This window comes from Cygnus atratus, chromosome 1 (assembly GCF_013377495.2).
Source record: "Cygnus atratus isolate AKBS03 ecotype Queensland, Australia chromosome 1, CAtr_DNAZoo_HiC_assembly, whole genome shotgun sequence".
NCBI classification, from domain to species: domain Eukaryota; kingdom Metazoa; phylum Chordata; class Aves; order Anseriformes; family Anatidae; genus Cygnus; species Cygnus atratus.
The window spans coordinates 178614839-178686927 of record NC_066362.1 but is presented as its reverse complement, the minus strand read 5'-3'; the positions used below and the strand labels follow the sequence as shown (position 1 = coordinate 178686927).

The window sequence follows — 72089 nt, the reverse complement described above, 5'->3', positions numbered from 1 at the left end:
TGAAGGAGCAGCTGTGGCATGGATCATTTGGGAAAATGCTGTCTCTGAGTCTCTGTCTCACCCCTTGCTTTATTGGTCACCAAGAACATGGGCAAGGTTTCAAGATGCCTTTGAGTAGGTGCCCACATGGGGAAAGGGCTTCCAAAGCTCAGCTGGGTGGAAGGCTCCTCCTGCTGTAGGACTTATGTCTAGGAGCCTGGGAGCTGCCCCCATATTCAGTGACGTCTCCGCGGCCTTTCCCAAATTCTCCCTAGTCTGCCCATGAATTCCTATAAACCTATAGCGGGGTTTTGGGTATCTGGGGCTGAGGCATTGCCGGGCAGCAGGTAGAGAGGGTCGTCTGAGGGTTGCATTTTATCTTTCCCCCTTGTCAAAATCTAAGCATAATAATAGCCTTGAGGCCTTTAAAAGCCTGACACCAAAAGCAGCTTTTATTATGCATCACCCTGCTCTCAGTCTTTGAAAAGCTGTGATGCCAGTGCACACCTTAAATTACACATCTGTGACAGCTGGATTCATCACATAGATGTGGAAAGCTTTCTCCTTTCCCCAGATAACAGGGAGAGACAGGAAAATCAACATGTCATGTGAGTGTCTGTTGGTAGTCCAACTGATTTATCAAGCTCTACACTTTTCAGTGTGTGTGTTGTATTAGCTTTGCTTTTAAAAGCAGAAGGGCTCTCTGGCTGCAGCCACTCTCAAATCAAGCAACACTCACCACTCCAGTCCCCATACTCTCCCAAAATCTTTTCGGCTGGCATGGGTTGTCTGATGAAGATTCAGTTCTAAAATGCTGCATCCAAGATTTCAATAGAGATTTTTTTTTGTCCATTTCCCTTTTAAAAAGGGTAACCAAGAAAACACAATTTGCACCCAGGAAGGCTGATTTCGCTAAGTAGTTTAAGTCCATCAAGTGCCCGGTGACACTTTCTGTCTGTGAGTTTCAGATAAAGGCGGGGAGCTAAAGTAGCTTAATGGATTAAAGCAATTGCCTTCACCGTCAAGACACCTCAGTGGGAATCCGATTTCGGCACACAAGTGAAATTTCTCATTTGCTTCAGGAGACAGGTTGCCCCGGTTGCCCCAGTGGCCAAGAGCCCCCATGGAGCAGCCGAGGGGTGACCATGACCAGGATGATGGGAGGCAAGCCCCTGGTCCTGTAGTGCCACAGCCTGTCACATCTCAGGGCTGATGGATATGTTGACCTGCTGATGAACATGTCCCTGCAAATCAATCACCTGCCAGATGTCCTCCCCATATGGGATTTCCCCGCTTCTAAAAATGTAGCCTCCTATGGCACGGAGTAACCATCCCTTGGGGCAGATAGCCCTATTGCCCAGCAGGGGGAAATCCAGGGCATGGAAATGGCGCAGAGTGAGGGCAGAAATATGGACACATATTGGCACACAGCAAACACCCAATGGTATCATATGGAAGATGAACAAGAGAAGGTGCCCATTCAGGTCTCCCTAAATAAACCTGCAATGCTTCTCCCAGAAGGAGAGCATACAGATAAGCAAGAAACCTGCTTGATCTTCCCACCCCACCAGAAGGTACTTTGAGCTGGGACTGAACTGGGCTGTCAGGGTGAGAAGCTTGTCCTGCTATTAAATCTACCAGGACAAGTCCTGCCAGATTCTCATTCACTTGGAAAACAGCATTCAGATCGAGGAGGTGCTAAATGGTTAACCTTTCCATCAGACCACGGAGAGGCTCTGGCTGTGAAAACACCAGTAATTTACCTTCCATTAGGATTCTGCAGCTTCTCATCTATTTGAAGGCTGATGGAAATTGTTTTCGAAATAATAAGGCTTTCCCTGTAAAAAATACTATAGGTAATGGAAAGATTAAAACAAAAGTCGAGACAGGACCAATCTATATATTCAATCAGTGCTGAATGCTGAATGCAGTTGTTCTCCACTTCTGGACACATGCTACTAGGACCATACCCGAAAGCTCAGGAGGATTTCCAGGAATTGCTGCTATTTTAGTTTTCTTATTTTTTTTTTTTTTAGGTCAGCTTTGAGGTCAAGAAGAGAATAATTGAAAGCTATCTAAATGATCTGAGAGATGGCTGGAAAATCTTGCAGAGCACACACGACTTTTCATTTACAATCTTAGAGCCACTTCCAGGGAAGTGGCACAGTTTTGGGACAGTTCCTTTCTCTCTCCAGGGTGGCTATAGAAAAAGCAAACTTTCGTAAAGGATCTGCTTGTTTCTGTGTGTGGCTGAAGCCCATCACTCCTCATTTTTCTGGACATCCCATCTCTTCATTACTGTCTTCTCCAAGGTGGAATATTACAACTTTGTCTGGGCCAGTGTTGGTACACTGCAATTTTCATAAAGAGAAATCTCTCCAGAGTAGACAGGTTTGGGTTAGGAAGACGAGAAGAAGCCAAGCTGGGTCTAGCCAGGATATACCCCAGTTCTGCAAACTTTTTTTTTTTCCCACATGGTGTCTAGAAACACAGGCGAGGGAAAAGGAACCTGCTTCTAAACCCTGCAGGTGGAGGCTGATCCCATGCTGCTGGTCGAAAATCCTGTGAAATGTATCAAGGCCAGCACTGCACAGCAGTGATGCATCTGTATGTCGGAGGAGAGAGACAGAGATACCACTTAATGCCAGATTAACCCAACGCGATTTAAGAATAAAGAGCAAAGGAACATAGCTGTCATTTACCATTGGCTTTAAAATGCTTTGTGTTAACTGTATTTACTCCTCCATCCAATGTAAGCTCTCTGTTCAAACCCCCTTGGCATGTTCTCTCTGTTGGCATTTCCTACAGATCCCTACTTTACTCCCCTCTCTCCTGGGCTTTTCCTGCCCCAACTTTGACTGAAGTGTGAGGGGAGCAGAAAAATGGCCCAAAAACTGCTGCATGCAGGTTCATTTCTTTCCCCTCCCATTATTCTGTTAAGAACCTAGAAGACTGACCTTGACATAGGGCACCAAGTCATGTCCTCTGCCCAGTGCCCCACAGTGTAACCATTGCTTTCTCTCATGATGAAGTAGGAGGGAGAATGCTCTGCAGGCTTAACCAAAAGGAAACTTTTCCTTGCCAATAAAGTGAGCAGACAGGATGAGAAATGGTTCCTGGGTCCCATCTGCAGAGTTGTTTCTAGACTGCAGCCAGAGGTGATGGACAGAATTTTTTTCTCCACAGAATTAGGGACTTTCACTGTCTGTGCTGATGTTGTGCAGGTTTCTCCACGAGAAACCCAGAGCCTGAGAAATAGAACATTTTGGAGTTTCTTGGCAGTGAAAGACTTTCAGATCATGAAAAATCATTGAGAATAGCATGTAGTTGAAATTTTTATTGAGTGGAAATGCTGTTTTTCGTTGGAAAATGTCAGGGACAATTTTCTTCTCCACTCTAGCGGATCGAGTCGCACCTGAGCTTGAGCTCCTTTTTCACGTGGCTTTGTTTCCGTTGATTTTTACCTCCTTTTCCCCAAGATGTCCCTGTCCCATGAAGGCTGGCAATGTTGTGATGGAACAGGCAGCAAGGGTGTTCACAGTGCTTTCAGTGCACAGGAAGGAGTGTTCAAACAGCCCAGAGAAAGGTGTCATTTCATGGTTCCCTGGTGTTGGGATGAAACCACCTAAACAATTCCTCATTTACTTCTTCGGTCTGAAATGGGGAGTGACCCAAATGACTGCAGGAAGCAGTGGGCTTTCTTCCAGGCTGTCTTCCAGGCACCACCCAGGTTCTGCAGGCAGCAATAACTCACGTACTCACCACCAAGCTACCCCCATGCCTTCTTTGTCCCATGCACTGTCACTTAAAGAGCACTGGGACCTTCATCTGAAGTGCCATGACAGTATGGCTAGGGTACGGGTGGCTGCCTTGCTCCTATCTCATTAATTAAGATCCACCACCTAACGAAATTGCTATTTGCCACAGAGAGCCACGGATTATTGCTTATTTACCTTACAAAATACAAATAGGCTGGCAGGCAGAGGGTTAAGAGAAAGCAGCGACTAAGTACTTGTAAATTGATGTAGTGGCCTGAGGGTATCTCTGCTGGTAATAAAGTGCATCTCATAAACAGATCTGACTCCGTGCTATAGTCCAGCAAAGCAAAGTGGAGTGGATCTGTCCCAAATTAACTGTGAATGAGACTGACACTCTAACACAAATCGAATGCCCCTAGGGCTCTGCTCACATTAATTACGAAGCCTTAGAAAATGATCTAGAAGGGCTTCCTCTTCTCCAGGAGAAGCTAGTTGAAGGGATCCACAAACAGTGGAAAAGGCAGCGGTGTAAGAAGCAAAAAACATTTAAATCCTCTTTGCTCATGCTTTCTCATGATGCAGACCAGCAATATTAAAAATTACTGCTAAGTGTGAATTCATCTGGGGGCTGTTTTCCTCCTCCACCGCTCTCCCTGTCCTGACCTTCAAGGAGAAGTCCATCCAGAGCCAGAATGTGCTCCTTTTCTTTTCTTTTCTTTTCTTTTCTTTTCTTTTCTTTTCTTTTCTTTTCTTTTCTTTTCTTTTCTTTTCTTTTCTTTTCTTTTCTTTTCTTTTCTTTTCTTAAGGAAATGAGCTTGGCAGCCAGGACAAGGGGAGGGGTTGGGGGTCATGACTCTGACCCACACTGGTGGTGACACAGTGCCAGCATCACAGGGACAGCACAACTGTGCACAGCTGTGTTCAAAACTGACCGCAAGAAGGGTGGCAAAATGGGAAACACAGACTGGAGAAGCCCTTCACTATCATCTCAAAAGGTATAAAGCTGGGATAGATCAAAAAAGCCAAGAAAAGCCTCACAGCAATCCCAGCAGCCTGCCCTCAACAGCTGGGATACAGATGATTTTCTAGTGTAGTTATTTTTCCCACGACATGACATGATGGATGTCCTTTGGGATGGCTCTGAACCCACAAACCCGGCAGTACAGAGGGATGAGCCGGGGGGTTCTTCCAGATGATGAGGGTGAGAGCAGTCTGCCAAGGCACGGCGTCTGGTCCTGCTCCTCCGCCTGCCCACCTGTGTTTTCTCCTGCAAGATGTTACTGAGCATCACAAGTCAGCAGAGGAATAACAGCTCGGTGCTTTGTTTTACACACAGCTGCACGGACTTGCCAGATTCCTCCAAGCTGGTTTGATGACAACATTTAATGTTTCATGTGCTAAGCCACGTGTGAATATTAACCACTTCAGAACATCTCCCCTTCAGCAGGCAGAAATGCCAACGAGGTGGCAACCCATGGACTTCACACCCAGGGAATGAATGAGATTTGGAGCCAAAATTTTCCAAAAAAAAATAAAAATCCTGATCTGAACTTCAGGATGGCAAGTTGTCACTCTTTGTCTTTTCTTGTGATGGGCTCTTGAGGAGCCACAGGATGGCTCCTCATGTGCTTTGACTCACCAAGATACCGCACCAACAGCACAGGGTGGCTCTGTGCCGTTTCCTCCAGCTCTTGCATTTCTAATTTAATTCCAGAAACAAAGGATGGCATCTATTCTTTATGCTTTGTTAAGTAGCCTGTTAGGATTTTTATGATTCAACTAATATTTGTGTAGGTTTTTTTCATTGTAAGCATCAATCCAATGGTGACATTAAATAAAAAGTGCAGTCTCTTTATTGATTTTCTCTTAGTTAAAAACAAACATGTCATATATAATCAAGATGTACGCTGCCTGCAGACCGTAGAGGGCACATTTATAAAACCATTGAAAGAAATAATTAAACAGAATATATCACAGCCACCTTTCCAAATCATTTGAACAGGGATGTTACACACATAAAACGCTGATAGTCCTTCTGGCAAACTTTTAATACAATCATTTGGTTTGCACTTTAAATGTCTGGCATATTTTAACCCTGGAGATAAATTAATCTCAGTGGGATTGCTGAGTAATTAAGAAAAGTATCTCTGATGGGCTTGCTTCATACAGAGAGATGAAATAACATGGGGCTATTCATTTGATGATTTGATATCTTTACATTAAAAGAAAAAAAGGCAAACCCCGAGGCATGCCATTGTCACACAGAAATTGCTTTCAAACAAGTTGGGTTTTCAGTGTTGGGTGTATCACGGTTTTATAAATTGCCATTTAAAATGTAAAATACCCTGCATCCTGGAATGAAGTCTCTGGAGACCCCCCAGAGATGGATGGTCTTTGATGTTTGTGTTGAGCTATCTGTATGCTGTTTTGCTGGACACTGAAGGCTCTGATTTTTGGGGGGTAAAAAATGCCAAATTGAAATTGGAGTGCTGAGTCCTACTCCTGACCCCCACCTACCCCTCCAAAAAAAAAAAGAAATCAAACCTTGAATTACTGCCTGACTCTGTGATGGGCCATGATCACTGCATGTGAGCAACACACGCAGTTTTAGTCCCAGTGCTACTACACGCACATCACTCCGGGAACTCTTCCTAAGCTGTTACTGCTATTGGAGGGATGCTTTCATAGCAAGGCATTTAATTCATTTAAGACATTTTTAGTTGGACTTGATGATCTTCATAGGTCCCTTCCAACTGGAACTATCCTATCCTATCCTATCCTATCCTATCCTATCCTATCCTATCCTATCCAAGTCCAAATAGCTGTTTTGCTGGAAATCCTCTTGAGGAGCAGGCTCTGGGAGTTTCCACTTCAGCACCAAGAACCAGAGCTAAATCCCAGACAGGGAGCAGTAGCGTTGATCTCTGCTGGCTGTGCTGATTTCAGGCTCTGCTTGCTTCTGGAGGGTTGGCTCTATCACAGGATATAAAACACAGCCCTAGTTGAGATTTGAGACAATGATATGGCTCTTGTTTCAACTTGTGTCCTCCAGCACGAAAAGGATGCCAGGAAGCAGGTGGGTGTATCTGTAGAGAGGAAACCCATCTCATTATGAAAATAGTTATTCTCTGGAAAACAGACCTGAAATTAAGACATTAGGCAATTAGGACAGTCCCTTTACATGATTATTTTCAACTAAAACACAGCGTTATTGCTGGCTGAGCAGTGGCTGCATGAACAGCCCCTTTGACAACAGTGTCTGAGAGCAGGGGTCAGAAGCTCCTGTTAATTGGCTATATAAATAAAAATAATTTAGTTAAATTTACAAAGAAAGGAAGAAAAAGCAATAAGGTCTGTTCCTGTGGCTTGCCCCAAAACAGAGGCAACGCCATCCATATTAAAACAGCTCTCCCCAGAGAACCTGACAGTGCGATGTGGCTGCAAGTAATTATTTGTTTGTTGTCATTTCTAGTGCTACATATTTATAATTTATTTCAGGCTCTGTTGAGCCAAACACCTACATCAGTGAGCAATTACCTGCCCAGATGGAGCAGGTGGGGTGATGTGCCCACCACTACAAAGGCGAGTTATGTCCTCTCGCTCCGAGGAAACAGTGAATTAAGGGTCTGCAACTAAGGTTAATAACTCCAAATATATCTACTGCACAAGGAAGATGGATTATTTATAGGCACATATTCTGGATCCCAAACTCTCACCTCCTGCCCCTCCCCGCTGCTCTGCCAGCATCCTCTGTCCTGTCCATGACTCCAACCACATTTGAAGCAGGGCACAGCATCACTTTTCCACCTGCCATGTGAAGAAGCTGTACTTCAACAAACTTACCCAGTGCTTCTCACCTCGGCGTTTGTTGTGTCAGCCAAGGCAAACCCGATATCTAGGGGGGCATCCTAGATAGGCATCCAGGCATCCAGCCTGTTTCTAACTCATAAGTCACTTGTCCTGATGCAAAGAAAGAAAGCAGTGGCTGTAGGACATAGCCCAGAGGGCTGGCCAGCTGGCAAGGGCAGGCATTGGTCTGCTTCATCTCTGCTGACATTAGCATAATTGCAAGGGTATATTAACATGAAGCACAGCCCAAAAATCCACTTCAGGGAGGACTAGCCTCCTCTTTACTCACGAGAAGATCCTGAAGGTGAAATAAATGGACTAAGAGTGAAATTCTGCCATCAGATACCTGTCTACAGCTGCAACTGGTGTCATTAGAGCTCCATGTGTGGGCATGGAAAGAGGATTTGGTGTTTAAGATGAGACCCTTCTTTTTCAGTATCCTTCTTGTTCATGCTTTCTGAGCAAAAATATCTCCTGCACTGTCTCTGACCAAGGTGGGCTCAACCTCAGCTGTCTAAGGTCTGAAAAAATGCCACTCACTGCCAGGGTGCCACATAGAGGTGTGAAGGGAGGTGGTCCGGGCAAGCTGCTAGCTGGTGCAGGCCATGAGGGATGGGTGCCTCGGGTGATACACTGGGGCCTGGTAATCACTGTAATAGAGCTTGGAGCCAGGTACTGCCTCCTGTCCACATCACTCTCTGAACCTCCATGCCATTAGCTAACTGGGCTTCGCAGCAATGCCTCAGCAGGACTGGCATTGTCAGGCACGTTTTCCAAATGAGTGAATACAGATCGAGGAAAGGTGCATGTCCTGCCCGGCCTGTGGTTGTCAGTGGGACCTGCGAGCCCTGAGATGGCAGCAAGCGGTGAGGTCCTCAGGTCATGGTGGTGGCCTCTGGACTCACCGGGACCTCAGGGGAGGTTACTGAAGGGCTTCATCCTGGAGAACTCTGTCCTAGGGAATCTCATCTGGGGGGGACACAAAGGTGTTTACAATGGGATATACCCACTGAACCCAGAGTAATTTGGGGTCACCAGGGCTCTGGGACTTCCTGTAGAAGGATGCAAGGGGGATGCTCTTTCAGGGGTGCCCAGCGCCAGGCCAGGGGCAGTGGGCACCAAGGGGCAGGCAGGAGGCTCCCTCTGAGCACCAGGCAGCACTTGTGTGCTGGGCGGGTGGCTGAGCACTGGCCCAGGCTGCCCAGAGAGGCTGTGGGGTCTCCTCCTGGGAGAGCGGCACAAGGCGCCTGGACGGGGTCCTGGGCACCCTGTGCTGGGGAGACCTGCTGGAGCTGGGCTTGGGGACGGGGGCCTCCAGAGCTCCCTGACAGCCTCATCCATGCTGTGGCTCTGTGATTCTGTGGTGTCACAGCTGGGGACTATGCATGTACCCCTTACCAAAGCAGCCCCTACTGTGGTACTTAGCGCTAGTGCATGTGGCTGGCCAGGTGGGACGTGGGGTGAGCTGTGTGGAGTCACAGGATGCCACATAGCCCTGCTTGGCCTTCACCTCACCTGGTTACAGAGAGGAGCATGGCCTGTAAGAGTCGCAGATGTGCAGTCTGTGGAGGCGATTTGGTGGTGAGTCATCCAACCCACTTTAGATATCTGCTTTAACCTGAGATGCCCCTAACCTGCTTCTTCACAGTATCTCTGGAAGCACAGCCAGGTAACTCAGATGTCAACATCTCCTAGAGGAAGATGCACGTCACCTCTGATGGCCGGAAAATCCTCAGCGAACATTTTTTAAATCTGCCTGGACCAGATTTTAAAGATAGAAAATCTAAGGCCAGGAAAATGTGAACATAGGACCTGAAACTCTGAAGCGAGCCTGAATTATTAATTATTCTCATGACCCAGCAAATAAGAAATGCTCCATCCCTTAAAACCTGCTCAGAGTTAGTGGATGCTGCTGAATGGTCAGGAGGAGGAGTCTCCTCCATCCCTCACCACTGGCTCCTGGTGCTTTTTCACTTCAGTACAGGGTGATGGAGGGGGCTATGGGCCTTATGTCCCCTTCTCTGGCATGGCCCAACACAGTAGGACTCTCCAGTGGGCACTGCATTACGCTGGCAGTGGAAAGCAATACGTCCTTTTGGTAATGTGGGCACCAGGCAGCCACTCTGAATAGGAAATGACGGCAGTTACTTTATCTAATAACAGCATGAGAATGTAATGTGTCTTTATTGAGCTGCTGGCTTGCTGGTGAGAGCTGAAGGAGATGCTCTCTTGGGTATAGCATTTGCAGAGAGAAGTGACATGAGATACTGCCATAAACTCCCCTACTAATAAGCAAACAGAGGAAGGGAGAACATACCAACTGCTGCAGTGTGAAGGGAAAAATTAAGAAGGTGGAGGCAGCAACCTCCTTCCCCAGGCAGCAGATGTCCCCCAGGGAGAAATGAAGAATTCCCCTCTTGACCCAGCGACTAGAAAACTCATGTACAACTAATAATAATGTAAGAAGGATGTCTTTGAAAGGAACAATAAAAAAAAAGCTTCTTGCCATATTAGTGTCCTTCAATGCCAGAGGGAAATGTAGGCTTCTGCAGAAGGAAGATTAGTGTGGAAAGCCCAGCTCAGCAGCTGTACAGTGACCATGCTCTGCAAGTATCCATGGGGTGCAGGAAGGACACATCTGAGAGTGATGACCGCGTGTGGCTGAAGGGGAAAAGAAAGGTCACAAAGAGCCTCAGCACTGTGAAATCAGTTCCAGTTCACCAGGTTCACTTTCCTCCCTAGATCTGTAAAATTATCTGTGGCATTTATCATGGGTATTTTAATTGGCATGTTATTTAACTGCATTAAGGACCACTTCTGATACTTCTTGCCCAGTAAAAAAAAATGGCCTTTTGAGAAAATGAAAATTGTTGAGAAGTTTAAGATCACCTTCTGATTGAAACTTGGCAACTGCTCTAGGCGTCCCTGCTTGAGCAGGGGGGTTGGCCGGATTACCTGCAGTGATCCTTGCCAACCTCAACCGTTCTGTGATTCTGTGAAAGCATCCCTGCAATTCCAGTGCAGTTACTGTTTATATCTTTGTATAAAGTCTAAAGGGATTTTTGAACACATATTTGGTAAAATAATTCACTGCTAACAAAGTATTTTGGTAAAGCCAACAGATTTGGACAGCATTTTGCTTTGGGAAAAACAAACAAAAAAAAAACAGGAAAAACAAACCTTTTTTTTAAAGAAGAAAAAAGATTTGCTGATGTTCTTTTTCACCTCTCATCACTGTAGATACCAGGGAAGGTGAGAGGAGGGAATACCTCCGTGCAGTCCAATTTGGGCATTTTCCAGGGAGGTTTTCAGTTGTCCTCAGGTAGGCAGCTCTTCCTCTCACATGGTTGTGCTGAAGTGAGTGGGGTGAAACCAAGGAGAAGTGTGGGAATGGGATCCATGGGAGCAGGAATTTGCACCCATAACCATGAAGCTCTGAGCTGGATGGGCCGTTGTGCTTCTGCATGCATCAGCTGGGAAGAGCGGGTCAGGCTCAGGAAGCGGTGACAAGGACACAGAGAAAATGCATAGAGAAGCTGTGAGAGGGATCTGATCTCAGGCCAAAGGTGCTTTGCAAGGGAAACACTATCCATCTCTTTGGTTTGCTGGAGGACAGCTCAGCCAAAAGCTGCACCTTCACATGAGGTGTGTGGTGCAAGAGACCGCCTTAGCCTAGCAAGAGAGAGCACAATGACTTTTCTATATACAGAAGCTTATGCAGGAAAATAATTCAAACTGGATTTAGGATGCAAATTGTTAGTGGTGAAGATAAATCACCTTCGGAAGAACCTGCCAGGAGGTGCTATGAGTCTCCTTCACGGGAAATTTCAAACCTAGGCTGTGTGGAAGAGATGGGCCTGCACAGCGATCATATGAAGTGACAAATGCTTTACAGAGGACACATGCTGGAGGACTACAACACTACTTACAGTTTTAAAAATTGGTTCTGCTTTGCTGATGATGTACCTTCCGAGGCACCAATTCAACAGCATTAAACGCTGGGGAAATACCAGGCAGGTGGTGGCCCAGGCCTATGTGCCAATCCAAAATGCCGTCTCCTGCAGTCACTGCTGGGGACAAAGTACTGGGCAGGAGGGACCATTGCCCTGAGCCAGTGGGACATTTCTTAAGTTCCTGCTTAAAATGTTGGGTGGACAGCAGAGGAAAATATTAACTAGCGGTGCAAACACCTCTCCTCAAAACCTGCTGTGAGACCCAGGAGAGCAGATAGAGCTTCATACAGTAAGTTTGCATCCAAAGGATGAGGAATGCTGCCTGATGTCCCAGCCAGCTCAGGGGAAATGCATCTTCAACATGCCCCATTCATCCAAAACTATAAAGGGAGCTGGGGTGACGCACTCAGATGTAGGCACTTACAGAAGAGGTGCCAAAGTGGCCAGAATCCTGCTTCTGCAGCTCCTTGCCAGGTAGAAAATGGACTTGGCTAGAAGTGGCCAAGGGCTTTTATAAATAGCCAGCTAGCATCCCTAACAGGTGGGGCTGAGGGTGTAAAAGAGGTCATCCCGTGGATGTCAGTGTCTTGCACAGATACAGGGATAGGAAGGAATTAGGGTTCACTATGGCTGCAGTGTCTGGTGGGGCAGGAAGGCAGCAAGAGCAGCCTGTAGGAAGGACACCCTCCAAAAGTGCCCAGCCAGAAAGATAGACATCAGACTGAAACCAAAGCCCTGCAACTTAATATTCAGTTTTGAGAGATGTGTCTCCCGGACTCTTGGCCTGAGAATTTGTGTGGTTCCTGGATGCCTACAGTTTCCTATGGGTGGTTCCCTTCCATCGTGGCAGCTCCAACCAACAGCAAATTGGCAAAGTGGAAAGCTAGCTGCTGTATCCCTGGGCACATCTCCATCTCCTTGCTTCTTGCTTCTCCAACTCCATGCTTCTTTTTTATTTTCTCTCTCTCTCTCTTTTTTTTTTTTCTTTTTTCTTTTTTTTTTCTGGTATCTCAGTGAGTGAAAAATTTTAACCCTGACTTTCCAGATCCATGAGGTTTTTATGTCTAGTTGATCCTATTATTATGTTAGTAGTATGCAGCCGCACCAGTAGTTGAACTGTTGGAGCATTATAATCTCCCTCATATTATGATGATGTCCCTAGAGCTGCTAATTTGGCAAATCTGGGTCGTAGCAAGGATTTAGCCAAGGGTCTTTTGCCGTGCCACACAACTCATATTACAGAATGAAAACCCTTGGAAATAAAGACTATAATCTCCAGAAATGAGCAGTAAGCAGTTAAACAGGAGTTTAACTCTTGCACATGGACTTTTCTTCTTCTCTCTGGGTACACCTATGCAGCTAAATAAAGCCAACAAGGACCCAAACCTGATTTGAGGTGAGGTAGGGCAGCAGACCTTGCCTCCACAAGCCTGACTCAGATTGATGGAGTTAAGCTGGTTGAGAGCTGCTTGACAGTCCCTGCATGTGCAAGCAGAAGAAGGACCTGCATTCACCATGCAAAGAACCAGGATGGCTGGGTGCCTCCCCACGACCTTCACAGCACCACCCAGCTCAGCAGACGTAGCCTCCAACCTCTGACCTTCAGGTCTCCGAGGCTCTGGGTGAGAGCAGGAAGTCTTCTTCTTCAAGGGGCAGGATCCTTCTTCTTTAGGATGTCTGAAGATGCATCCTAATGCAGTCAACTGCTTGGTATTTTCTTTACAAGAAAAACATCTCTATTTATTATTTTTTTTTTGCAAACCCTGACAATGGCAACAATGAACAGAAATGCTGAGTACCTTTTGCTCATTTAGGACTTGAGTGGCAGAGTACTTGCACTGGTGATTTGTAGGCTGAAATTTACTGGTTTGAAGTGTTTGTGCAGCTACCAGCTACAGACTGGCAATAAATAAATAATAAATAGTTGGATGCCTGCAGTTACTTTGGGAACAGAGGAAAGGATACATTTAAGCAAATCAATTCACTCGCTTGTCCTTAAGCCTGTCTGAAAATATTCTCCAAATCTCTTTCAACGCTGCAAAAATTATCTCCTCATCTACAAGTGAATGCTAAGAACCACGAGATACATATTCCTCCCATCTTTAATGCTTTTGGGGGGAGGTTGTGTCGTCAGCTGTTCCGATATTTGAAAAATCCAACTTATTTATCTGCTTGAGCCTCTTCTTTTTTATTTTTATGTTATTTTATTGTTTTTATGCCCGGGCTCTCTGCAGTCTGGCAGAGCCAGTATTGCAGTATTGATTTAGGAGCTTGCAGCAGTGACAATCCCGTTCTAGGCTGATACTGGTGCTGTACGTGGGCTGCTCCGTCCTGAGCAGAAACCTCAACCCCAGGGCTGGGATCATGTTTAAAAAGAGGCAAAAGAAGAAAGAAAAACTACTTTTATCTGCTTTGAAGAGGGGGGAAAGGATTACAAAGGCTAAATAAGCCATCTGAGTACTTAGCTAGCAATCCTAAATAGCACCCTAATAGGAAGTTCTGGCAGAGAGCTAATTAAATTAGCCCTCTTTGATTTATTAACAAGCAGAGCAACACATCACACAGGATTGTCCCATGAAACAAATGGGCTTTCTGATTCCCTCGGCTGCTTCAGTGCTTTTGCCTCCTGGAAAACCTGGTCATGAGGAACCCTGTTTAATGAGAGCCGGTGGCTTGAAAAGGATCCCTGCCCACCAACACAGATACACGCTGGTAGCAATACACAAAAGCATCTTATTTTTCTTGTCCTTCCCTAATTCTTTTTTTTTTTTTTTTTAATACCTAGGACAACCCAATGGCTAATTAGTAATTTCCCAGCTACTGATATGCAGATGAATGACAAGCAAAAGTCTTCCGCATGTTTAATTATTCTGTTGATTCAGAAGCCACTTTCCCCCCTGTGCAAGTTCGTCTCCGTGCGTGTGCTCTCATGCATCATGTATTTCATTATTTTTAGAAGCGTGCTCCGTGCCTTTTCATGCTCTTGCAGTTCCAGCATCCAGCAATCGCATTCAGTGTCCAGCGGACCCGATCCAGCCAGTGTAAATCAGGGGAATGTTGCTGACTTTGCATGGAGTTATACCAAGTTGCACTAGACCCCAGGCTTGATGTCTCCTATACTTTTTTGGGGGGTGCGGGGACGCATTGTTTGTGTGCTGGGAATGTCTCCTTTACGAAACAGCAGAATGCAACATTTAGAAAGCATCAGAGTGACAAAAATCCAAAGCGAAGCCTGCAAATGCACAGGCGTGAATCTATTTATATAGCGAGCTCTACTTCTGCTTAACCCCTGCAAGGAGCTGTAACTCTCTCTGCATATTTGATTTTCCTCCCGGGCTGCAAAATGTAGTCTGCTCCATCTAATTTTGCTACTTTCCAACAGTTTCACTGGTGGGCTTCTTTCCTACCCCTTCCATTTAGCTCCAGTATTAGGGTGCTTTCTGCTAAATGAAGCCAATTAATAAATGGAGACGTTAAGCAATCAATTTTGCCTGCCTATCTCCCCAGCCTTACGTACGCCCGGCTGTAATCGCAAGATAAATGCGATGTGCTGATGTATGGTAATGTTCAATAATACATTCTCCGCCAGGCTCAATTCATCAGGGACTTTCTGGAGGGGAGGCATTCGTTATTGGCTGTCTCCGGACCTCAAGGATAACATTTCTGTCCTTTCCATTGGCCGACCCGCTGCTGCAAGCCTCTTGCCGTCTTATTTTGATGATGAATATGAAGGCACGCTGAGCCGTGCCGGAGCGCAGCGCTCGCCCACCGCACTCCCACCCCGGGCTCAAGGACTTCAGGGGCTGCCTCACCGCTTCCCCTGCCCGCCGCCGGCAGCAGCAACGACCAAAGTTGTGATGCTTTTCTTCACCCAGTGCTTTGGGGCTGTCTTAGATCTCATCCACCTGCGGTTTCAGCACTACAAGGCGAAGAGGGTTTTCTCGGCCGCCGGGCAACTTGTCTGCGTCGTCAACCCAACGCACAGCCTGAAGGTGAGTGAAAGATGGGTTTTTTTTCCTCTTCCGATTTCTTCTCTCCCTAATCCCTAACCCCCTCCCGCCGGCGTTTCTCTACGGGGATTGAAATCTCCCTCCGGCAGCAGAGGGAGAGTGCTGTTTAACACAGCTGAGGGGGTGTTTGCATTGTCTTTGCTGCAGGAGCCACTTTAGAGGGAAGGGAGAGCATCCCGCTGCTCGAGGCGGTCGCGGGAAGTCGCTGCTCCCCAAATCACCAAAGTTTCCTTGTTCCTTTCATCTGTGTGACAAGCAGGCATGCTGCAAGCGTTTGGGGGGAAAAAAAAAAAAAAAGAAAAAAAAAAGTTTGTTTGATGAATTAGCATTTTTTTGTTAAAAGGGCTCTGGCACAGCTAGTGCTGCTGGTGGTGTGACAATGTGCTGCTGGCCAGCAGCAGGGAGCAGGGCAAGAGACCCCCCACACACAGCCCAGGGGGTCTCTGGCTGTTGGTCGCGCTCACTTTTGGGTGAAAAAAAAAAGCTGTTTCTGCCTCCCGAGGGGAGGCTGAAGGCATCCCTCTGGTGTGGAAAGCCTCCTTCGTCCTTTGCAAGGTGAATCTATTTTAAGGTGGGAGAATACATTTGCCTTAATGCAAAACTATTTATAGCCCCCATAAAACATTTCTCTCACTAGCACGGTTCTGGATTTTTACTGACAAAGTGTCAACAGCTCTGCCTATGCCAGAACACTGATGCTTTCATGTAGCAGTGGAGCGGTGGGGGAAGAAAGTGACTGGGAGGCTTTAATTACTTTATGATGGTAGCAAAGAATCAACTTTACCAAAGTGAATCTCTCTTGCTGGAAGCAGACCTGACTTGCAGAGCGACTGATGCAAACTCAGAAGGGGATTTAATTCAGGACAACTCATCTCTGGCTCTGGTTTTCTGCTCCGGGAAGTCTGCTGATGGGGTAACCCCCACCTCGGAGCAGCATCCGCCTGATGCAAACTGCAGCGCCCTCTAAAAAAGAGATTTCCAGAGTTATATCTGCAGTCTCAGGCAGGGAGAGGTGGTTTCCAGCACAACACCAGCTTGGGGAGGATTTCCAGTGAGTGTTACCGGCCGGCAGGCGCTGTGAGGGGATGCTGGAGTGCAGGCTCGCCTCTCATGTCATCACATCCTCGGCCACCACTGACACGAGCTGCTTAAAAATCCCGCAGCCCTGTCATTATCTTAAAGGGATCTGCCTGCCCAGATGGGTAAAGCACTTTGCAGAAAGAAAGACCCGCCTTCCTGAGTGCATGGAGAGATTTGGTAAATGAATGCTTCTGTACTTGACCCCTTTTATGTGACCGTCTCCCTCTACTTTCATCTCTAATTTTAATTATGAAAAAAAAATCTAAGCAGCAAATTGTTATTGAAGGTCACATTACAATGTCTGTCTGATAAGACACCACACAAGCACACAGAGGGGTGTCCATGGGTCTCTGCCCCGGTAACTAGGACAGGACCTGAATTTATCTGTTCACATCCTCCCAAGTTGCAGATTCACTACAGCAGAACCTGCAGCATTTTGCCAGAAAAAGTTGATGCTTCAGCTGCTCTCTGTTAAACACATGGGGATTTTCAGCACATTAAAATCCCCATGGCCAAGCTCTTTACTGCTTGGACTCAAAGCCCAGCAGAGAGATGAACAGTCTCAGTACTGTCTTGGTGGCTCTTGAAAGCAGGCAGGTGGGACAATTTGACAAGAAACCTTGGCTGGAAAAAAAAAAAAAAGAAAAAAAAAAAAAAAACAACAACAAGTGAGCCACCTCCACATGAAGCAGTCACCCCATCTTCTCCTCCCTGGCCGTGGAAAGGGGTCACCTCCAGCGAGCAAGGTGCTTTGTCCAAAATTTGGTGTCACAGACCAGCTAGGTGAACTTGTTTCTGCCCTGGGGTTGGACCTATCCCTCCGTGGTGGCTTGCAGTATTATGACTTCTTTGGTGTTTCAGAGTCTATTATTTCTAGCCGGGTCATTTCATCTGTAACATTTTGTTGACAGCCCCCAAATCTATCTTAACAATTGACAAGTGGAGTGAAAACTGTATTAAGGTTCGTGGTCAATGAATACGAGCCTGCTAGGAAAGAAGGGCTGGGAGCAATGTCATTCCTCTCCGTTCCCTTCAAGGCTTAAATGTTTGTGCTTACCCCACAACTGTGAGCTCTTTGCAAAGGGATTACCTTATTCTGTATTTCTGCAGCGCCCCAGTGAGGGGGCTCTGGGCTGACTTGGGCAAATGACGAATGGCAGGCGTCATGTTCTGCTGTGACTATGCACGCTGACATCCCTCACACAGGTCAGCTCCTCCATCAGTGCCAACGTGCATAACTCGTCAAAGCCACATCACAGCAGGACCCCTGTTCTCGCCCCTTCTGCCCACGGGAGCGCTCAGGAAATGTGGTGGCATCCAGCCCCCTACCAAGGACCCGTGGTTGGGCATTGTGGGCATGCACCAGAAATTTGGCACCATGTGAAGTACTTGGTGAGCAGCAGAGGGCAGGGGAGCCCCCAGGTCCATCCTGCACAACACGGGATCGCAGTGCAGCCATGGCCAGTCATCCCCATAGGACTTAAAGGAATTAATTAAGTTATGAGATGATGCCGATGTGAAGGAGGGCATAAGTAGTTTAATCGTACATTCAAAAAGGTTTACAACGTGGTTTATTGGGCCAGTCTGTGTTCTAGGTGTTTTTTAAAGCAAGAAGAAAGTCTGCGCTGAGTTAGAGGAAAGATTTGAATCCTGTCCCACCAGCTTGGCTCTCTGCACAGTGGCCGGCCAAATAGCATTGTAATCCAGTTAATCCCCAGCAGGATTAAAGTGCTGTGGTGCATTATACCCCCATGAGACTTAGTTATATACGTCCTCTAAGGGAAGAGATAGGCACTGAAACGTACGGCTCACAACCCCCTGCCATCCTCCACCACCATCTCAGCACAGGTACCCATGCAGGGCTGGGATTTGGGGGGGCAGGTGGCATTTTCCCATGTGAAACAATAGGAGCCTGATAACCAGGGTGAGAGGGGCTTTGGCAGCCCCCCTGAAGCCTGCAATCCCAGGTTCCAGTCCCAGCTTGGGGACAGGGCTACATTAACGCCGGACAGGCTTCAAAATCCTTTTGTACGGATGCAGCAAGCAGATGATGCTGGGGACCAGGAGCTCTCCCCTCCCAAAACCCACTGATCTGGAGCTCGCAGACCCACACATGTACACCACACGGGTCCACAGCACAGCGATCTGGTTGCAGGGTGGCACAGGCTTTTCTTTGAGCCTGTTGGAAAGCAGAGCAGCTTTGAGCTTCAGCATCAGAAATCACAAAACCTTCTGGGAGGATGCAGAGGGAGGGGAAGAGATGACGTTCCCAAAGTTTCTGTGCTAATACTTTTAATGCATGTTAACTGGTGCTCCCTGGCATGCTACAGCTCTGGAGACGGGGTAGAGGGGATGGCAAGTTTGCATACATATACACTGTATATGCATACATATACACGAGCGATGCACAACGGCTGCAATACCTCCCTCAGGAAAAATACTGTCCCAAAGCAATTGTTGTTGCAAATACACAGGGTGTGGGGGAAATCAAGGTGTTTTCATAAAAGCCTTGATTACGTGAAATGAGTCGTGAGGTCTCGGTGTGCTTCCCAGCAGATGTAAGTCACACCCGGAAATTTCCACCGTTGGCTTTAATTAGCACGCTTTGGCAGTTGTCTCAGGAGAGAAGCCAAACCCTGAGTGTGGTGCTGCAAGCCCCAGACATTAAAAGTCCCACGGCCAGGTCCCCGAGCATCATTAAAACTCCTCAAAGTCAGAATTTACAAATAGCACGACATGTTTCATCGTTAAGATTCTCCCCTGGTATCAAAGACCACCCAGCACACTTTTTATCCATATTTCTGAAGGGGGGACACTTAGAAACTTTTTTCAGAGAGAATCTGATATTCTTAAGCAACCCAAAAAACTGAGTTTAAAGGGAGCACGTCATCCCCAGTGCCTTCCTCCGTCAGCATCTCTTGGCTCGGGGTGGAATGGGGAAAAACCAAGAATCCTGCAGTATTTTCATGGGGAAGGAGTGGCAGTCTTTGCCCAGCTTTACCCAGGATTGAGTGGGGCAGTGGGGGATGAAGATCAGCTCTTCTGGAGGTAATGAGGACCACTGCTGCCCTGCAATGCTGGCTTGTGCCTGGTCCTGAGCTCTCCTCCACCTGCTCTATCTGACCGTGGGAGCTACTTCTCAGCCCGCCTGTGCACATATGTGCTTTGGAAGTGAAAAGGATGGAAGTTGGGAAGTTAAACACCTTATCAGGCTGCTTTATTTTTCCTTCTTTTCAGTTTGTCTCTTCGTTAAGTGCCTTTTCTTCCAAGTTATTGTTGCATTCTCATGCTGCTCATTGCTGGTAACACAAAACCCTTAAGGCAAAAGATTTCCTTATCTGTCATATAGTAACCTTAATTTGGGCTTTTTTTTTTTTTTTGTACTCCTGCTGAAGGAAATCATCACTAACTTCATTGCAACGTCAAGTCTCTTATTTGTCTTTAAGCTCCTTCAAAAAATAAAATAAAATCCAAACATCAACTTGCTTGGTGACATCAATTTACATATTGACTGATGAAGTCCTGTTTTAAAACAATCATCAGCAAGACAGGGAATGCTACAAAATTAAGGGATAGGTTGCAGTCACCACTTTTTGATGCCACTAGGAAGAAAGCCAAGTGCTCTACAAGCCTGCAACGTGCTGTTTCGGTGCACTGGACAGTGGTTCCAGCAGGCAGGTCCTGCTGGTGGGGTCGTGGCCATTTGTTGTCCACCCAACGTTGGGAGCCCGATCATGATTCAGTCAGTGCTGCAAAAAGATATCTCTGCTTTGGTTTGGCGGTGCAAAACCACCTTCAGCAGCTTCCCCTGCTGCAGCAGCAAACAGCTGGACAGGGCAGTGGCTTCGACTGTCCCTCACAACCTCCCACCAAGCTCTTACCCCCAGGGATTTTTGAGGACAGTGCTGTAGGGCTGTGCTGAAAAATGGTAAAATCTCAGTGCTGCATAGGGATTTCCTGAGAATTTACTCTGGGTGACCTGCTGCTCACAGCCACCTGCAGCACTGCTCAGCTCTCCCGCAGCGCTCTCATCTAAGGAGGGAAGAGCACTCGGGCACTGCAGACGAATTGCCTGACACATACATGTGTACAATTTACAGCAGTTTTATTTATTTAGAGGCATTTCTGAGCATCTTATATAACATTAATGGATTTATCTTTAGCTCTCCCCTTTAGTCTCAGCAACGGCAGGAAAGCATCTTTGGAGAAAGGCAGAGACCTCCAAGTGCTTTGCACATTTATTTTATTTATTTATTTATTATTTTTTAAAAGGTAAAAATACTTGAACGAGCTCTGGAAAGGGATTAACCACTTATTTCCACACCAGATGTGGTGCTTTTAGTTCTGTTATTTTCTTTCTTTCTTTCTTTCTTTCTTTCTAGAGCAATTTCACTCTGCACTGAAGTCCCTTTTCCTTCCAGTTTGGCCTCCCCAGTAAAAAAAAATAAATCACTTGCACAGCTCAAGTGCTGTTGCTGGTATCTTACACATGGAATATTAAGCTTCAGAGTGGCTGGAGAATTACCCACCAGCCTCTGGGAAATGCATGGCAGAGGAGAGACATGGGTCCTTGTGAATATCTTAACCACAAGATCACACACTCTCTCGCATCAAGTGTCAGCTGGAATGGAAAGAGAAATAGAGGAATAGAGCACAAATGAGACAGAAAAAGATGAATTCAGTAACTTCCCCTTGTGCAGAAAACAAATAAACACTTCAGACAAACAAGGAGGCGGCTGCCACGGAGCAGAAAACCACATCAGCAGCGGATGAAAATGTTCTTCCTCTCTCAGGGACTGCCGTGTGGCAAATAAGCCAAATAATTAATAAGAGTTAAAATAGAGTGAATCACACCACGTGGGGTTTGTGTAGGGCAGTGGGGACAAGGGAACAGTTAAGGTTACCTTCAGGTTGAAATGTGCCCGAGGGTGCTGTATTGGGACCCCACTCCCAGTTGGAATGGGGGGCACCAGGCTGGTCAGGAGGCTGGAGCACAGCATGGAGGAGGAGAGGCTGAGAGGACCAGGCTTGTTCAGCCAGGAGAAGAGAAGGGAATTGCAGTCTACAATTAACTAATCGAACCATATAGAGAAGGCAGAGCCAGTCTTTTCCCAGAGATGCACATTGGAAGGACAAGAAGGACCAGACATAAGCCAAAACAAGAGATATTTTGACTAAATACAAGGGGAAAAGTCTTTCCCATGGGAGAGTGTGCCACTACCATAGGCTGCCCAGAGGGTCTCTGCCATCTCCATTCTTGGATATTTTAAAAATTTGATGGGACAAAGCCCTGAGCATCTTGACATAACTCTGGGGTTGGACAACATGGTGCCCAGAGGTCCTTTCCAACCTGAACTGTTCTGACCATACAATCCTACATAAAAACAGAGCTTGGTGCACAAAGAAGGGTACAGCATTACAAGGGATTCAAGGGCAGTCTTGAGTGTTTGCATCAGCAACAATCAAGACAAAGTGTGGGAAATATATGAAGAGAAAGAAGACAGGAGACAGACTGATATGTGGGAGATACTCAGGAATCCAAGGGTCAGCATAGAAGATTGACACTGGTGGAAAAGGATTGAGCTATATCAGTTACATCTGACGATGTATCAGTTAAATCTGACGATTTAAACTCATAATTTAAATCATTACACTAGTCCAAAGCCCAGAGATACTAGCAGTTAATGAAATTAGCCCGGATTGGGAAGAGGGTCACTGTGGCAGACAAACAGTGGCAAAAGAGAGTAAGATATATTTCAAAATATGCTTTGGGATAAGCACCCACATTGGTACTTACAAGCAATATGAAATAAATTCTGAAGGAGAGAGGACAGATTGTTCAACATCTATCTGTAAAGGCTTTGAACCCTGGCACAACAGTAAACATGTTCCTTAAGAGCACTGAGAGACTACCGTGGAGCAAATAATCCCCTCAGCCAAATCTGCCTTTCATTCTCCTTATGGGATGGTTGCCAGCAGAACAAACTTTCCTTGGGTTTATTCAATTAACTGCTTCATGATTACTTTCCCCCTCCAGCAGGATCCCTAATGCTTCAGACCTGCTTTTTGGTGCGTGCATTGTGTTAATTATCTGTTCAAAGAGGTACAAAGCAGAGAGGCTATGTAGGTAGTGTAGTTTCCTTTCCCTGCCTGGATTTTGGACTTGCTCACAGAATCACAGCATGGTTAGGATTGGAAGGGACCTCTTGTTCACCTCCGTGCTCCAGCAGGGCCCCCCAGCACAGGGTGCCCAGGACCCCGTCCAGGCGCCTTGTGCCGCTCTCCCAGGAGGAGACCCCACAGCCTCTCTGGGCAGCCTGGGCCAGTGTTCCCAGCAGTCATTATGTGGCCAGAGGTTTGTCTGGCTCATATAATTTCCTCTCTGCCATCGTTCTAGCAAATGTTTTGGGGGGACAACTTTAGCCCTGGTAAGTCAAGTGGTATCCCCCATAAACAGCTATCTCAAGGCACGTACACAGGCTTAGACCTCTCGTTATGTAGGCTTTTGGGACTGGGTGGAAAGACACTTTTTCCATAGCCACACTCCAGCGTCAGTGGAATTCAAACACAAAGAGGACAGCAATGTAACACAAGCTCTTTCCTTGCAAACAGAAGTGTCTTTACTTGCAGGCAATTCACAGCTATGCCACGGTTGAGATTTAAAGTGTTGCAGGAAAACAGATAGAAACTCTCGTAGTAAGTCACAATGGCTTCATCTGGTTTGTCCCATAGAAGCAAACAGGAATCTTTCTTCCAGATGCAATTCCTGCCTGGAATCTCCTGAGTCTAATTCATACAGGAAATAATGTAGCTTTAAAAATAAATGAAACTTTTCCTGTGTTTCTTCTGTCGTAGAAAATATTTCAAAAAGGAGACTCAAAAATGTTAAGGTCATGCAAGGTTACACAAACATAACCACTGGTTTGTAAATAACTGATTATAAAGGCTGAATTTTCTTTCAGGCTGTTGGTAAAAGATGAAAGCACTATCGCAAAACAGATCTGAAGCCAGCTTAATCTCCAGCAGCTTCACAAGGCAATTGGAGATAATTTAGTGTTGCAGCTAAACACAAGCTTACTGGGGAGGCATCTCGTAATAATTTTTAAGCTTCAAATGTTTTTTCTATTTATTTTTTTTTAGTTTTCTTTTTTCAGTAATAAGCCGGTGATTAGGAGAAAAACATCCTAGTTCACAGATAAATCCAGGCTGTATCTGGGCATTTTGCTTTTTGCTGCTTTAACTAAAGCAACTTTAATTTGCCAGAGACCAATCAACAGCCTATAGCAAAGAGAACGCAGTCTGATGAAGCAGATGTTGGGGAAGGGAAGACCTTTTATTTACTCACTCATAGGGAAAATTAATTGATGCCAAAAGCAAAATTTCAGCATTTTTTGTAATAGTAACTTTTGCTTCTTGACTTTTACAGCACAGAAGAAACTTGCGGTAGCTTCTGTGCTGGTTTTCACAAAAAAAAAAAAAAAAAAAAAAAAGGGGCCTCGATGCTCCCTACAGGCAAGTTGCACAGTCCTGGCTAATGTATCTTTGCAACTTGGCCCCTCCAGTAAGACTTTTGCCACCTGGTGTTTGCAAAGAGCTGAGATGTGAAAGAGGAGCGAGACCCTGGTCCTGCCCTCTGCAGTAGAGAAGACCTACAGCCCAATTCCAGTTTTATACATAATTTGTTTCTGTGGCAGGGAGCAACCCTACGACCTCTTGGTGGGTATGTTCGCCTCGTTGGGACAGTCTCATATCAGACTTCCCCAGCTAATAGTGGGGCACAGAGCGCTTGGGTCAGAAGTTTGCTGTGCAAAGTTCTCTGACATCAGGTAGGAGGTTTGGGATGGAAGACAAAATACTTGAATCCTCTGCTATAGGTTAAGCTTCTGTATGTGTGTGAGGGGCCCATCTGCAAAAACAGCCGTGTTGCCACAAATACTGTGAAGATGCTGATGCTTTTGGTGTCAATGAGGCTGGGGTGTGTGCTCTTCCAATCTCACAGTTGGGCTGTAAATATTTAAGGCTCAAAATGTGGATGCTGAAGCTTAATTGTAGCCACCTAAGTTTATTATTTTTTTCCTTAATCACTTAATGATTATCATAGCCTGTGTGACCTTGACTCACAAAGCTAGCCCTAGCCTTATCTAGCAAGGAATTAGCTATCCTTATTACCATTTTTGGAGGCAAGAATATTTTGTACTTCTGGAGATCAAATTCTTAAAGACTTCTTAAATTAATTCTTCAAAATAAGTCTTTAAGACTGATGATACCTGCCTTCATGTTCATGTATCTGATGTAATAACAGTAAAATGTTAGAAGCCCATTTAAGACATCTTCTTGTACTTAAGAGAGAGTTTTAAAGCACGTTAAGCAATTCATGTGTTTTGCAGTGACTCTTCAGCAATAATAAATTTTAATCATTATGGAAATTAAAAAATCTCAGTATGGCAGGCTGGAGAAATGAGCTGACATCGTGCAATTCAACAAAAGCAAATGCTAAGACCTGTACCTGGAGAGGAGAAATCTCATGTACAAGTAGATGCTGGAAGCCAGATGGCTGGAAGTGACGTTTGCAGAAAAAGTATTGGGGATCATGGTACACACCGTCCCTGGGCTGTTCAAGGAGAGGTTGGACGTGGTGCTTAGGGACATGGCTTAGTGGGTCACACTGGCGGCAGGGGGATGGTTGGACCAGATGATCTTGGAGGTCTTTTCCAACCTGAATGATTCTATGATTCTATGTTACACTGATGAGAGGCTAGAGCCTGAGCTGGAAAACGTCATGTGGAACATGTGGAACAAGGTAGATAAGGCTGCAATTTGCAAGGTCCTGTAGTTTTGCCACCTAACCTAACCCATAGAAGTGGCCTAAAAGAAAGCTGGAGAGGGATTTTTATCAGGGAGCATAGCGATAGAACAATGAATAATTGCTTTGGACAAATGGAGAGGAGATTTAGATTAGATGTGATGTGAGGAAGAAATTCTTCACTTAGAGCACAAACTGCACATGGGAGTTAAGGCTGAAGATGCACCTTGCTTCTGTTCTTTTTTGTAAATTAATTTTAATTACCTAAAAAACAGTGTTAAACATAAACCCAGGGCACAGGATGGGTGGTGGAGGGCAGTCCCTGTGACCGAGGGGCAGTCTTTCTCTCTGGCAAGCCAAATGGCCCAGGGGAGCCAGCCCCAGAAAAGGGGCACCCAGCCCCCCCAACCCTCCTCCTTCTTCCACTTGAGGGCATCTTCCAGGCCGCTCCCAACACAGCTGCCTTTGGCCACGCATGGGCCACTCCATCACAGAGGCTTGCTGAGGTCACAGTGGCCACCACTGCCCCGCCTTTGCTGCGGGCCCTATAAAACCGATGGAAGTGGATCCACCTCGGCCACATCACACCTGGGACTACCCTGGCATGTCTTTGCTACCTACCATCCGAATGCACCAACAGCATCACAGGAGTGCCCGACGAGCTCCTTACTCGTTGCGCAGGCCCCATCCCAAGCATTAGCTTGGAGCCACCAAACAACATGGACATCCCACAGGCTCACCTGCAAGACATCCCGGCAATAAAGAAATCTGTTGCCGATTGTCAGGGGTTGTATGAGTGCTTCTTTCCCATCCCCCAGCCCTTGTGTGAGAGGTGGCATCCCTTCTGCACAGAGCCTCGAGGAAGAGCACAAGAGAGGACCCAGCTCCCTTCGGGCTGCTGCAATGGGGTGACAGGAAGAGTCCCCAAGGGCCACCATGTGCCTTTAACATTTGTGAAAATAGACTGAGGGGTGAAAATAGTAGTGTGTAAGTGATTATAGGTGGCTAATTTCTTATATTAGGAGTGAGTTTCTATATCTGACTAATTGGTAACGACAGACATGGAGAGCGCTGAGGTACTCAGCAACATCTTTGCCTGCGTCTGCACTGGTAGGTGGGCTTCCCAAGACTTTCATTTCCCTGAACCCACAGATGGAGGCTGGGTGATCAAAGTCCCCCCCACTGTAAGTGAAGAGCAGGTTCGAGACCACCTGATGAATCTATGAATGAACAGGTACAAGTCTATGGGACCTGATGACATGAATTGCAGGGTCCTGAGGGAACTGGCTGATGTAGTTGCCAAGCCTCTCTCCATCATAGCTGAAAAGTCCTGGCATTTGGGCAACGTCCCTGATGAGTGGAAAAATGGAAACTTCAAGCCCCTACTCTTCAACAATTAAAACAAAGTGTTGAACAAAGAGCACTACTCTTCAACAATTAAAACAATTAGGAGACATTTCTTCTCAGAAAGAGCGGTCAGGCATTAGAATGGGTTGCCCAGGGAGGTGGTGGAGTCACCGTCCCTGGGGGTGTTCAAGGAAAGGTTGGACATGGTGCTTAGGGACATGGTTTAGTGGGTGACACTGGTGGTAGGGAGATGGTTGGACCAGATGATCTTGGAGGTCTTTTCCAACCTTAATTATTCTATGGTTCTATGATTCTATACTGTACTTAGAAAATATAAAGCACTTTAGGAGCGTTAAGTAATACTTCGAGGTCTCATTAATCCATGGTTAGCATGCAGCCACCGCTGGGAGGGAAGGAAGGAATCACGCTGCCCCAGCGTTACACATCACACTGTCCCCGCCTGCCTTCAGGAGGGAAGCAGAGGATGCCCGCTCCACCTGGGGCTGTGGGAGGACGTGGGGGCAGACAGAAAGCAACGGTCAGAGGTGAACACCATGAGGCATGCATAGCCCTCTAATTGCCCTTCTTGTAGAGCACTGGGTTTTCAGGGTGGATCTGCACCAACATCTGGACTTTTCACTACAAAAAGACAGAAAAATCAGAGCCTTTTTGCTTTCAGTTTCCAAACAGAGTAAAATTCAGCCACCTATGTTGAGTTTGAAGGTGCTGCCTTGGAAAGGCATGTGTCAGTGCAGTGACCTCTGTGCTTTTCCCTAGCAAAGCCAAACTCTTTGGAAGATAACCATAAATCACCTGGGATTCACCTTCTTCCTGTGTTGCCCTCATTGCTAACGTGGACATATCTTTTGTACCTCCTCTAATCCAGAAGTGATGCTTGGGGAAGCAATAAATGCCATACCATGATGTGAGGCTCCCAGTTTTCCAGGATTTTTATCTAAGCATAATCCATTTATGTTATTTAATTACCATGAAGCAGCTGACTTATAACATCTAAAATACATCTATTTGCCTTAATTTTACAGTATGGTAATTAACTACCAATGACTTATTTAAAACATATTTACAGGGAGGAATGTCAGAGGTGCATCACTTTTTCATGCCCAGTAAATACACCCGCAATAACCAATTTGGTATTTAATTAGCTAGCTTATGAGTTTACCTCTGAGAAAAAAACATGTTTCAAAGAATGTGTTAGCTATGATGCTTAGTAGGTTCTGAGGGAGAGGATGCACCAGCTGCAGGTCAAAAACAATTTTTTGGCTTTATTATGTCACAGTGTTTTTCTATGCATGCAGGCTTAACATAGTTATGGCCTTCACATCATTTTTAAGTTCAACTATTAAATACACAGCAAATCAATATGTAATAGAACAGTGTTCATTAAGTGGGCCATAAATCAACCCTTCTGTTGACACAGTAGGTACCAAAGACTTTCGTAAAGCTCCTGGCCTGTCATGGCCAAAGAAGAGGAGACTGTTATCAAGAACAACCCATTTCTGGGTTAAGTGATGCACAGACACTAACAAATAGTAATTGGGAAGGGAATTTGTGTCTGCCAGCGTGGTTCTTCAAGGGTTCCTGGAGGAACAAGTTAAATGTCTGCTCCGTTCCTGGAGAGTGCTCAGGGATATAGTCCTCCTGGACATGCAGCACCAATCCCTCATGTGAGGGTCATCCCACAGTCCCTGGGGATCACCAAGATGTCTCTCAGCCACCAACCCCAGGAACTGTGGGCCAGCACATTTGTACCTTCCTTGGCATAAACAAAGTGTGGGTTGCAAAACATCACCCTCCTCTTCTCACCAGTTACTTTGTGTTCTCACAGCATGGTTCATTCATTGCTGAGGACAGGTATCTGGAGGGAACCTGCAAAGCTGGAGATGGGTAGCCAAAAGCAGGGTTCCTGTTTTGAAACATCTCTGACAGATCAACAGGGTGAAGCTTTGGTGTGGGTACAGGGAAATTTTCTTGCCTCCTAGACTTGAATTTACATCTTTTAAAGCTAAAATAGGCTCTTACAGTAACATAGCCAGGCCAGTTGCACAAATACAAACCCAAAATCCTGTCTTAGGAGCATAAGGTCACAACTTCAGGTCCCTGATGTCTTTTAGAAAGGTCTCCAGGATAGACGCAATGTGTTTCAGTGATAGAAATCACAACATGCCTATAGGCAAAATATGATGATTAGAAATGACGCTTTCAGCAGAAAAAGAACTACACCTGATTGCCTCAGAAGGGTTTTGAGGAAACTGGGCAGAAGTTGTGTTCAGTGTTTTTTGTTTGTTTGTTTGTTTCTGAATGTTAAAGAAATCGCAGCAACTTGACATCCTCCACAAAAAGCCTGGAAATTCAAGTATCCCTCCACTCCTGCTCAGGGGAACTTTGATATTCCCACAGAAAGGCTGCATCTGTTGTAAAACTCAAACTAACTTTGCTGGGGGTGGGTGAAGCAATGAAATAACCCCACAAAAATCAATCTCAGCTAATCAACAGTAGAGGTTAGTATTGTTTCACTGAGATTCCCCTTCCTTGGAATAGTTTCACAATAGTTTTACGTTCCCTCGGTGCTCACTGCACCAACCCATTCCCTCCTTAGCGGCTGTTCCCCACGCTCCTCTCCCTTCCAGCCTTTGCAGGTGCAGTTACAGCCCATCTCAGCTGCTGGATCAGCACTTCTTGCCCTCTGAGACTTCATGAAAGTCACCCCAGCTTGCAAAACTGCTGTCTGCATCGGTGCTTCAGCACTCTGTAAAAAGCAGCAAAGTCTGCAAGTTGCCACTTATCTCATGAACCAGAGTCACAGCTCTCTGCACACTTTGCCAGACGGCTGTTTTTACTTTTCGTCCCATGGTAGCACCCTCACCTACCCAGTTTCTCCAGCCAGGAGCAGGCAGAGAGCACCTCTTCCTGCAGAGCATCTACCCCTGGAACATTCCTTGTCCCGCTCCTTGTGGCAACCAGTGGGGCCAGCTGTGGGATTTCCACTCCCTCATCCTTTTGGTACCAGCCTCTGACCAGCCTTAATGCCCCATTTCCAAATGAATATTGCAGTTCCTGTTTCCAGAGACTGGATCTTCATGTGCTTTTTTTTTTTTTTTTTTTCTCATTCTGCAGTAGAGAGGCAATGGCTCATTGGTCTGGAAAATATCATGCTTGTCTTTGGCAAATAGCCAGGCTTTCATAAAACGTTCCTCAAGTAGAAACTCCTAGCCTGCTTATAAATACCATTACCTTCACTTTAGAGCTGGAAAAATAAAAGCCTTTCTGAGGTTAAAGCAAGGTCTGTGCTGCAGAAAGGAGAAGGTCCCAGTCTCCTCTCTGTTAATGAAGGAGGCGTCCTCAGTAATTCTGTGGAATGAGAGATGAAACCTCTTCTGAAGTTGGGGAAAGTCTCAGGGGCTCAACGCTTACAGGTTCACACCTCGTATGAACAGAAACAAGGGTGTTTTTTTTTAAAGCTGATCAAAATAGTTCTGATTCTGAAGGCACAGAAATCCATTAATTATGCTGTTTTAAAAGATAATCAGTCCAGACACCTGTTACATAAAACAAACTGAGATATAGTGCTAAAAATATGACAAGTAAATGTAAGCTGATTGCATTTATAGACAAGAATACGTGCCCATTGGAGGACAGACCCCATTCCCTACCTCTCCTCAAAGTTCATGAATCATGAGCTTTGTAAGAACATTTCAGTTCCTGATGGAATGGTCATGCCAGCCCCAACAGCCTAGAAAATAAACTGTGAAAGTTACTTTCAAGCCTGTGCGGCATCATCTCATCGAAGTTGTCACCCAAATTATAGACAAAATAGAGATGCTGTTGGGTCTCCAGGGGCCAAAGTGCAAATTTCATGCAAGATGCCTTCTGTTTGCCCCTGGGCATCACTCGCGGGATGCTGCCTTCCAGCTCTGCCTCCGTTGAGTGATAGCCACAGAGGAAAAAACTACAGCAACTGCCTTCTGCTGCTTATTTATGAGGAAGGGGGAAGTTTTGATTGAATTACATCCGTGGTAGAATTTACTTAGGACCAAATGGCAGCTGAGTTTTATGTCCCCGTTTCACAACTGGGAGTGCATTATTCTCATTTCCTTGAGATTTTAGCCACCTTTGAACCTGGAGAACTGGTGTCCTCTGGGGTTGGCAGCTGGACTTGAATAAAGGGAAGAATGGAAATGGAAGGCTGTTTCAAATGCCAAAAAAGGAGACTGGTTTGGCTCCCTTCTCTCTGGATGAGCATAGTTACTTCTCCTTGGGCAGGGGATGACCCAGGACAAGAGAGAAACCGGCTCTGAAGCTCCGTGTGGCTCCTTGGCCCTTCTGCAAACCCAGCTCTCCAGAAAGCAACAGGGTAATGCTCCAGCAGGTGGTCAAATCTGCATTTTTCTGATCATTCAAATTCACAGTGAAATTGATGATAGTGCAGGGCTTGTATTTTTCTTCTTTTTTTTTTTTTCTTTACTACAGCAAAGTGGTCCGCTATTAATGGGCATGCATTAAACTGCTTGGCACAGCATGTTCAGTGCCGAGAGCTGGAAATGATCATTTCAGGGCCACTGCAAAGAAAACCTGTTGAAGTGTCTTGGGGCAGAATGAAAACCTAGTACTTGGGGATTAATTATCTGGAATATAATGAGGCCAAAAGTCAGGTAGCAATTAAATCTCTGTAGACGGAGAGGGTAGTTTCATAATAGACTTCAGTGGTAAGGTTTAAAAAGTTCCTACTCTCCCATCTCAGTCTGTTACCAGTATTACCATTTCGCGGGCTGTGCTGTAAACCAGATTGCTGGAATGATCTGCATTGCAAACTCTTTCAGGGGATTATATTTGAGCTGTGGCATTTCAAGAACAGGCTCAGGTTTCTGCCAAACTGGAGTGATGAAGAAGATGTGTGTATGTGTTAAATGTGCGTGCATGCATTTATTCACATCTCTGTAAATGTGTTGCAGAAGTGATGCTTGCACACAGAAAGCACAGTATCAAAGCCCAAGAATCACTGGTTAAGTCTGTGATGCTAAATAAAGGAGGGGTAGGGACCAATCTCTTGCCTGAAGCTAAATGCTACTGGTTTCTCCACCAGGTTAGGGTTAGCTTTCGCTGCAGCAGCTTCACCTTGGAGAGATGTAGCCAGAGTGGTCTGAGCAGAAGCAGGGAGTGAGCTGAAAACTCAGCCATGAGGACAACTGGGGAGTCCAGTGCCCGAGTTCACTGGTCGATCTTCTTTGGCTGGACATCTCTGAACATCCCCGAACATCCCCATCTCCAGATGCTGGCTTTGTGGTTTGGGCTTGTATGTGTTGTAATGAACCCATGTGACTGTGACATCTTCAGAATATTTTGGTTTGACTTCTGACCTTCTTAGTTTTGCTTACATTTATAAATAAATAGAGATTTTTTTCTCCAGTAAATTGCACTTTGAATAAATCAAAGGGTAGTCCTGACTATAAGATTTTTCCTTATTTATGTTAATAAATAAGCAAGTAGTTCCTATGTGAGAAATAGGTGTTTTTAAGAAAAATATGGTACATGATAAAATTCCTGACCACAGTATCATCTGCCAGATAGCTGTCTAGTTTGCAATTGTCAAAATCCAGTCCTATTCCCTATTTCATCCAGGCCAGTTTTTCTGCAGAGTTCGTGTTTCTCTCTGAGTACAATAACCATATCACTTCAGTTATTGCCTGTCATAGTAAGGAGATCAGACACGCTCCCTGACTTCTCTATACAATATATCACCTGTGGTTATGTAAAATATTACAATAAATTATTACATCAAACAGGATGCAGACAACAGGATTAAAACACTATGGCATGACACATATAATATGAAATTATGGGCCTGCTGCCTGACTAAGTGTATGTGTATATATTAGCTTGTACGTGGGTCCTAGGAAAAGGTATGAGGAATTGGAGATCATTTCATTTTTTTTAATCAAGAACCAGAATATAACCATCCAGGGCTTGAAGACAGCCCTTTCTTGTGTCTTACAAAAAGTCTGTTGGTTTTCTTACAGCCATGGACCAGCTCCATCACATTTTTATTTTTTCAAGCTATAATGAGATCAGCCATAGCTCAGCTTCCCTTACCTCTCTGCAGGCTTGTATTAATGCAGACATTCATGGAGAAGAGATAATGGTTTAAAAGCTCTAATTTTGTTACCCTCTCCACCATCTGAGCTGATCCCAATGTGATTAGGAAAGTTGTTTCTTACTTAGGCAGGGTCAATTTGTCCCAGAGGAGGCAGGGAAAGGAGACACTGAGGGTGCCAGAGCTGGCTCCATACTCAGAAATGTCAGTGTGGTGGCTAGGAGACTTTAACGCAGTGTCCTTCACCACATCCAAAGGCAGGGGAGAGTGACCCACATTAACCATTCCTTCTTTATTTGCATTTATCTGAAAACAACAGGCTGCCACATTTCCACAAGTGCACTTTATGTAAAAAGACACTCCCAAAACCTGTCACTGCAATTGCACCAGATCAGGTTGGGTTTATCACACCCCATTTATTGCTTGGTCCCTCCTCAGTGAGGTGGAGGACAGCAAGAAACCCAAACTGCATAGCACAGCAAGCTGCTAAAGTGATGATGCAACACATTTGCCTGCCAGACCTCCTAAGCATTTTCATCACACACAGAGGGACAAGGAGATGTTAATACACTCATAAGGAAGCTGGCTTAAGGCCAGAAAATACCAGGTTGCCAACAGACCCTCAGGAGCTCTTGTGAAATAATAATAGCAACTGGGACAGGGAGGGAGCCCTAAAGACATGGTGCTGCGGTGTCGGTCAGTGGGATGAAGTATGTGTAATTTTAAAAATTTGGTGTTACCCTGTGCCTACAGCCCTCTTCTTCATCCTGGCAGCAGGCAGATGCTCACCATCACACCTGAAACATAAACAAGCTACCACAGCATGGGTTAACCCTCATCTGCTGGGGATGAAGACCACAAGTCCTGTCTTCACTACCAGCTCAGCCTATTTCCTTGGGGGATGCCTACTACAAAGCCAGTGCGCTGGTCTTGGCTTCATGCCACTCGCTTATGAATTTATTTTCTGGTCATCTTGATGCAAATCACAAAATAACCCTGGCAATTCCAGCTGATGGTGCTCAACACCACTTGCCGCTCACATGGTTCCTCCACTGCAGTCAACTGGTGTGCATCAGCTCTTGAAATGTTTCCTACCGCCTTTTCCCTATAGGTGTTTCTATTGTAGGGCTGGGATTGCTGCTGTCATTTGGGCTGATCACACATATATCAGTGGTGAACGGCAGGGACCAGCTCGTTTGTTGTTTGTCACTTCTGCCTTGCGTTAGTGTTGTTTCACAAGGTCTTTCCCCACCGCTGAACTGAGCACAGAGATGGCTCGGTGCTCTGGAGTGTCTTTTCCATACACGGCACAAATGTGTTTGTTTCCAAACGTGTCATTCTCAGTATTACAGAAATGTTCACATTCCTGCTTTTTCAGTCTTAGCTTTGGGTCACATTGTAGCTTTGTTTGCCAAACTGCTCTTCAGTAAGTGTGAGTGCTTCCACAGTTGGTGCCATTCTAAGAGGATTTTCAGGTTTATAGTATTAATATCGCTGAGACCTTATACAAAGTGGGAACATCTCTTCATGTCTGATGCAATCAGGTGTTATAAGCTCCAATAAAATAGCTGCTCTCAGGTTGTGGCTCTCTGCCTGCTCTGTGGCATTGGAACCCTAGAAATGTCATTCCCATTTCAGCATGTTTCAGCAATGCTGCCAGGGGACCACAGGGTTTGATTTATTTCATATAAACATCTATTTTCTGGTCTTTTCCAGAATCTGGAAATGGAATTTCTGGATCCATTTCCTTTTGGTCTTCAGTAACATATATTTGCCCTATTTGCTATTTGCAGTGGATTAACCCTGCCCAGCAGCTAAGCACCTAGCAGCCATTCCTTCCAGCAGGGACTGGGAGAGAATCAGAAGAGAAAAAGAGAAAAACTCATGGGTCAAGATGACAGTTTAGTAAGTGAAGGAAGGGGAAGAAAAAAGAGCAAGTGATACAAAAGCAACAACTCACCTCTTCCCACCAGCAGCCTGATGCCCAGCTGGTCTCCAAGCAAAAGCCACTTTGGCAAGACTTCTCCCAATTTTATTGGTCAGCATGATGTTATATGGCATGGAACATCATTTTGGACAGCTGGGATCATCTGTCCCAGCTGTGTCACCTCTCAGCCCCTTGTCCACCCCGTCTGCTTGCTGCAGGGTCAGAGTGAGGAACAGAGAAAGCCTTGATGCTGTGCAAGCACTGCTCAGAGACAGCCAAAACATCAGCTTGTTATCAAAACAGTTTTGGTCACAAATCCAAAGCACAACACCATAAGGGCTACTGTGAAGAGAGCTAATTCTTTTCCAGCCAAACCCACTTCACCCTTATTTTCATTTCATTTCACAGCCTTGGTGACTTTTCTCTTCTTGTCCTCAGCTCTTCTCCTGTGCCAGATACAGAAGATACCTGGCTAAATGCAGGGTTCCATTTTACTGAGTGGATGGAAATAGGCACACCTAGGTTAAATGCAAAAGCAGATCAGGAGACAGGCCCAGAGGATCCTGCTATCTCCTCTGACTTTTAGCCTCTATTGGCTAGCTCATAGGCCTGTGAACCTCTGATGTTCAGTAAGATGAATCACAGTTTTTCTTTGAGTTGTTTTGGAATTCTTTTTGTGATCTCCAAACTCTGAAACACAGAGTGTAGAAATGTTACCAGATTTCTCTTGTTGAGATTGTAGATACTGTAGCCCAGCAGACTGTCACCTTCTACTAACTAAATAGTCTTCATCTTCAAAGGTATTTTGTTCTGTGACTTACTAAAATCTGAATTTTGTTCTACTTAAGAAGTCTCAACATCATGGCATGCCACATGCAGCACTTTCCACTTGTGTACAACTGCAAATACAGCCCAAGCTGTATTTTTTACCCCTTTGCCTTTGTGGTTACCCTCATACACCATCAAATCAAAATAAGTTTTTTTTCTTTTAACTGGCTGGGGACAGGATGAAGATGAAGAGAGATTATATGAACAAAGAAACTGAATTTTCTTCTATTGGTCTTGCTGGCTTTCTACATTGGAAAAAAAAAGTGTAACCCTTCTTTTCTAGGTCATCTTTGTTCACATCTTTGTTCAGGCACCCCTTGCTATGCACAAACAGACTCTGTAAGTAGAATTTACAAAACTTTGAAGTATAACACAGTTATTTATTGGCTGATACAGACAAGAGACAGCTGGAATTTAATGTGCTACCAGGGAAAGCATTAGTATGCACAATGTCCCAGACAACACACCTGATGAGTCCTTGCTGGCCAGGCAGTCAGCCATCAGGTGGGGCAGGGCACATTTCTACTGCATTGTTGCTGAGTTTCCAGTTTCCATCTCTCTATGTTGCCACCTAGGACTTTATAACTTCCCATGTTGGTGTTTTTCTTCCTGAACCCTTTAGCTACTGCATATCCTCACCTCAACAGCCCTACCTCTGCCATTTCACCATTCTCATATTGTGAGTCTCTGCTCTGCAGGCTTTCTGCCAGCTCCTTCTCAGTTGTCTGAGCTAAGACAGTGTAGCTGGATTCTGGGATCACAGTGATGTTTTGAGGAAGAGAGGAGGTTGTAAGTGTGCCCATCCACAAGCAATATTTTTGCTGAGCACCAAGATCTCAGTTCTGGAGAGGTTGTGTATTATTACTGGGAGGTCATGTCACCATCCCAGGCTTGCATGCCACCAGTATTGTCTGCACCACAGTTAGGGAACACTCTTATTAGCATTTCAGACTGCATCCCTGCTCTTGCTGAGCTTAGTATCATTCCTCCCACCCCCTTCTGCAGCTACAGCAAACACCAGGCTCAGTCCCATTAGCAGGGGGATGACATCTTAGGAGACCACTTTGTTCAGCTCAGCTTTCTCCCACTTGTACTTCTCTGGGTACACAATCAGGCAGTCACATACTCCCTGAAGGTCTAAATCCTGTATTTAATCTGTGAGTGTAGCCAACACAGAGTGACAGCGTGGAAAGCAGGAGACATGACTCCCTGGCAGCAGCTTTCAGTCTATTTTTCATCCACCACTTGCAGAGAGACTTTGAAGGTAAAAATCCCTCTCGCGGGATGGGAGCCACTTCTCCTACTTCCCACTGGGGTGCTCTCAAGGTGGGAGGGATCAGGACCAGTATCGCACTGCACTGTTCCTGTTGAAGTGAAGTCATCACACAACCAAGAGCGGCTTCTTGAGGCTAGAAGAAACATGAGTCCGTACCTACATCTCTTGTGGATACAGTGAGCTTCAGCTTGGATTCTTTCAGCTACTGTCTCCTGTAAAACACAATCCACAGAAACTAGGGCTAAATACTAAATTTATCTTCCCTCACGTCAGTACCCAAACTGTGAAAACCTCCATGGTCCCTGCGCTTGTAACAGCACAGCTCAGTAGAGTAGGAGCAATGGCTGCAGTGGTGACTTTGTTCAGCCAAGAACTTGGATTTATGGTGGTTCACCATTTCCGTACAATCCTTCATGAGGTATCTCTTATATTCAGCACTGGAGAAATAATAACAGCAGAAATAATGAGGGTGGCAAAACAGTAACGCATCCATGTGAGAAATGTACTGCTCCAGCGCAAACGAGACCCATTCCGGCTGCTCAGCATCTGGTGCTGTCCCCCAGGGATGCAGCTCCTTCCCCAGCGATGTCTACGAAACCTTGAGGTGCCTCTAGTGAAGCATGATGTCCCCTGCATGCAGCTGAGCATGTTCAACTGAATGTGACCCTTCGCCAGGTGTCTGTAGCTGTGCTGATGGGATTTGGATGTATAATGAGAAGCCAATTTTACTTGAGATACCCTTGCTCCCGAGTGCCAGTATCAGGAAACAAATGACATAAAAGGAAAGTAATGCAGTCCTATGCCTGTACTATACACTTAAGATTAATTCCCTGTAACTGAAACTGATTGTTCACATAAATCTCACCCTGCTTTTAAGCCAGGACATAACCCCAGCTTAATTGATATTCGTGCTTGAAGAGAAGACAAAGAAATCAATTTGGCACGTCGAAAGAGCCTCTAGGTTTTTCACGGAGAAATCCTTTCCCCAGCAAACGAGCTTGTCTTTTTATAGGCTCAGGTTTGTGAACACAGATCATATGGCTCTAACAGTTACACACGTAGATGTAGTTTTCCTTGGTGGGCTTGGAAATAAAAACGCCGTCTGGATATATCTTTACAGTGGTCTCCTCGGCTTTCACATGCCCAGGCACATGAAAACTTGCACAGATAACTCCCATTCTTTCCCTCACTGTCTAGCTGCTCCACAGTAAAGTGCACATTTATAATTATTTATTACTACATTCACTATCAAGACCCATGGTAACACTTACTAAAATGTAGGTAGGCACTTCTATTCCTGTTTTAATGTTCTTTAACCGTTGCCCACCCGGTGACATCCTCAGATTCAAGCTAAAGTGTCCGAATTAGGTGGGGAATCTCATTTTGCCATAGAACCTGCAGTGTGGGTACATCAGCATTAAAAAAATATATATGATGTGTTAGGAAGCTCAGCCCCATTTCTGGCTGAGCAGAGTTCGGATGGGGTTACCCACGTCTCTTCACAAGCACATCCACCCCTAAAGCTCCGAACCAAGCAGGAGAGAGAGCAAGGTGTCCGTGCTGGGTTTTGAAATGAGCTTGTACAGCAGGTTCGCTGCACGCTTATCATGCCTTGTAACGTGCACTGCCTCCGTGTCCTACAATTTATGTGTTAAGTATTTCTAATATAGCAGCTGCATTGATTTCAAGGGCAGTTTGCAGAGCAGTGCTCTTCAGCTGACAGGGAAGGTAAAGCCCGAATGCCCTCTTCTAGCCGCAGAAGGGCTGCGGTGCAGCTGAGGAGCTGAAACTGTTCCAAAAGAGCTGCTGACACTGTGTGCACTTGAAGGAAGGAATGTTTTTTAACATAGTTCCTTATAAAAACACACACGTACTTGACATGTAGCTGCATCTTGACATCAGATGTCAAAAGAAAGATGGGAAAGGGCTTATTACTTTTCCTTTCCAAATGACCAAGTGCTTAGGGAAAGTGTCAGAAGATGACCCTGAAGGCTGACAGACTCAATGCAACCATTAACCTTCAAGCAGCACATGAACTCTTCCGATGTGACCACAAAAGCTGAGCCTCCTTTGAGCTCAGGAAATTTGTGTATGGTTGTATCCACCAAACCGCAGCAGGTCAAGGCCCAGCCACCTGCTGGCTGTCATCCATGACATGTGGTGGCCAGCACTCTCTCCACATCTGCCCCGTGCCAGCAGGTGCCTCTGCTAGATGGTGGCCAAGGGCTGGGAGAGACCAAGGACTGTTCCCACCAGGCCACACCATGTGAGTTGTGAGTTGAACCACTGAATCACCTGTCCACAGAGCCAGGAAAGGCCTGTATAAAGGTAGCCTAGGCTAATAAATTAGAGAGAACGCCTGAGTTTGAGATTTGGTCCTTGACCATCTATACCACATGATCCTTGACATGGTCTGCTCTGTGTCCCTTCAAGGAAAGATTCTAAGCCAGGTCGTGTCACCTGAGCTTGGCACATCCATCCCCAGACCTCCTTTATTTGGCAGTTTAGGCCTTGCACATAAGCCCAGTGCATCATTGCCCTTCAGAGGCAGCAAACCCTGGTGAAAACAGGGGTGTTTGCTTTATCACATGGAGTCTTTCACATAAGGGATCACTAGGTATAGAGTTTATCAGCCAGAGGGTCAGTGTCAGGGTACATTCTCCCACAAAAAAAAAAGAGGGCAAATGGAGGTACTCCAGCCAGCTAGCTGAAATCCTAAAAGCAGCCTGGTTTCAGAGTGGGATGTTGACAGTGGCTTGGTTAAGATAGAATTCAGTGAAGAGCAGTGGTGTCATTAGGAGAACCTAAATTCATAAAAGCACTAATCTTAAGAAGAACATAAGGACAAGGGGACATGTTTGAGGCAATAAGGGGAAAAGCCAGTGTGCGGCCAGGCAGATAGACCAGAAAGAGGCAGAATTAAAAAACTGAGGGTGAAGAGGAATCTTGGGAGCCAAGGCAGGAGGCAGGTTGGGATTCATGTTGGCTGAGTGTGGGACCCAAAAACCAAATGTCTGCATCTGAGCTCAACTTAGTCCCCCTCAGCACCCCTTACAGTCAGTGGAGTGAAATAGCCTGGTGATGCCAGCATCAGGATGATGCCAGACTGAACTGGAAGGGCATACTGAACTATAACTTTGCCATTTTACAGCTACTGATCGTCTGAACTCTACAGGGTGCTATTTAATATATATAAGTTTCTCTAACTTTTCCACATACATTCCTCTACCAGCAGTCACCAGTGTAAGGCCAATAGCAAGGATCTCCAGCAAAAACACATCTGCAAGTCACTTTAGGGTGATATTGGTGTCACTGATGTTCATTTTTACGTTTGATTGTTAAGAAATAGTTGTAGTTTACTTCATATATTAATGTAAATTTGCTGCTTAAATCTCTTTAACTTCCACTCCTTATCCTGAAACAATCACTTTCATCTTCTACCATGGTGTCCACTGTTTGGCGTTATGGTTGTGTTTCCCCTTCCCTGCTCTTTTACTGTCCTTTCTACTTCACTGCCCGGGTTGCATGGCCTGAAAATTAGTAACCAGTCATCACTGTTACCAGTGTTTGACACCTTTCTAAGGGCAGGATAAAATAAAATATTGAGTGATAATAAGTGTAAATGAAACACTGAGCAATATGGCAGATGACCACAATGATGAGGTTCTTGAATCATAACTCTTTTTTTTCCTCGAATCATTCTCAGTTCACAAGGTCATCTACTCAACTACTGTGTAACCTAGGGTAGTACCAAACCAAAGCTATTTAACACAACACCCAGTCTTCTCCATAACCTATCGATTTGGATGATCTCTGGCCAGTTTAAGCCACAGTTTAGATCCTGTATACCTCTGCTGCTGCTGATTGCCGTTCTGATAAACAGCAATGGAGTGAAAGGAAGAAGCATAAAATCACAGAATCATAGAATCATTCAGGGCTGGCTCCTCCATTTACATAATGTATCCTCAATAGCATTGCCCCTGTAATATATCTGTTAATAATCAATACTTGGTTATAATCTCAGAAAATGGTGCTGGAGCAAGCCCAAAAAATAAAACAGATCTTCATGTAGAAAAAAAAAAAAAAAACCAACAAAAAAAAACAATGGGCATAAATGAGGAGAAAGCTCATGTGGGAAGCAAAATGGAGATGTGACTTACAGGTCTGAGTTTGCAATGCTGACCTAGCAGCCTTGAGAGTCCTCCAGAGAGACAAAGAAGCTCTGGGGAAACAGAGCATTTTGTGATAAATGAGTTGGGACTGCAAGGACAGAAAGGGAATGGGAGGTTTCCCATTGTAACTGCATCAGCACTTTCAGTGAAAACAGGTTCTCCTTTGCCTCCCCTGAAGTTAGCTGCTCACACCAGTGCTGACAAGGCCACAACCAGGGGTAAGGTAAGCTATCTGCATCCTAATCTGGTAAGAACTGGGACTGCTGAGTTTGCAATGGCGGAGGAGCTGTGTTCCTATGGCCTTCTTCTGTGCTGGAGTGCACTGGCCTAAGAGCTATGGATGGAAGAAAACAGCAAAGATACAAAGTCCTTCAGTGATCGTTTACCTTCTGGTCTATGGTCTAAATCTGAAGCTCTGCTTGACTTGTAGCTTCAAACCACAACCTTGCAGAGCCTCTTGTTTCCTGTGCTTCCCTGAGCCCATGAAAACAGGACAGCCAGTTCTGCTGATGTGCTGCAGAAGAAAGACCAGTCAGCAACAGCTTATAGTATTAATTTCCTTCCATTCCAGTGCTAAGATGAAACTCCAAAAGAAGGAGGAAGATACAACCCAACTCCACAAAGTAAGAGTAGGATACTGCTTAGAGTACTTTTTCTGTCTATTGATGCACTAATGAGCCATCTATGAATTATGTGCCTTTGGACAGTTTTCCATCATATGTTAGATTAGAAATCTAAAAAGCAAACAAACAAAAATCCTAATGACTAGCTGATAGTTGCTTAAGGGGCAGCCAATTCTTACCATTCTGACAAATTCTTTTTCTTCAATACATGGGACAATGCCAGGGCACTGTGTCGGCACAATTGGAAATGCCTGGTGTATTGGGGTAGGTTGCAGGGAGGAATGATGCTGCTGGATCAGAGATGGCCATCAGATTCAAGGGTCCATGGTGCAGCTGGAGCCCAGAGTCTCAGACAATGAGACATCGGATCACGTGTGTGATGTACAGCCCCCAAACTGTGAGGGCAGGAAGGGGTGACCAGAAGCTAAATACATCTTGATGTGAGACTCAGCAGGACTTCTAAGGTCTGGTTTTGCCTTCTGGCAGCTCAGAGTCCATATGAACAAGTAGGTCATGATGTTCCATCAAGCAGAACAAGCAAGATCCATGGCATTCTTTGGTATTTCCCTTAAAACTTGAAACTATTTTTTTCCCAGCACTGAGGATGCTTTTGAAGGAGATCAGCTATGTTATTTGGCAGCAGGGACCAGTCTGCAATCAGCATCATGCTAAGTGTGCAGGCTCTGGCGAGGCAGCTGGTGTTAGGAATGAGCTGGCCTATCCATTTACCTCCTTTTGATTCAAAACCTCTTTGGTGGGCAATTTAGCTGCAGGTAGTGATAGAAGCAAAAGGCCCAAGTAAGTATGTGGTTAACTGTTCCTTTGTCTGTCTGAAATCTAATTCCTGGTGGCTAGACTGCACTTCCAGGTAATAATGGTAGGAAGCCAGTGCAAGTGGCAAAGTAGAAAGTCCCGCTGGGCTCCCACAATTCAGGCCTAGGTCCTGTTGTCTCTGAGCTTTTCCCACAGGTAATTCCAGAAAGAGCCTCTGGTAAAGGCAGTGTTCATCTCATTATCAATTCAATTTCTGTGACAGCCCTGCTAGGGCTCTTAATTTCATGTGTTAAAACAACAAATGAGATGACCCAACTGTAATCTCTAATAGGTATCATGGGTCAGTAATCATTCATTCGTTATAGTGCCTCTCACCCAAAGGACGGAGATGAAAATTTGTCCTCCTAATGGCAAGAGCTGTAAATTAGTTTTATTTCACTGTTAAATCTAGAAGCCTGAAAATTAGGATTCCCAGTCCTTATCCAGGAAGAAAATGTGTCAGCTCAAGGGGTTTTCTGCATTAGGCAAATAGGCAGCTCATAATCACCCATTAAACAGTCATGGTGGCTGTCTCCCACCACCCTTCGCTGCTCTGAGTCATGACTCCTGCAGTACAGAATGTGGGGAAACTTTTTGAGACTGATGTCCAGTTCTGGGATGGTGACCCCAGCTCTACTTCTAGCCAATGAAAAGAAGTGCACGTCTCCTGTAGTCACCACACAGTAGTTTCCTCTTCCCCTGGAGATGGGGATGTTCAACATGGGATGATGAAGTGCTCTGTGGAGGTACATCTTATCTCTATCTTAAGGGAGCTTCAGGTGAGTAGCTCAGATTTGAACATCTTCCTTTCAGACATAATACATTTAGGTGAGTTACTTGGATTTACAGTGGATTTGGAAACTTCAGGGCGAGCCATTGCTATATGTTCATAGGGTGAAAGTAGGGAAATGCAGAGTTTTAATGACAGATGGAAGATATATTGACACAACATGGAGACTTGTAGGTGCCTAACAGCCTTCAGTAAGCAAGTAGCTCCCGTCCACCCCACTTGCCCATTTCCCCAACCCATTCCAGTGGCTTCCCCAGCCCAGCCCTGCTTCTGGAGCACCTCTGACCACTCGCTCACCAATTCATCCCACCAGGGCAGCACAAAAATGGGCTAGTAAATCAATTTTTAAAAAGGGAATCATTTTCTGCTGGTTTAGGAGGATGAATCAACTCACCAAGGAGATCAACAAAGAGACAGAAAAATAGGAGGCAGAAAATACAAGAGGAGGAGCATCTTATTTGGTAGCTGAGATGTCTTGTGAAATCTCTCCCTTACTTTTCTCCACTGGAGGTTTTCCATGTTGTATGAAGTCAAAGTTTGCAGGAGCAAGGAACACATCTAGGATCTCAGCATCCTGTACACCAGGGCAGCCATGTCCTCTCTTGCACGCATTCATGTAGCTCTTTCCTCAGTGTCCCACTCCTGAGTTACCACGTGTCCTCTGTCCAGCCCTGGAGGCCCTTTCAGGAGGAAATGAGAAGTTTGTCCTAGGAAAGAAAGGCTGAAATGCGTTTAATGTGGTGAAATGACTGAATTGTCATCTCGTTCAATAACATGTCACACCGAAAGCTCTATAAAAAATGGTCTACAGAAAGCTGAAAATAAACCAAAAGAGAGAGAGAGAGAGAGAGAGAGAGAGAGAGAGAATCAACCCCAACCCCAACCTTAATCCTCAGAAATGGTAAGTGTAGGATGGAGATCCAGAGACCAAAGCTGACAAAAAGAGCCCATGGTGCTGCAATCAGACCTACACAGCCTATGCCAGTGGATTTCCAGCAAGGGTCTCCCCAACTTTAAAAGTAAGTAGACTCCATGAGATTTGGCTCTTTTGGGCAATGGTTGTCTTGCATGTAGATGGTTTACCATTTCCCAAGAACAACGTAGTCACCCCCTGGTGACATCCCTCTTGCTGGTGGTCAGAGCAGAGGTGGTGGTGAGGTCAGGGGATGCCAGGGCTTTCCTTCCCCCAAAAGACAGTGCTGCAGGATGGGAAGCGTGGCGACTGACCTGACCTCTCCTGGCTAGGGGAGACTTTTGTCTCAGATTTGAGGCATTTTGACAGGGCAGGGTGGAAAATAAATGAACACTGTCATTCTTTGCTCTGCTAGTTCTGCGGGTAGAGAGAGCACTGCAAACCTGGGAGATGCTGGGCTGGTACCTTTCCATAAGCATGAATGTTAACTTAGAATTTATTATTATTATTATTATTGCTTTAAACTTCGACTCTATTAATAGAGATAATTTTCCTACTGTAGGTGGAACATTGTCTTTCTGGCTAAGTTGAGCCTCCCTTTCTGTTCTTTCTTTCCACCTGCGCCCTCCCTGTATGAAGAAAACTTTTGGAAGAACTATTCTTTGAGAATTTGAGGGGGAGGAAGAAGAAAGTACAAGCTATGATTTGTATGAAATTAAAAGAAGAAGTATTTGTGATACAAAACCAAATGTGCCCTCAGAACGGGATGCAGAGAGGAAAGAAGAGTTACGCTGAGTACAGCATGATTTATTTTCCTTTCTGTTCTCTTCCTAATGCTCCCGAATCCTGAGCATGATCTCCACCACACCAGGCCATATAGGATGTCAGCAGTGTTGCATGCCCCGTGCTCTCTCTCTGCTCCACCTACACTGCCCCAGCCCAGGGCAGTTGTGCATTACCACACGACAGCTGCAAGAAAAATGCAATGTATAGCCCATAGAGCACACCCTTGGCCAGGATATCTGTGTGGTTGGGATGGGCTTGGAGACATCGCCCCCACCGAGAGAGGTTGTAGGTTTGCTCAGCAACCACCCCCTCATCTCCTCCCAGCAGATCCACAATGCTTGTGCCGTCCTTCGGCGTTCCTGAAAGAGCAGTTAGTGAATTTAAATGTCATGTAATTGTGATAGCTGGAGGTTGCCTGATGGAAGGGAAGCATTTTGATTGTCTAGGGGTGGATTTGGTCTAATTATCTCAGATGAGACCAGCAAATCTGCTCTTCTTGGAGACATGCTGTTACTGTAGTAACTTGTAAATGAATATTGGATGATGAGTTATTAAAGCCAGTCTGAACTGGTAAGTTTATGAGCACAGTGGGCAATCATTTCTTCTTCTTCTTCTTCTTTTTTTTTTTTTTCCTTTTCCATATTAATTTCTTCTCGGTGCGAATGTAAATAACAAAATCAACAGGTCAGATATAGGGCTCTTATGAACTCTGCCTTCCCTATCAGACAGAGCAGATGCAGCCAGGAACTACTTTATCACATTGCTTTTAATTAAAGCCTTTAATGGTTTTGCACTTTGTTAACAGGCTTTATACAAAATACAAAGTGGATAAAGCATGAAGTGAATCTTAAGACAATTCTACATTTTGGATTATCTCTTTTTACATATGCAGGCTGCCCACTACATCACTCAGAGCCACCACCAGCACTGTATCATGAGAGATCTGCTGATAAGCAGTGGTTATATACCACTCTTCTGGAACAAGAGCTGATAGCATGTACCTTGGCTCCCGATTCTTTCACTGTGTGGCCAAAGGGGATGGTGTTTAGAGGCTTCACCTTTGCTTTGAACAAGATATAAAATTTTTATCCATTCCAAAAAGAAGGTAAACCTCCCCATGCCCCTACCCATCAGCAGCTGCAATGCTACACCAAACACTCTGTGCTATGGTTTGTTGTCACTGCATTGTGCCCAGTCCTAAAATGCAGCAAAGCAAATTCAAGTTGCAGTTCAGGTCCTGAGTACACATCCCATACTCCAGCCCAGCTTCTCCTAAATTCATAATGGCTCCAGCCCTGCTGTAAGGCTGGGCAGTCTGCCATCATTTGCTGCTGCAAAGGGACCCCCAGAACTGACCCAAGAAGCAAATGCTCAGATTATCTCTAAACTCCCAAGAGAGGAGGAAGACCATGTTTCTGTCTGGCAGCTGCCCACCCTTTCCACCTCTGGCAGCTGCAGCTCAGGCTCAGGGGCCTAGATTTGTCCCCAGTAACCATCTGCAGATCAAGGAAGCTCCCCATGCTGGAAGCAGAGTCTGTCTCCACTCCCGTCATGGTCATGATGGTAGACCAGCTCCTGCAGAAGACTTACAACCAAAACAGCCTCAGTCAGATTCTTGCTTGGGTACCTCGGTAGAGGTTTTAAAGGGTACAGGCAAGAGGACTCTTGTGGCCTTGCAGGATCCTCCTAGTGGAGCAGGAGCAGTTTATTGTCTTCTATTATTCCCCTTCATTTCAAAAACTCCTCAGAATTTCCAGGATTTATAAAATATATATATATATCTGTGCCAGATTCTTCGTAGGAATCATCCGTGTATACGATTTTGCTTGTACATATTCAAGGTATTTTGTTCCTCAAAGAAACCACAGAAAGTGATCTGATGCCTAGTTGCAGAGTAAGATCCAGCAAACACAGCTGGTAAACTGGGACCATTTGTCTTGGTATCCACATCCCCCATTTGCAGCTTTGGCTGAGGTGGTTTTTCTCCAGCCTGAAATATGTGAAGTTTCAGAAGTTATCCACATGGAAGGTTCATCAAACTTGGTTTTAAAGCAGGAGAGATGGGGTTCATGACCTCATTCCACCACGCTGATGTCTTTGCCTGTGTCTCCCTAGGAAAGTATGTCTGAGACTGAAATGCTTTAGTGTGGATCCTGTTTATATTTCATTATAATTACATTGTTTGCAATGTATTGAAGAATGTCAAGTTTCTTGATATTTTCTTGCATTTCAAAGCTGCATGACAGTTTTATGTTGAAAACCCTGATTTTTGAAAAGCAAGCAAGGTATTTTAATTCGAGGATAATGTCTTTCTTTCCATCTGGGATACATTGAAAATGCTGTAACATATTTTTGTTACATCTATAGCTAACACTAAAAAACTATTTTCCTTTTTTTTTTTTCTTCCCAAAAATATCTCTGAAAACATGTGGCCTCAACTAAAATTCAGGGTCCTCTGCTGCCAGGAAACGTGGTTTCTACAGTGTGGACGCAGTCTAAAGCAGGATTTTCTCTGCATGCTCAGAGGTGTGTCATTAGCATGAGGAGAGCCATTAGCACATACTGTGTGCCGTGTCAACAAGTCATGCTTGATTATGTTGCAAAGTGAGATTAGCAAAATGAGCTTGGAGTTGTCCTCTCGCTGCCATTAGATAGTGCAGAAAACAACTACTTCCCCACTGCCAAAGCTGCAACTATTATTCAGTACTTAAGAAATTCAACTGATGCATTTATAATGGATAGAATTTTGTGTAATTAAAATTTTAAATAAATCCCCAACATGAGCCCTGGTCTGAACTTCTTAATTTCAGATATGGAAGTAGCGCTTTTGACAAAATAGGTTGAGAGTTTTTTTTTCTTTTCTTCTCTTTTCTTTCGTCTGAGAGATTTACAAAATCTCATTAGCATACTAAAAAATAGCAGAGGAGAAATTAACTGGAGACCAGGATTAAAAGACTCACTAGTTTCTTCATGTCACCTTTATAGCTCCTTGGAGCATCTGTCCCTGTGTGGTGGGCGTAAGTAGCATGGAGGTGGATGTTAGTGGGTGGCAGAGGTTTTATGAGATAGAAAGAAGCTGAGAGTTAAGAAATTATTGGAGCAGTTTCCATACCGATGAGAAGGGACCGGGCCCTCAAAAAAGGCAGATAAAAGGAGGAAGATGGTAAGACAACTCAGTAAATAACACATTTCACTGCCAATTTGTTTAAATAGAAGCTCCGAAAGTCACTGCGGAGCTCTCACCAAAAGCATCTGCTGTGGTTAAGGGACCTGGGGGGTAGAATCCGACACTTGCTCTTGTTAAACTTCATATTGTTGGTGATTGCCAAGGACAGCAAAAATAAACACGTTGTCAAAATAAATGGGATTCCATCCGCCAAGTCCCACCTGCAGGCTTTTTTAAATAAAAATGTACCAGGATGGTTTAACCCGGACACAGCGATGCGTTTTTACCCACTGCATTATTTTCAGAAACGCCTGATACATATCTGCAAGTGTTTATGAGTTTATGTACAATATGAGTTTATGTACAATAAGGGTGTGTGTATTTGTTTATGTGCATATATATTTTAATGTATATTTTAAAGTCAGTTGGAATCAAGTACCTCCTATGAAAAAGGTGTTACCCCAAACAACTTGAGTTGTTCTTACCAAGTCTCTTGTAATTCAGCAGAAAAGCAGTAGTTAAGGAGGAACAAATTTGCATCCACAGAGAAAGCAGATACTGGTTCCCTGTCAGGAGAAGGATTAAGTTGCAGTGTCCCAGGGCATGCTAAAGCTGGAAAAGGGTAGAGAGGGAGCACTACTTGCTGGTCTGGGACAGCTGTCGTGTCCAGGCATTCAGGCTACACCACTGAGTTCACCAAGCAAACACCTCAGGCTTTACGTGGATTAATGAGCGTTTAAAAGGTTGTGTGTGATCCCCAGATAAAATGCAGTTGCACGGGTGTGAAGCGTCTGGAAAATGATGATTACTCACAGCACCTGCTTTGCTGACAGAAGTGCTTATTGACTAGGCAGTGAACGAGTCATTGTCCTCACTCCTTGGGATGTTCCTCTCGGCACTCGCTGCAGTGTTCACAGGCACATAAAGCTCGTTTTTTGCACACTATATGTGTTGCTGTAACTAAAAGTATGAATGAGCCATCTAGGCTCCCTGTCTAGCACTGGGGAACACTGGGAATTGCAGAAAGATGACATTTAACCTTTTCTTTGAAGAACCGAGCAGCATTTTTTCTTCCACGATATGTCAGTGCTGTCCGCCCGCCTTTCACACCAGACCCTCAGGGTGTGGGTCCTCTCCCATGGGGTGGGAGGCCTGGATTCAATCCTCCTCTCATCCTGAGGGATTTGCAGGCAGCAAAGCCCTCATCTGCAAATCAGGACTTTAATTGCAAGGAGTTGGATTCCTTGGGACAGCCTTCTGCATGAAGCTGTGCTAATGCATAGAAGAAATGGGGGCTCAGGGAGTCACGAAGTAGCTGGTGTCTGCACCCAACAGGATCAGGAGCTCAGCTGGCCAGGGTTGCTGCCTCTGTTTCCACTGTTTACTCCACAGATGACCCAAAGAGTTTAGTGGATAAAATACAACAGCAAGAGGAACAATACCAAAACCCTTTCTCCTGAGTGGAGGCCCCAGCTTTGAGGCTTCAGACTCAGAGATTTGTGTGTATCTTCTCTACCTCTTGTTGACTCTGCTTGAATTTTGGGGTCCACAGTGACCAAGCTCCACTGCAAGTCCCACCAGTTATCCTACATGTGGCTAAGGCATTCCTGGGCAACTGGGGGTTTGAATCGTTTTCAAATCAAAGTCTTTAGCTGGGAAACTACTGTGAGAGTGGACAACACACACCGATTTTCTGGATGTGCTAGATTTTTTTTTTTCCAGATTTGCAAGATGCATTAATAACCATGCTTCAGACAAGCTCTGAGTGGATTTTCTATCAAGTCACTGGTGACCAGAGGTGTAACAGTGCAAAGGACACACAGATTAACCCCCATGTGTGGACAGACATCCGTTTCTCTCTCCACATACTATGTTGTCTTCGGTACAGCAGAAGAAGCCTGTATGCTACAGCTCCCTCCTGTCCAAAATGGGGCTGCCCTTCTGCTCCTTGGTTAGAAACTAGGAAAAGAAAATAAAAAAAAAATAAAGGAAACGTGGATCTGCCCTGAGGATGGGAGTGATCCCACTTGTGTGCAGAGAGCAGTGCACAGGGGGACTTCCCTTTGGTCTGTCTTGAGATCAAGAGAATTGCACTCTGGAGCTCTGCATGGGTTGTAAAAGGAGCTGATGTACTTCAGACTTAGCCACCTACTCCTAAAATGCCAAAGTTAGAACAGATGAGTCATACCTGGAGCAATTTGTTGAATTTTTATTAGAAAGTCTATAGAAAGGATAGAGCAGGACTCAGAAGCACTGTGTACCAGGTTCAAATATAAGTGCGTGTTTAAGAAAAGTACCGTGTATTTGTAAATTGCTCTTTGCCAAATGTACAAAGAATTACACTGTAATAAGCCACATCATTAAAAAGAAATTGTTCTGTGAGCAGCAGATCCTGCTTTCCTGGGGTTTTATGTCTCGTGACTGGATTATCTCGGGTCTAATGAGGAGTACTCTGACTGAAGCCTTTTCTCCTGTTCATAAAGACGCTGTCTCATGTGAATTTTCTGCTGTCTGATATTACATTTGGACTCAAAGTGCAGTTGTTTAGGCTCTCTCATATTTGAAAATACAATTTTGCCCATGTGGCAAGCTATTCTTCTCTGGAGACACAAAGGGGTCGTAATTTTCCACCCTGCTGCATCTTTTCACAAAAGCAGTTGAAAACTAAAGTCTTTGAGACTTCTATCACATGGTTAAATTTGACTGAAATTGGCCAACAAGCTAAAAGATTATGGAGAATAAGATTGGACTGATAAAACAATGCAATAAACTTTATTTTATTAGGTAATCAGGAAACAAATTATAGAAAGTAAATATTGGGGAAGCTTAAACATGTAAAAAAAAAAAGTCCATAAATATTTAAGTATTTAAATGCACTCAAGGTGACCATTTTATGCCTCTTTTGTCTTTCAATTTTAGAGGTTCAATTCACAGCCGTATGAAAGACCAACAAGGGCACAGGCACCCCAGTAGTTCCACTTATTCCCCAAAGTGTAAGTGAAATAACAGTTTACTGTGAAATACTTTTCACAGAGATGGGGAAATTTAAAATATTTCTGTCAGAATATTACAAAATTCAGTAGTTAGAAAAAGGAATGTTGAAATTCAAAAATCATATTTTGAAGATTATTCTCACCTAGTCAGGGAATAAAAATAGATCATCTGGACTGTGCAAAAATTCCAGAATTTTCAACAAACCTGAGCTGATTGAAGTTAGACCAAAACATCCTTTCCTGAAGTGATTCATGAAAAAATTTCAAAACCGAAAAATGCTGAAGGGAATTCTCATTTGTTTGCACTCACACACACACAATAAATAAATAAAAAATAAAGGAAAGGTGCAAGATACAATGAAAAAATTGATCACTGAAAATTATTTTTCCAGTTTTTGAGCCATGAATCATGATTGCCATATCACAATTTTGACGACACTTGTATTTTCTTACCTTGAATACAGCTTAGATGGATGAGCTACCGTTGCTGTCCAAGCTTATCAAATTAGGAGAATGCATTTTTAAATTCAATTACATCCTCAGTGGAAATGGTTTCTCTGACTCTGATAATCTTTGGAGAGGAATTATACACAGTCTATAAAGCTTCGCATTTCAAAACCTAATTTTGAATGTTATTCAAGAGGTTAATTTAAGATTCATCTTCCAAAAGAGGAGTTAAATAAAACTGATAGAAGGCTGGAACTTGTCAAGTGGTTGAGAGGTTTATCAGCATGTGAGTATGAGTTCATTAGTTTTAATTAGTATAATCACTAATGTTGCATTAACAGTTTGGTGAGAGAAAGTAATTGCTCACACCCACTGTATTAGATCGGGAGATTAGAATTCATTTTACGAGGCAATTAGCATTTCAGGGATTTTTTAAAAAGCTTTTACGATCTGCCATTGCAGTAGCAATGTTGCTTCCTTCACCAAAAGAGTTCAAATTAACCATAACTTTCATCCTAATGGGATGCAAAAATTAATGTAGAATTAAGCGTGAACCACTCCTCTTCAGCAATCCCACCGCGATAAGCAGGCAGCTAAAGCCACAAACCTCGATTAGTTTATAATGACCTGCTTTATTTCCCAGACAATGATAGTCATTTATCCGTCCTCAATTCATTATCTTGTTGAAAAGTTTATGCTCCTGAATTTTATACAGCAAAACAACTAAAAAAATAAGAAAGCCAAAAAGTAGGACAATACTACTTCAGTAATAATTTTCCAGAGAAAAAGCTATGAAGTCGAGTAGCGGTGCTTAAATTGTCAATTATTCTTCATATCAAATGTCAGAGGAAGTAGAAACATCTCCCTTTAACACCCAATGTCTTGGGAAGAGCCATGCATTATGCAGCAGAAATCATAACCCTGCTGTAGCTGTCATGTCCCTTAGACAGCTACTGACAAATGGAGATCCTGAATGGACACCCAGAAATGTGTCATCCTGGTTGGCAAGGAAGCCCTGGTCATCTAAGAGTTTTGACAGCTGACCCTAGAGGTTGCCTTCCAAAATGTCCTGGTCATTTAAGAGTTTTGACAGCTGACCCAAGAGGTTGCCTTCCAAAATGTCCTGAAAAGTAAAAATGCAAGTTCTGGGGGGGAAAACTGATGGCAATAAGAACCACTGTGAGTTTGGTTGTGGCATCAAGAAGGGCAACTGTTAGATGCTAGATCCATACTGCTCCTGTTATTTGGGTACAAATGTTTAAATGAGTAGACATGGAACAGAAATACTCAAAACACAACATTGAGGTTATTTACACAGATTAGGCTGGCCATTGAATTTTCAGATTTTTGTTGTTTCTTTTGGTTTATGAGCAGTTGTAATGGTGGAATGTGTGAAAACAGAGCTTGGACCTCAGGTATGGCATTGCCCCTATAGTGAGTGCCCCCAGTGCTGCTCATGGTGGTGTACTCCCTGCACTCCCCACTGCATTGCATGGGCACATGTCCCATGGGTTGCACCTTCTACATCTGCTTTTCCAGGCTGTGCAAATGTGTATATGGCAGAGTTTTAACCATCTCGTATTTTCCAGCTTTCCCTCATAGGTACCTGTATAGAAACCTCCTCAATCTTTTAAGGAAAGATGCTAATAAAAGTGCAGGCTATGAAGAGGTTGGACCTATGCATGGTTATAAAAACCTCGATTTATCCCACCTAACCACTCCAAGTTATAAGCCCACAGCAGACTGCAGTCACTCTCACTTGGGTACCTGGAGAATTACAGAAATCTTCCTAAAACATATATTAAAACAAAATGTACTTATTTATATATGTACACTTACTTTTTACACTCTTTATAAGCATCTCCAAAGCAGTTCAGAAGGAGACAGTGTCCTCCTATGTATAAGCTTGTAAAATTGAGGTACAGACAGACTGGATCTCAGCCTCGGTCACTCTGGCAGCAGCTGGTGCCACGTTTTGGAGGTGAATTACTCCAGCTAAGGCCTGAATCAGTCGGTGGAAAGGGCTGCATCCCTCTATTGACTACAGAGACAGTCTTAGGTAACCAGGTTTCTGTCTCAGATGGTTGAAGTAAATGCTTAAAATTAGGTAGGATGAATCATGACCGTCATGCTCGTGCCTGAGGGTTTGTCTACGCACAGAGTTATTGCAGCAGAGCCATTACTCTTCCTGAATAGCATTACATGTGGACACACTTTGGGTTGAGTAAGACTTACTCATTTCTCTTCAACGATGTCTGCCTGACAGAAGCAGAGCAGTTTGCTCCTTAGTTCTCACATGCAATCATTCTGCAAGAGCCTCTGCCTTTCCATTTAGCTGCCTTACCTTAATCCAAATTAACTTTAGCATAAAAATGCCCTAAATTTGCCATCTATCCACCTTTGAGAGCCATTTAAGATTTATGTAGGAGAGCGCATCAGTTAAGCACAAATACATTGACCAGAAAAAAAAATGAAGGCACCGTATACAATAAAAACTGACTTTTATTTCACAAATTATGGGTGTTATAAAGCATATCATTTCAGGAGAAATGCCTGTATTTGCCAGTGTGTTTCATTAAAGAATAATAAAGCCATGCATATTTCATTTCCTTGTTCTGAGCTGCAAGAGCCATAACTATATAAAATGCCCCATGCTGTCCTAGTATTTTTGGGCTTTTCTTTCTTTTTAATCAGATTTTCCCCCCTGAACTAATGAAATCGCTCTTTAAACACATATATCACTTTCATTTAAAGTGACTTATCATGGCTCAAACTGTTTCTCTCTTCTCCTGGAGAGCAAGGCAGCCGCCAGCACCTTTTGCAGTGCAAATCCAGGCCTGGATTGCCCCTGCTCTCAGTCTGGTTTCAGGAGTTTGGGTTACGGATGTTGCCTCTGATGTTGTTTTAGGTGGGATATTGTGTGCCTGCACGTGTTCCTTGTCCTGCTGTCACGTGTAATTTTTCTCTTCTTGCAGTATGCACCGACCCGCTGCGCAGCCGCGCAGACGTCCACGGAGCAAGGCGGCCTTCCTCCCTGCCATCACCATGAGGCCGTGCACGACCCCCAGCTGGTTCCCTGTACGTGCCCGCTGTTCTCCTGCCCGTGGGAAGGCCACCTGGAGGTGGTGGTGTCCCACCTGAGGCAGACCCACCGCATCAACATCCTTCAGGGGGCAGAGATTGTCTTCCTGGCCACGGACATGCACCTGCCCGCACCCACAGACTGGATCATCATGCACTCTTGCCTTGGCCACCAGTTTTTGCTGGTCCTCAGGAAGCAGGAGAAGTACGAAGGCCACCCGCAGTTCTTCGCCACGATGATGCTGATCGGCACGCCGACCCAAGCTGACAACTTCACCTACCGGCTCGAGCTCAACAGGAACCAGAGGCGCCTCAAGTGGGAGGCGACCCCCAGGTCGGTGCTGGAGTGCGTGGACTCCGTCATTTCGGATGGGGATTGCCTCGTGCTGAACACTTCTCTGGCTCAGCTCTTTTCTGATAATGGGAGCCTAGCGATAGGAATTGCAATAAGCACCAGCAAAGTTCACAACGGCGAGGCTGAAATGTGAGGCGAAGAGGAGGAAGAGGAGGAATCACGGTGCTCCTGCTGCCTCGTGAGAGCCAGAACTTGCAGACATTTTGGGGGGGGTCTCAGGTCTTTTATGGTATTTAGTACTGGTCCACAGTGGGCATTATGTAAACATCCTGTGGTTACGGTCTCTGTGTAATGTATTTACTGTTTTGTTAATACAATTTTATGAGAAATTTTAAAGAGGCTAATCCATTTATTGGCGCCTTCCAGCAATGCTGGAGCCTTTTGGGTTAACACTGCTCTCCTGGAAAGTGCACCAGCGGTAACCCAAACAAACCTTTGGTCTGAGAATGCCATGAAAATATGTTTCCTTTGTTATCTGCCTAATTGCCTTGTTTTAAGGAGGCCCCCCATGCCTGGTAAAAGGTAAAGTATTCCACCAAGGTTCAAGAGCACCCAATTTGCAACAGGTTCCTTCATCACTGATTCACGAGCAGCTTCAGAGAAACTGGTGCACTGCAGTGAATGACCTCAAGTGGACAGAGTTGTAGAAGGTTTCAGACTGTCGGAGGAAGTTTGTGCCTCCCTTCCCACCTTCCTTTTGCACCATTTACTTACCTCCCTGTGGCTTTTCCACACCAGCACCAGAGATTTAACTTTTGTTCTATGGTCACAACCAAGCCCCAGCGAGTTTTTGGTTTCAGAGCTCCCTTTATCTCCTGAAGAGGCAGCATTCACCAGCCAGACTGTGAACATTTCAGAAGAAAAAGTAATTTTTTCCACCGAGCTGGGGCCTTGGAAACTTCATCCTGCATTAAATCAGCAACGACAGCTAGTGGGTGGTCACTGCGAGCATGGTTAAATCTCATTCATGTGTCACGATGCAGAGTGAGAGTCCTGATAGATGGTCTGCTTCCAGGATGGAGATATCCATAACCTACAAACAGGACATTCACCTTTTTAGCTACTATTTCCTCATGTACTCCAAATGAGATTTTCAGAAAATGAAGTAGCAGGAAATCCCTAAATTGTGTACTGATCTTACTAGTGAATTCTGTGCCCCTTAGCCCCACAGCTTGTGCTGCTAAGTATTGTTTTAAAACTACAGTGCTGGAATATCTGTTTGCAAATTGGCTATGAAATTTGGAATGTTTTCCTTTAAAAAGGACCTTGACTTTTTTTTCTTCTATATACTTGTGGGGTTATGATTGTCCCTTTCTTCTGCTGAGTGTACAGACAGCAGTGGTCAGAGGAGCTCCTCCCTTGGATGGGGGGTGTGTGAGCTAAGAACAGTCCTCCATCATTTCAAAAGGCATCTCACATAGCCAGCTTTGGGTACGGAAAAACCTTGATGCCAATCTCTCCCACCTGCTGCTTTCCTGGGAATTATTATAAATGATGCCTGAAGTAAAACAAATTGCAATTTTCCTGAGAAATGCAGGTAATGCATCTTCTAAGTTACGTCCTCACCTGGGCTTTCACAGCAGTTCACCTCTCAGAAGGGAGCCAGGACCTCTTCAGTAGGCTGCTCGTGACCACATAGGAATGGAGGCTGAGGTCTGAAGAAGTCTCGGCCCTCTAAGAGTATGCAGGGACATACCCACACAGCTCTCCCACCTCCAAATCCTGCAGGGGACGTGCTGGTTTGCAGCACTTCACTAGAACATGCAGGCTTCAGAGTGGCTTGCTTTTCCCTGCAATGTTAAATATTCAGAACCAGCAACTGCTGCCCTTTCCCTAAATGATGGTAATAAATAAATCATTGGCATTTTTGTGGACTGAAACTGGCTTCTCCAGCTCCTCTGGCAAATATTCTGCTGCTGAACTAAAAGCAAAAGCAATAAAACGCAAAGAAAAACAATTCCTCTAGCTTAAACTTCCCAAGCTCTTTGTAGTGACCTAACATTGTGCTGCTTGTGCTGTCCGACCACAACCAGCTCCAGAGGAAGATGTATTCCTCAGGTGTTCACTTGTTCCAGACCATTTACTTCTCACTCATTGGCACCTTTGCTTGAAATGAAGAACACACTGTTGGTATTTTGGGGCATGCCCCTCTCCAAAGAACTGGTCTATTTCTGGCAGGATAAGCATGGTGGCAACAGTTCCCTGGGATGGGCATCTCAATCCCTTGCCAGTGTCTTGGTTTTCTGGTTTCTCTGGTGCTGGAGGCCCGGTGGAAGTCGGACCTCTCCAGCACAGACCTCCTCACATCTCACACATCCTCTTGCCTCCCTCTGGAGCTGCAAAACCCCAGTTCTGGCAGGGATTTCAGAAATCTGAATACCTTTGAGTGCTGATGAAAATCTGCCCAGTAAGGATCCCAGGACAGAAAGGGGGGACGCATTTAGGGAAGAACAGAATTATGGGTACCTAAAACCAATCCTAATAAGCATTTCCACATAAAACTCAAAAGTTTAAGGGTATATTTAATGCCTTTCTACAACGTAAGACATTCTAATTCCCTCATAATTCAAAGCCTATGAGCAATTCTTCACTGACATAAAGTGAAGGTGAACAAATATTCTGCATGATGGGACATAAATCCTGAAAAGCTGGCACGTAGGCTCAACAATGACATTTGGTTTACATGCACTCTTTCAGTGCCCATAATGTAGCACTTTTTGCAGCTATCTGATCATGGCTGAAAGGCAGTTGTAACTTGGTTTCCCAAATGAGATTCTGAACTTTTAGATTCTAGAATTAATTTTGTACTAAAATATTTTATATCTTTATAATGTGTTATATCCAGTCACTCCAAACACCTTCAAAAACACGAAGAACACAGCTTTAAATCTCCGTGAAGTAAGGAATTACCCTTATTCTGGTACAGATGAAAATGAGATCTTACAAAAATTGCTACACAGGTGCTGCAAAATTCTGTTTTCCTGTCTACCTGAGAGTATTGGTCCTATTTTATTTATTTATTTATTTATTTTACATAGACAAAATAGGATATTTAAAAGCTTTTACATATTTGTGTTCACTGATGGATTTTCTTCTGCCTAGATTAGTAAATTGCAACCATAGTTTCATCAGACTGAGCCAGATGGGTTGCCACCAGATACACTAGGAAACCTACTCTGGTTCTCCTGCACTATCCATCAGGCACAGTGTGAATGTTAATGTCAGGTCTGCAGTAAAACAGCATTAGTGCTTTTAGCTCAATCCCATTATGAATTAAGCTCACATCATATATCCACGACTCCTTATAAATCAGTTGAAGCGTCCCGGGTCTCATCATCTTGAAGATGACAAAGGATCTTGCTGTGTGCAAGGTAGCAGTGCCAGCCTCAGGGTTCGCTGAGAAGTAGGGCAGTAGTCCCCTTCCCACTGGACTGTGATATGATATCCTACATTTCAAGCCATCCTTTATGAATACAGGCTGGTAAGCTATTAAAGAAAGGAGCGATGGTAAATTCTGGAAAATGAAAAGGTTATAATAAAATGAATGGGCTACAATAAATTGCTGGGAACTGCTACATGGCTCTCTCTTTTGGGCATCAGAGGAATTAAGGCTGATTGACAGCACTGTAGTATAGGTGATTTATCTGCTTTTCCAGCACATAATACAGCTGAAGAACACTGATGGGAGCGGGGTCTCTCAGAAAGGACACAGAGATGCACTTCTGCTCCAGCTGGATCAGAAACACCTTTCACACAGAGCTGCAACTTATGAACAGTCCAGACACAAGCAAGAGTTTTTATTTATTTATTTTAAATAGAATTAGTGCTGCATGCTCACACTAGCTGAGTAAATGGCAGAAAGCAAAGCCTGTATTCTGCTGCATGTACCATCACCAGAACACTTAACAAAAAGTTCTGCCCCCAGCAGCTTCCAGGTGACCCTGAGGAAAACCAGGGTGTTTCAGAGTGGGGTAGCACAGGGCAGCACCTGCAGCCAGCTTTGCTATCTTTCACCCCTATAGCTCTCACCAAGGTAGGGAAGTATCAGCTGAAACCACCCAAAAAGTTTCTGGAAGAACAGAAAATTGCATCTATACCTCTTACCCTTGACTGGGACTCTTACCTAGTCATTCTTTCCGTCTCCACAAAGGCAATAGGTTAGTGCATAGCTCTTTTATCCCCCTTTTGGCACTGTCCCTTCACAGCAGATATGTGAAGGATTAAGCAGGCAGTGATAATCTTCAAGAGAAGGATGAAGGCATTCATTCATTGCAAGGATGGCTCTTCCCACAGTACTTTCTTTCACAAAGGGACACCAGGCTCCAAAAAAGAGCCTAACATACCTTAGTGGGAGGGAAACAGGAAACACCAATTACAAAGACTGCTGTCTTTCATGTAGAATGAGCTTTATATCTTCCAGGTACTGAAAATCCTCCCGAGACACTGCCTATCTGAATACATCACTTAATCTTGTAGAAAGCCCCAGGACTGAGGGGTTCGCGCAGTTAGAAATTGCATCAAGTAACCTTATTGAAGACAAATGGCTTTGAACTTTCATGGCAACAATGATGAACTGCTTTAACGTCCATGTAGTGCAGGCTGGAAAAATTGGGGCTTTTAGACAAAGAAATAAACATATTCAAAGGAAAACGTGAGATGTGGGGCAGAGTCTTAAAAGCACTTTCCTTATTGCCACAGACTGGATGTCTGCTTAGTGAGAGTCATTTCACTGCCAGTCAAGTCCCACTGGCCTGAATTCAAGAGAAACACAGATACTCTTGCTTTCTCGATTAAGGGAGACCACTTTAAAAAGTCAGCAAATACTGCTAGGCATGAAACTAGTCTGGAGAGGATCTTGTTTTTCAGACTGGACTGCCTGGCCAGTGGACTGTGGGGACAGTGTTGCACTTCCTACTCATTCAGGGTGAAGCCCCAATCTCATTTGGCCTGATACGGAGCTGCAGGCACAACCAATGTAGACATTTCCCTCATGTTATCATCCCTACTTCACCTATAGGAGATAACATCTGTCAGGCAGCTGGCTTGAAGCCTTAGATGATTTTAAGACTGCTCCCTAAAAACCTACTAATATTGACTGAGATGGTTTTAGGGCTTGAGACACCAAGGCTCCACTGAGGCTCTGCACCAGTGTGTGTGCATGACAGGGATGCCTCTGCCTTTCATAGCAGGAACACTAAATATAACCACAGGGGTCTGTTTGGTTCTCTTCTAATAAACCTTGGCAAATAGCTGGACCACATGACACCAGTTTTAGAGATGCTCAGCCCAACAACAGATGAAATCAACGATAGTCCCTCCCTTAGCTTTGAGAATTAAATAGGATCTTGCACAAAAACATTAGGCCGTTTCAGATCTCCATGAGAGGGCTCCTATTTTGGGATACAGGTTCCTCTCTGGCTTCCGACAATGACAGCAGGCTACAAAACATGGGAGGTCATACTGTGTCTTCCGCAGTGGGGTCCTGATCCTCAGAAAGGTCTCTGGGAACTACAGTAATATAAATAAATAGCAGTATAATACAGCAGCATAAAATAATAATACAGTGAGACCTTTCATGGCTGATAACATCTTTAAAAATAGCAACTGATTCTGAAAGGGATCATTACTCAAAATGAGCTCCAGGTGATGGCTGTGCTTTTGCTTTATTGAGATGTGGAAGAAGATATCCTGAAGAGTGACAGTCTCAGGGCTACCCTGATTACTCAGTGAAATGCTGAAATGAAAAAAAAATGAGCTAAGAGAGTCCTGAGTGAAGCAGAAATATAGCATTGTTGCCTCTGGGCAGTGGTTTCTTGTGACGTGTCCTTGGGAAAGGATTTCCAGCTGTCAGAGAGGGCTGAACTTTGGCTCATGATAGCCCCTGCTCAGCCACTTCTGGAGCATTTTCAAAGAAATGTTTAACTGGGACTGCAAAGAGGATAAATATCCACTGAAAGGTGTGACCAATATGAGAGCTGCCAAGGAGATTTATTCAGCCTCCTTTGGGTAAGCCTCCAAGCGGCCACTCTGCTGGATTGGCAGAAGGCAGGGACAACCCCGGGTCTGAGGAGGGCTGGCTGGATTCCTGACAGCGTGTAAATTTTACAGCAACTCTGTGTGATACCTCCAGCACTGAAAAACAGTGGGGACAGAGCCTGGGCCCTCCAGCGGTGTGCATTTGTACCAGCTGGTGTTGGCGGGCCACGCTGTGGGTTACAGCAAACTCACCAACTCTATAGGGTTATGTAGGAGGACCAACACACGTTGATTGTTAGCTGTGCATATAGGGGAAAATAATGTTAAAAACACATTTCTGGGTTTGATCTGTCCTGAGAGTATTGAGGGTGAGAACTTAACTGTGCTGTTTGTGCTGGGCTGCATCACACCCACACCTTCTGGTTGCTCTTCCTCCATTATCTGAAAGCCTGGAGGAACCAGAGCCGAGTTACCACAAGCATCAGAAACCATCCTGCCATTACAGTCCCACCACTTTACTAGGCTATGCCACTTGTTCAGCCCATAGTGGTTCAGCTGTCCATCCTGGGTCTAAGCTAACTCTACAGATCACAGCCACCTGCAAGACTGATTTACTGTATAGTGTGTTAAACTCCATTTTCCTCTCCCAATTGCCTTGAGAAGACACAACAGACGCATCTAGAAACAGGTCTGAACCTTCATGGCCAGGGTAGGAGCTACACTGCAGGTGAATGTTGACAGTGGGACAAAAAGTCACCCAAAATCTAGCTCAATGACAAGAAGTGATGGAGTTCATCCACAGCTGAAAATGAGAAGAAATGGGAGAATGTTGATAAGGACAATTATAGCAAAGTGTCTGAAAGTAAACATGACAAGAAAATACACTCCCAGGCTAAAGGTCAACATTTTTTTTTTGGATCACCCTTTGGTTTTGGTCATAATGCCCTGGCAGAAAGCAGACACAGCTTAGCTTTCGGACCTCTTTGGCTGGGCAGCAGCCAAGAGCAGCATTTACTCATTACATGTAAACTGAGCAAATTGCCTGGGGGAGAGAGAGAGTCAATAAACATGGAGCCTCACGGCACCGTTTGCACAGAGTGACCTTTCAAAGTATAATTGCATGTTAAAAGACTCGATGGCAGTCATCTCCTATCTGAGAAGTGCTAACTGAGCTGGCTTGGGCTCTTATTTGTCACGAAACAGGAGTGTGTTGGAACAGAGCTGTGTAGACAGAGGCTGCTTTTGGCCCCCACATGAAGTGCCACAGAGGGCCTGTGGTTCAGGAGAGGCCCTCCCGACTCAGCTACACCAATGTTTGGTCTCGTGTCCTCTGGGGAAAGGCAGAAAAAAGAGTGGTGATGGTGGGAAACATTTTCATTGTCACTAAAATGCCCGTTGCTTACTGCTCTCTGCTCATTTGCATCAGTTCATCCAGGGGAGGTTTTGATTTTGGTCACGGTAATGTGTGATCCTGAGCATGGCCATAGGTCCCTCACACTGCAGCCTTCAGATGAAGCTCTATCTCAAACTGGTGGGTAGGGGGTCACCATCCCTAAGGCAGAAGAGCTGGTTGTCCCCTCATCATCCCAGCAGGAGGCGGGAGAAAACCACTCAGATGTCAGATCCCATCCCCTGCTCCCCTACTGCTGATGTTGAAGGCTGAGCCCTCTCGCTGGCACTGCAATCAGAAGACCTAAGTCCCACTCACAACACTGGATCCAGTGGTTCCCAGTGGCTGGCACTGGAGCTTCAAAGGTGCCTTTCTAGCACTGGAATCTGAGCCACCTGAACTAGCTCCCTGTGACCATCTCCAGTCCTGATGCTCCTGAATACCCTGTCATCAGCATCTACTCTGAAGAGCCTTCTTCTAACTCCTTGGGTACCAAAGATATTCAGTGTACCCACAGCCCTAGAGCAGTCTCCTTCCCTGGCCAGCTGCCTTGCCTCCAGAGCAAACACCCAGCCTACAAAAATCTCCTTATTCCTCCACAGACAGCAGCTCTGTCCCCTTGCAGGGCTCAGAGGCACTCAGTTCAGTTCTTTACCGGGTCTTCCTGGATGAGAAAACCTCAAAAGGCTCCTGTCCCCACTGGGACATTAGCCTTAATTAACACAATATGTATGCTAAGTATGTGTTGTCACTCACTGCAGACAGTGATCGAGTAAATTTCAAGTCACTCGTGGTGAACCCTGGTTTTTGCTGTTGAGATAGAGCCTGTCCATGCTGGTTTGCAATACTGCACTATTGCAGGTGTGCAGAAAGTCTCAGCAGCTCAGGGCAACATTAAACTGCAGGACAGCTTCCCTCATTTGTACCTAATGAAACCAGAGCCTGTTCTAGGCTTTTTTATTCATGTGATGCTTCTAGCCCCTGCTCTGCTCTGAGGCACCTTTCTTTTTTTTTTTTTTTTTTTTTTTTTTTTAGGGAATGGTTGCATTTGTCACCATAATTGCAGAAGACTTCATACTCCCAAAGGGTTAGGGGATCCTGGCTCTCTCTTCAGCCTTGTGCTAGATGCCACATCTCATAACACAATGTCATTTCCCAGGACAGACACATTTAACCCTAAGGCAAACTAGCACAAGGCATTGCAAAACATGCAGCAGGCAGAAAAACAGCAAGAGAATGTGAGACAGGCTTCCAGTTTCAGTTAGGAAGAAGCATCAAGGAGTGTGCAAGGAGTGCTTGGATCTAAGCTCCAACAGGAAAAACGAGCAATCCTGATGCACACAGAGAAGAGGGGGGGATCTGGAACATGAGGACTCCATGATTTAATTACAGTCCAGGCCAACTAATCCAAATGCTTAATTAACCTCAGAGATGCTGAGGTGTGCCCATCTGTGAGCATCAAAGACAGTACCTTCAAAAGCACAATTTTTTCCTTTCAAAATTCAAACAGTGTCATCGCCCTGCTAATGTTAATTAACAAAATTAATCTTCTGAGAAACTGGATCTGCTTCTTTTTTGCATGGGTAGTATATGGCTATGCCACTTGAGACCCTTATGATGGCAAAACCCCTATGCAGCTGCTTGCTTTAAGGACCAATGCATAGCAGCTCTTTCACAGGACTTCAGCTAGGAGACCTATGCATTATGCTTAAACATTTCAATGAACAGGGAAGGACTAAGCACAGAGATCGGTATGAGTAACCTGCCTGAACCCAGGTGAGTTATGCTAGATTGGAATTTAAGTAAAGAAACTGACATAGCAATGGGTAAGGAATTTACTGTACAAATCCTAAGCAATGTTTTCTTCCACACATTTCTGATATATACTTGTATTTGTTGGAGTCCATATTCCACTGTCCACCCTCAAATTTTTGCCATTGACCTAATATATTACATTGTATGAAGTGCTTTGCTTTAACATGCAATAAAACCTCAGAAAGAATTGCTTAATCTGTACCGACTTACATAATTTTCTATAAATTCTTATGATGATGTACTACATGAAAGAGCAGCAATAAACCCTTCTATTGGTATCTGTAAAACATTTGACAATGTCTGCCACAGAAAAACACCATTAAATCCTAGTTGTTATTCTCAGCTTGTATCACCTACTTGCATTGGGGGGATGCTTTTATGAGGAGGGTAGTGCATCATGAGAGGGTAGAAATGAAATATTAGGAAGAAAAGAACAATTGCCAAAGTACACTGCCTGCAAGAGCCTGCTTTGCAATTTGTTATTGCCTACCTTTAATCTTCTACAGTTGTAACAAGTTTGAAAAGAAAAGTGTCACCATCGCCACTATAGATGATAAAGGTAAAGCCAAGTTTGGGCTGCTCCAGTTGCTCTCGTGAGCTGGATTCAGCACCCTCAGCATTCTGTGTCAGCAGCTTGAAAACCCACATGGGAATCTGAGCTTTGCAGTCTGCTTCTGTGTCTAGCCCAAAGCTGGTCATGGGAGGGGTTCTCGGCATTTTCTTATCTTCCTGTTGTTTGACTAAACAGAAACCACACCAGGCTGCTCTCATGGCTCGCAGGCTTTGGGAGTTGTGTTTTATCTCTTTGTTTATTTGTGTGTGTGTGTGTGTATTCTTCTGGCACGACTGACAAGGAATAAGTTGTCAAGGACCTTCAGAGACCAACTCTTTAATTTCAGGTTGGCTATCCTCAAGATCAGAATTGGGAAAGATCTCTAACCTTATTGCCTGTCAATTCCTTTTAACGTCAATCTTCTTCTTTGCTCTCTTATTGCCAAAACCTGTTTCAGGCTCTCATGAAGCCCGATAGAAATTGCCTTGAAAAGAGTTGAATGATCAGAACTGACCAGATGTGCAAGATGAATATTCATGGTTTATTGGAACTACCCCCACCCTCTTCCCAGAGCAGGGTACCTCCAGCTGACCTGTTGACTCTCATACAAATTACAGCTTCATTACCATTCATTCCTCCTGGAGCCTGGCTGCAAGGGACATTGAGCTCGTGTTAAATAATTCAGCAAAACAGTAAAAGCAAACTGTACCTGATTCAGACTAGACCCACCTGAAATTTTCTGCCATATGTGCAAATGAAAGGGGACTTGAAAGAACTACAAGAACCAACTTCTGCCCTTGGACATGAAGCGTGGATGTCATCTCCCTTGGTTGTAGACATCTGGAAGGTGAGTGCCTGCGTCTGCATGGGTCACCCTTAGTTTTCTTTATAGGGAGTGAGGGGAGGCAAGGAGTAAAGTCATTGTATTGCTCACAAAAGAAGATGAGCTGATGGTGGAGGAGGAAGATCTGTCAGGTTTCCTCTACACAAATGGTAGCAGAGCAGTCGCTAGTTTGCAGAGAGGGATGCCAAGCCTTAAAAATTGAAGCAGAAAGGGTCAGAGGGCTTTGGCTTTCTGTGGACTGAGATGATGCTTGGGGAAGGCAGCGTGTCACCTCCTTTAATACAGCCAAACATCACGCGCAGCAAGAAGAGGGGCTAAAAATAGCCTGGCATGCTAATGAGGGCCTGGCACACACCACACGTACAACCAGATTATGATTCTTTTTGAAAACGTAATAATTTAAGGGGTTATTTCATTTTGTTTCTTTCTGCTGCGGCAAAGTGTTCAGAAACATGAGGCTGTTCAGGCCTTGAATTTTTTCCTCCTTAATCTTAGGAAAATGAAATGTTAATGGACGAAGGAGAAAATGACTAGAAGCAGGAGTCGCTTTATTTTTCCTGAAGCTGCACGCACGTGATCAGCAAACAAAGTGGGTCAGAGAGCGCTTTCATAACATTTCAGATGGCTTTCCACACGCTCCCAGATGGGGGACTGAGATATTTCATACACAGAAGAACTTTGATCTTCCCCAATTTGTAAGTGCTAAGGGCTGAAGCATCTACACCTTTATTCTAGCCCAAAACTTAGGCAGGTGGCTTGTCTGCAGCCTCTCAGCACCCACTTTTCAAAACTCTCCAGCGTCCCCCAGGAGCACACATGATGCATCTTGCCTTCTGTTGCAGACATTGCAGGGAGCTCCATCCCCAGCTTTGTTACCCATTCGCCTGAAGCCCTCCAGGTTAGCCCAGGAAACCCATTTTTATGGGACACCCAGTTGCCCAGCTGCCCATGCAGGTCACACGTGGGCTTTCCCTGGAGATAGGGCATTGCATAGCATGGGGCTGCATGAACCACAGCTCAGAGGGAACCAGGCTGAAAATCAGAGCAGAAAGTGTTTATGAAACATATCTTTTTTGCCTGTCAGAGGCAGCCAACTACCTGCCTGTTAGCAGCCTACATCGGTGAACCATAAAACATACAGCAGATCGGGAGCTGTTTTCTGGCACACACACGCTCGTCTCCTATAAATACTGCTCCAGGAGGGAGCAAAACAGGTATTGTCTCTTAATGTTCCCATTAAACACAGCTACACAGATGGTAATTAATGCATCATGACATGCCTAAATTGTAAGAAGAAATTGCTGCAAGAAGAAGTCACCGCAAGAACAGCAGGATTCGGATGAGTGTTCATTTTGAGACCGACTCTTTTTTTCCTTTGCTCAAAGAGCTAAGGACCAGCTATTCCACATTATGAAAGATTTATTCATCTGCTTTCCTGAGTTTCAGGTCATAATGGAGCTTTGTTATCTTTAATAGATTCATGTACTCCTTCCCTAGTGCTTTGTCAAATAATAATACTTACAAGGCAATAAAAGCAAAAAGAAAACACAGAAGGAAGAACCACTCCCTGTGCCATAAGTCTGGGGCAGGTGAATACGTGTGTGCATTTTTGTGGGCATGTGTATGGGAGAGGGGCTGTTTATTGCACCAGCCAGTGCAGAATGAAATAATTTATGTACCATCTACATGCAAATGAATCTTTCATTTAGGTAATAAACTGCAGCCTTGTATAATTTAGCCAAACAATGAAGCTGCGAGGACACCGCTACTAATCTTCAGAAATCAACTGTGCCTTTTCAGAAAGGATTTTTGTCTTTCTATGAATTGATCAAACTTGACAAGTAATTTCAACCTAATGTTCACGGCTATCCTCCTCTCTCCTCACCATCTGTAGGTGAGAAATCCTATTTTCTGGAAGTGACAGGGTAATGCAGCAGGCTGCAGACATCTGTAAGAAAAGAAGTGGTTTTCCCAGGGCTACAGGCAAAATGAGGGTGAATTCAGGAAGAATACGAGTAGGGTTTCTTTTCAAACAAATGATAAGTTCTTCATGCCTGAAACTGTCCATATGGAGATAGGATTTTTAAGACACTAAGTTTAATGAGAGCAACAGAGAAATTAAAGCACCTCTGTATTTAAAATACTATGGTAGAAATGCTCCGGTGGAATAGCCTTGTTCTTGTTAACAAACATAATAAAGACTCTCAGAAGAAATTTGTTCTGTAAACTTATTGCATCAATGAAAACTGCATAATAGACAGAGACTGAATGTAAACTCAATTTGCTTCCAGATCTATTTATAAAAAAAAATCAGCTTTGACTGAAAGCTGCTCAGTCCTACATCAAACAATGCGGGAGAAATTAGAAAAAAGCTGGTTATCATCCAGTCAGAATCACTCACATGACTGAGATTAATCCAAAATGATTTGTACAGCTGCAAAAGAGCCTTGTGCAAATTTCATTTTTCTTGTAGGAAGTATGGTGCCAGCCTCTTTGGACCCTTTTGACTGTATCAGGACACTTCAGGGAATGCAGATCAGCCCCTGTGCACCAATGGATGGAGGTCCTGGTGTCCAAAAGCTTGAGTATCCAACCCTAAACATAAACGCAGCTGTGTGCAATCAACATAAATATCTCAAAAGCTGAGGGAGTCGTTTTTCTATTTTTTTATTTTTTTACTCAGAAAACTTCCTATTCAAGTGCTTTCTCCCTCTTTAGATCGCTGCTGCTCTTGAGAAATCACTTGGGGCTATTTCCCTAGCAAACAGGAGGTTCTCATGTGGGACACCAGGTGCCATCACAGCCCCCCCAGGGTAAAATTGTGGTGGTTTCACCATGCATACATCTAGATAACTGGACCCAGCTCCTGGATCCCACTGCACATCCATGTGCCCTGCCTTAAGGAACCCCAACCAGGCTCTTTTCCCAACCACACACTCTACTTCCCACCAGAGGAAGCCCCTAACTCCTCTGTTCAGCCCTCTTTTGGGGCTGCTTATTGTCACCTTTGGGACGGACCTGCTAAATATAAGCTGAAGTACTCATCCCATGGTGAAGTAAGGTAAGACTGGGAGGGATAAGTGGAGGGTGGAGGGTGGCAGTTCACTTCAGTGTCACAAGAACCAGAACTCCTGAAATCTACTTTAATTTTCCCACTAGAGGAAATCCCAAAGCTTCTGAAGGTTTTCACTGCAGGGGATTATGTCAAAATGGATTGAAAAGGTCCCTTGGAAGATTGAAAAGGTCAGGTCTTTCTGGTCTTTCCATATTTCTCCCCCTTTGTTTCCCTCCCTCAAATATATAGCCAGACAGTCCACCTCAAATTTCACTAAAGCATAATGGGAAAATGCAATCAAAACCAATATATGACTGCAAAATATCTTCTTCAAGGGTTCAGAGTCCAACACCAATGAAACCTTCATTTTACTCTGAGAAAAAAAGTAGCAGCCTAAATAACTGCTAATTTCCATAAAGCCATAAAAGTTCGGCAATGTTGGTAAGATAGGATCCAGTCCATGGATCCTCATTATTCAGAGGGATAGGCAGATACAGAGTCACCAGAGTGACCTGGAGCAGGCAATGAAAGTTGTTGAGGCTCTGCTGATTAAACCTGCAAATCCTACAACCCTGACCCTAACCCCCTGCTGCGGAAAGGGGAGATTAGCTTGGGTCCTGGAAAAGATAACTCTATCTACTGCTCAAGTTACGTGCTAAAATTCAATCTCTTCCCAGGAGACGGCGTGGATATTGCATTTTCTCTCACCCTAATTAGCAAAGTACAAGAAAGTAAACACCGCTGATTGCCTGGTAGCAGGAACAGCAGAACAGGCTGTCCTTGTGCTTGCTGATTGCTTTGTTAGCACGCCCAGCTCACCAACGTGGCTGAGGAGGCTGAACGGCTGAACGAAGAGAGCCTGCTCAAGCCCTTGGGGGTCATGGTGCTTGTCAGGATGCTGAAGCAATCTGTCAGCTCCTCCTCCCGTTCACACCAGTGCAAATCCACAGGGAGGCGGTTCGTTTCCTCCCTGCGGAGGTCTCACGCCCTCCTCCCACTGTCTCTCTGGTCATTAGGAGCAAATTTTTAGAATGGGGTTATTTTGGGCAATCGTTTCGTTGCCCAGTGAGGCACAGACTTGGCAGATTTGGCTCACTTGACTTTTCGAGCCACCGGGTACAGGAAGGAGGCTCGGGGTGATGTCTCCATAAAGACCTACTGGAGTTCAGCAGGAAAAGGCAAGTTTCAGAGGGTGAGATGGAGCAGAGAAACCTTCCTGATGAAGCAGGACCTCATGGAGGAGCTCCCAAAAGAAGAGCCAGGAGAAGATGACAGAGAAGCAGCTTGCATTAATGTGACACTTCTCTTTTGTCAGCTGGGATCTGTGCTTTGATGGAGACAGTAATAACTTGGTGTCATATTTTTTCTCAAACTAAACATGAACGAGACCTTTGCAATCAGCTGGAAACCCTGCTGACGTCTTTAAAACACATCCATGGGAGGAATGCTAAGCATTAGCCATAATATTTGTACGTCGTGGCATAACTGTCTTTTGGGAAGGGGATGCCATGCTCATTAGCAGCACAAATGTACCAACATGTGTTTTCAAGCTATTAATATGGTGGCTAATGTTGATGAAAATGTAATGGAATGAGATGACTTTAAAAGTATGGGATTTAGCACAGCCAGAGGAAAAAAAATAGAAGGAAAAAAAATTAATGAAAGTTTAATGAGAAAATCAGCTTGCAGTAATTTTACAAGTAATGATTATTTCCTTGATTAGACTAGCCCAAATAGCTTTGTCTTTGGTGGGATGTGCTTGGGAGATGCGTGCACTTGAGGACACTGAACTTGAGGCCACATCTGTGCCCGTCCTGGAAAAGAAACACAGTTTGGGGTTTTACCATCTGCCTGGATGAGAAGCAAGAGCCTGACTACCTTCTTTCTGCTGAAGAGAGGGGAAGGCTCTCAGATTTGCTTTGGCCACTGGCTGCTAGTTGCTCATCATCTCACATCTCTCTTGATCTGTCCTTGGAGTCACCCACCCTCCTCCTTTGGAGTTGGACTTAGAGCACCTCGTCCTCCAGAAGCACAAGCACCTGGTTAGATCTTCAGTGTAAACTCAGTTATTCATGGGATCTTATTACTGTTCACACATATATACTCACATCTTTTAGATTTTTCCTCTTTGCTAGAAAGCCAAAGCACTCAGCTCCTTTTGTAAGCAGAAATGGCATTTAACATTTAACACGAGTTCTTTTAGACCTCCCCACTAGGTGATGCCCTGCTCCTTGAAGGTGCCTACTTACCTTCACTGAAGATAAGGTTGACCATGTGGGGAATTGAGATCTACCCTGCAAACTTGCTATGTGAGCCCAAACAGACATGGTCAGTCCTCCTAAAATTCTCCTCAGGAAAAATTGGGTGTATCTACCTACATCACACTTCTCTGCTGATGACATTAGTAAAGCCCAGGGACTCACGTAAAGAGCAAGAAAGCTGCAGTTTTATGGATGAGTTGGGGAGATTTCCATACTATACACTGCAGATGAGGCCCTATGAGGCAAGAAGATATCTCCCTAATCCAACAGAGGTATTATACGTGTGGTTTTCTGCTTGGATCATGTCTTCCAAAATCCCACATAAATCTCTGTTTCAGAAGCTGTATCCATGTAGCATAGTGAAATCTGCATGCATCTGAAAGGACACAGCCCCAAAAGAGGCAGTTCTTGCTGTTCCTGAAGTCTGACACCCAGCGTATCTTCTCGCCCTCTCCTGGTCCTGTAACTGGTGTAAAGAGACAGCTTCCGATGTTCTCAAATAGTCTCTGGGCCCCCAGAAAAGGTTGAATCGTGGCAGTAAGCCAGCAGAAAAATCCCCTGTGGCAAAGACTTTCTCCCGGATAAAGTTCCTGGTGCCAGCCACTGCTGGTAAAAGAGTCATACATTTTGGGGCCAGAAGTGAGCTAATTGTCTAGTCTGAGCTCCTTGACGGAGTGCAGGGACATTTCATTTCCTACACCGAACTCAGAACTCCTTGCTGAGCTGGCACATACATTTTGGGAGGACGTCCAAGTGCATTTCTGAGGTCGTCAGTGAGAAAACAGGAGACATGAGAGTATTCAGGAGCGGTGCTGCTGCGGTGTCCTTTTTTTTAGTACCGGTCACGCTTTGCAGCAAAAGTAAACTTAAGCCCTGTCAGACTTAAATGATTTGTTAATTTTATGTGCTCTCTCCCCCCTCTTTCTGCTCGCTCAGACCGATGGTGAATGAGCCCCAACGTGGGCTGTGTGCTTTGGCAGGCTAAAGCCCAAAGGCATGCCATCACCAGCAGTTGCCCAAAGGCATGCCATCATCACCAGTGTTTTTTTTTTCCATTCTGGATTGAAAAAAAAATGTTAGAGTGAAAACTGGAAGCCAAACCTTCATGCCTGAACTGCAGTGATTGTAATACACCTA

General features: G+C 44.8%; 1 protein-coding gene across 1 annotated transcript; it reads left to right on the top strand.

Annotated features, from left to right (window-relative positions):
- Positions 1-15396: 15396 nt before the first annotated feature.
- On the top strand, positions 15397-55191 carry SIAH3 (siah E3 ubiquitin protein ligase family member 3). The gene is made up of 2 exons (XM_035553435.1): positions 15397-15531; positions 54598-55191. Exons 1-2 carry the CDS (start codon positions 15397-15399, stop codon positions 55189-55191), a joined length of 729 nt encoding a protein of 242 aa, XP_035409328.1.
- The last annotated feature ends 16898 nt before the right edge of the window (positions 55192-72089 follow it).

Bases quoted from the DNA above. Each gene is read 5' to 3' on its own strand.
- SIAH3 (XM_035553435.1), top strand. From the start codon at position 15,397: ATGCTTTTCTTCACCCAGTGCTTTGGGGCTGTCTTAGATCTCATCCAC. The intron at 15,532-54,597 runs GTGAGTGAAAGA...CTCTTCTTGCAG, and splicing joins ACCCAACGCACAGCCTGAAG to TATGCACCGACCCGCTGCGC.